We start from the raw sequence: 72,089 nt of genomic DNA on the forward strand, positions 1-72,089 counted from the left end.
ATCACTCAATATCAAAAACATGGAGACGCTGCAAACTCTAAGACAACCAAAATTTATTCTAATTTCCTACATAACAGGAAGCGGTGAAGCACCAAATATTTGAATACCCTTTTGTCTTATTTTACAGCTGTTTCAAATCAGACAAGAGGTAAAATGATAAGAAAACCAGTAAGTGTTAGGCAAAAGACTATCACAATGATGATTGACTTGTTAACTCACACATCATGTTCTAGAATCCGATTTGAACTGTAAATCTTAAGCTTTCGACAAACTTTTCAAATGACTGGTTAATTTAGTTAGGGATGACCAAAAATTCCTCAAGACTTTTTTACCAACATCAAAGGAGTTGTCATAAATTTCTAAAAAAAAACAGAAATTATAAATATCAACTGCCTAATGAAAACCTGACGAGTGGATGTAGGCATTCACGGCCGAACCAATAAGTCTTTATCACGATAATTTTTCTTCACTCTTATCGATATAGTAGCATGGCAGGAAACATTAAGTTATTTTTTTTTTTTTGGGTGAACGTCATACAAATCGAACCGGCTCGCGAGCTTTCGCGAGTCGGTACCATACATATTTGTATTCAAAATTATCAAATTCGAGCTGAACTCGAACATGTTCGAGCATAAATTGAGACCAAATTATGTTGTTCGATAGTTCACGAGTTCGGGAGCATTAATAATTTATTAATATGATATAATTATATATTAAATAAATATATTTCAAGTTTTTATTTTCGTGTAACACACAAACATGTTCGAATATTTCGAGTCGGACTGGAAATCGAACCTTGATTTGAACAAAATTCGAACAAAAATTAATAAATTTTTTTAGCTTCGACTCAAACTCTAGCTCGGATATATATAATTCAAGCTTTAAAACTTTCTTCATATTAGGCTCGATTACACTCCTAATTTACCATAACAAAATAAGAGTGATTTGCATTGGAATTTCCAAAGAGCATTGGCGTATGAAAGGAAAACACAAACAGAGTCTTAATACATGCTGTACCTCAGATGGCCACCATTATTGTGGACCTCTGAGGTGGCAATATTGTTGTTTTGCAGTTAGGTTCCTTCAACCAGTAAGAAAAACATAAAGTTTATTGCATGAGAGAAAAAATCATATCCTTTGACAGACTAAAGACGATTACTAAAGCAGTGCAAGTTTCAGCAATAATAAAATTCTTCCTGTATGTTGTATGGTGGGTTGTGTACAGAAAACAATCCGATGGAAGCGTGAAGATGATATCACCCCAAGGTAATTCCTCAATTCACAACAAAAAGGGTCAAACTAGACAAGATAGCAAACTACAGGGAAGAACTTCTTAAACAATTTCTATCGGTTTGATGACAAAGAGTGAGCTAGGAATGGGCTGTGGAAAATGATATAACAGATAATAATAATAATGACGACGACGACAACAACAATAAACAACAGTGGTGATTTACCTGTTAATTATCTTACCGCATTAATATGGCCTGCTTCATCAGCTGAAAGTTTCATCCTACAGTTTCTTCTCAAAACTGTAATCTGAAAAGCGTATAAAATGGGTCGACTAACAGAACCACCCCGAACAAATAAGGGCAACAAAATGCGTAAGGCTGAAGCACGAGCTAAAAAATTTCATTTCCACAAATCCATTATTTGTGCATGCCAGCAGAAGATAACAGATAAGTGGGAAAAAAATCAGTAATCCCCACACGTTTACAATTCAGAGGACCTTAAAGAGAAAAGCAAACGAACGAGAGCAACAACAAACAGTTCGCAATTGTACACACGCTAAACACCACTCATCCAAATATAAATCACATAAACTCGAAAACTTGAAGCTTTAAAACCCAGTCAAGTAAAAGAACCCTAACTGACATGCCTGGTGCTTATAAAGCCTGGAATTGGCATCGCAGACGTCTTGGATAGTTCGCCCCTTGCGCTTGCTCATGAGCAATCATCCGACGATCGATCAACCATCAAAAATTGTTCCACAGTAATATCTTCGAATCACAAATCGACATGCCCATTAATCCCGACCTCCGCCAATCTCCATCAGATTAATTATCAGTCAAATACACACACACACAAAAGGAGGAGTCGAATTCCAATTACGAAGCACTGAACGGATATAATTATTCGGTAAGAAATAAATATAATTATTAACAGAAGATCTGGAAATTCACGCCGGATGTTCCCAAGGAAAAAAGATTCGCGGAAAATAATTGATTGATTATGAAGAAAAAAAGAGAGGGATTTGCCGTATTGCAAGTGTGCTTTAGAATCTCACCTCTTCTCCCCGTTCCACACGTTTGTTTCGAACTCTCTCGCAACAGATACACAAGATACTCAAAAAACAGCCCCCTCCATCCGGTTTCTCTCGCTACACTCCCTCGCCGTACGTATGCATACAATATTATGTATGTATGTATGTACCCATGTCAACACACACACACACACTTGTATAGATTTTAATTACATATTTTTAGTTATTTGTGTACACATGAAACTAATTTTTTAAATATTTTGAAAATAAATTACAACTCCCTTAAATTACTACAAATAAGCTAAGAACTATATTTTCTAAATTCTCACTTATTTCCTTTGCAAATATCTGTTATTTTTTTAAAAAAGATATAATTTTGGAAAATAATATATTTTTATTGAAAATTTTGTGGTTTTATATCTATTTTATTTTTTTTAAGGACACTAACTTTTTCTTCTAACTTTACCCTTATATGGATAGATGAGATCTTATTTACGTGAACACTACCCTCGTTTCATTTCTACGACTACGAGTAAGATCTTGTCACACATACAATTTCCAAAAAAAAAAAGTAGGTCATATATATACATGAGCTAATCTTGGTCATCCATCCTAATGTCCTATCATGGGGGCAATATCCATATGAGTAGGATGAAATAAACCCCTTATATGATACTAATATTACACTTTTGTTTTTGTTTTTTTAAAAAAATTTCAACACACACTTTTTTTTTTCAACAAATCAAATATCATTATAGTTTCTCCATAATTTGTCAAATTTCACTTTAGTTCATCGGTAATTTTAAAAAAGACTGTACACACACGCATCACGTGTGCAGACTAACTAGTATATATATATATATATATATATATATATATATATATATATATATATATATATATATATATATATATATACTATTATATTAAGGATGAGCACATGATAATAACTACCTACGAGGACACCAAGTTTTTTTTCCAATTTTACCCTTACATGATATTAATATTACACTTTTATTTTTTTGTTATTTTTTTTTTCAAATTTCAACACACACTTCTATTTATTTTTTTATTTCAACAATTTAAATATCAATTTAGTCACCCCATAAATTATCAAATTACACTTTAGTCCATTGATAATCATAAAAAAAAATTATGCACACACATCACTAGTGTATATATATATATATGCAGTCAGAAAGAGATTTCAAATTTTTTTCCGATTGGTTCCTAACACGTGTCAATTAAGTAAATATATATATATATATATATATATATATATATATATATATATATATATATATATATCAGAAAGAGATTTCAAATTTTTTTCCGATTGGTTCCTAACACGTGTCAATTAAGTAAATATATATATATATATATATATATATATATATATATATATATATATATATATATATGCATTCAGACAGAGATTTCAAATTTATTTTTCGATTGGTTCCTAACACGTGTCAATTAAGTAAATTACAAGACGTAAAAACGTTTAGAATGGAATTGACAATAATGGCTACACCTACATTTTGTTCTTTATCTATTATTTATTATTCTAAATTAGTGCAACGTTTTTGCATAAAATATAAATATTATTTGGAAATAAAAATTATTTTTGTATATTTATATTTAATGATTATACTTTTTGTTTCCATGTTAAAGATATAATGATTATGAAATAATGAAAATATAATTTGAGAAGTTTTTGAGTGAACAGTTTTATTTTTCCCATAAATTATTAAATATTTTGAAAGAATTGTAAAGAACAAATGATAGATTATTTCAAGTGGAGTAAGTCTTTTATGAGACGATCTCACGAATCTTTATCTGTGAACGAGTCAATCATATCGATATTCACAATAAAAAGTAATATTCTTAACATAAAAATTAAAAAAAAAATCACGGATGACCCAAATAAGATATTCATCTCACACAAGTTTTTGTCTTTCAAGTGATGGATACATTTAGAATAATAAAGATTTTATAATATATAATTGAAGTGAGATATCTGATAGAAAGTCTTGTTTTTCAAATTTTTGCCAACCCTACCATCCATGTGACAGATCGTATATAGTACCTGAAACACTATAATAAACTGACAATTAAGTTAATTAATTAGCCGAATTGAAGTGTGCAAACATTTATTTCGCTCACAAAATTTGTTTTGAGGTGACATTGGCCGAGTGCGTGTAAAAAAATACAAAATAAAATTGCAAATATATAATTTTACACCCAAGTTTGGACCCTTCGTAGACGAAACATATATGGTCTTTTGCTACTTAATTATATACTTTTTTAAAAGATAAACTTGCTTAGAATTAAACCGGTTAATCTCGAGTTACAATATTTATAAGCCACAACATCAAGCCATTCAAACGATGAAGAAAGAAACATAGCCTTGCGGGCTAAAAAATGCGCCACAGTTGGCCGTCCGTTACATGTAAGTGATAGAAAAATTATATTTATTGGTAGTAGTTTCAAATTACAACAAAATAAAATTTATATCGGAGTCTAGGATGAAATTTGTAATGAAAATTACGTTGATCTAGTTTTCTCTTATTTTATTTATTTTTCATGATTAGCACAATTGATAAAAAAAAAAAAAAAGGCAAAAACTTATATGAGACGGTCTCACGAGTCGTAGTTGTGAGACAGGTCTCTTATTTGGGTCATCCACGAAAAAATATTATTTTTTATGCTAAAAGTATTACTTTTTATTGTGAATATGAGTAGGGCTGACCCGTCTAACATATTAGGATCCGTGAGACGGTCTCACACGAGATCCACTCTAAAAAAAATCGAAGTGAAAGCAAAATAAAAGACACGCTATTTTAATGTGGTTCGGTCTGACCAACCTATATCCATGGAACCACAGTTAGCTACCAAGAAAATTCACTAAATATAAGCAATTACAATCATACAAAGACTTATTCAAATAATGTAATGATGCTTCTATGACGAACACGTTTATTATACTTCACTTGGCGAGCATAACTCGTCTCTAATATTCACCAACTCGAACTCCCTTCGAAATTGCGGATTGTTCTCTCCCAAAAAACGTCACCTTAATCTCTCGTACAATGATTCACAAGTCTTTGAGTATATGTTTACCACCAACAAGTTGAAATCTCAACTAATAATTAATAAGGTGGAACTGATTGAATCTTGTCTCATAGTTTGTCGGGACACTTAATATCTATCTATTACCTATATAAAAGAGCCAATCTTTTTAAAATTGTGATTTGTCTTTTATGCCCTTCATTAATTTATAGATTTTAATTAATTATTAATATTAATTTATACCTATAACTCTGTTACCTATATTACCTATATATCTTTTTAGAATTGTGATTTGTCTTTTAAGCTCTTCATTAATTTATAAATTTTAATTAATTATTAATATTAATTTATACCTATAACCAAAACATTTGTCTTTTAAGTCCTCGTTAGAATTGTGATTTGTTTTTTAAGCCCTTCATTAATTTATATATTTTAATTAATTATTAATATTAATTAATATTAATCTATACCTATAACCAAAACATTTGTCTTTTAAGTCCTCATCAATACAAATCCAAAAATTCAATAAAGATATATATGTGAATTTATAATTGTTATAAGAATAAAAATGAAATATCAAAATTTTTAATTTATTCCACCTAATATATAATTAATTAGTAGCCTAATTATTCCTCATAATATATAATTAGTAGTCTAACAAATGCTAATGAATTATCACTACAATATATATTGATTGTAGTAATTTATATCACTTCAAGAATAAAATGTAACTCCTATATTAAATTTCTCAAATAATCTATCTTTATACTACCTTGAAATATTTTACCTTTTTTGTAATGCCCTAGATTTGACGACTGTTCTCACTGTACCAAGACGAGTCTTTCCAGCGTGCTTATATCCTCACTCACACGCACCCTAGGAAAATTCCCAGGAGGTCACCCATCCCAAAATTTTCCCAAGTCAAGCACGCTTAACTTTGGAGTTCTTATGTGATGAGCTACCGAAAAGAAGATGCACCTTCGTGATCTGAGTAGTACCAATCAAATCTTTTAAGCCCTCTTCAACTGTACAGTCCATTACATTGAACAGTTTCGAAATCCCTATCTTTCCGGTGTAAGAACGGTTCATTCATGTTCCCTCCACCTAGAAGTCTGCCAGGAGCCGCTCATTGTCCGTGCCACCTTATGGCACCGGCGATCACCCCCCCCGCCCTCTTCGGCCCCGGGCCTCACATGCCCACCAGCTTCCGCTTGGTTCGTCCCCGAACCACACCGTACTCGGAGAGGTCGGCTCTGATACCATTTGTAACGCCCCAAATTCGACGACTGTCCTCACTGTATCAAGACGGGTCTTTCCAGCGTGCTTATGTCCTCACTCACACGCACCCTTGTAATGCCCCAGATTTGACGACTGTCATCACTGTACCAAGACGAGTCTTTCCAGCGTGCTTATGTCCTCACTCACACGCACCCTAGGAAAATTCTCAGGAGGTCACCCATCCCAAAATTTCCCCAAGTCAAGCACACTTAACTTTGGAGTTCTTATGTGATAAACTACCGAAAAGAAGATGCACCTTCGTGATATGAGTAGTAACAATCAAATCTTTTAAGCCCTCTTCAACTGTACAGTCCATTACATTGAACAGTTTCGGAATCCCTCTCCTTCCGGTGTAAGAACGGTTCATTCATGTTCCCTCCACCTAGAAGTCTGCCAGGAGCCGCTCATTGTCCGTGCCACCTCATGGCACCGGCGATCACCCCCCGCCCTCTTCGGCCCCGGACCTCACACTTTTAATTTTTTTATCTACATGTGATTTTATGATTTTAATGCAATTTTGTAATTATATTTTAGTGTAGTTTTTAATTAAGTAATAAATTATAATATCACAAGAAGATATAAGAAAAAATAATTATATATGCAATAATACTATAAGATGATAAGTATATAATAATATACTAATATATTTTATGATTTTTTAACTAAGAATTGAAAGTAAAGAGTTTAATAAATTATTTAGTAGAATTTATATCAATAATTATGAATGATAATATATTAATAATATCATAAAATATGAATCTCATAGAAAAATTCAGAAATTTAGCTATAATAAGAAATTTAAAGATTTTAGTATAATTTTTTTAAAAATATATATCATACAAATTTATAAATTAAATTAACAAAATTTGGTAGTATTGGAAACATATACTAAGAATATTTAAGATTTAGGGGTAAGGGTCTAAAGTTAAACCCGACCATAGTTTTCAAAAACAGTGAAACCAAAATCAGAACTAAAATCTTTTCTTGGCTTCAGTTCTAAAATCAACTCTCATAATATATAAATTTAAGGCAAAATTTTAAAAAATTAGTTTCATCGTATCACATATTTTATGACCATTTTATTTGATATTTAAAAATGGATAACAGAAGCAATTTTTAAAAAAATTATATCTCAGAAAAATTTATACATTCAATACATAAAATTTGGTATTATGTGATATTTTGATTTATAATTTTTAATTTTTATATATAATATATATATTTACTATTTATGAAATTTTAAGAAAAAATCAACAACAAAATAAGTGACATAAATATTGCATATAATTTGTCTATGATACAACTGTAAAACTTCAAAAACAAATGATTTCAAATGTTCAATACTACGACCTATTTGATATTAAAAAATGGATCATAGAAAACATATAATTTGAAATGTCCAATGGACATACATATACAATCACTAAGCACATAAAAATAAGAAGAGCTGGATGTATTACAGGTTAACGTTACTCATCTCTTTCCGACCGTTTGAATGACAGCTTATATAAGAAGAGCTGGAAGTACGTAAGAAAAACATCAACGCAATACATAATCATCAAGCTTTCAACAGTGTGATTATCTTCAAGCCTGAATACTTAAAGAGTTTGAGCGCAATCAAAGATCATATATGTATCGCTCATTAAGCATGCACTCAACAGAAAGTTATCTGATCATTCAATGATCAAATTCGTGCTACTAAAACAAATTGTTTACTTACATCAATAATCTTTTGAGTTATTTGATTAATAGTGGTGTCTGGTGAACTGAGAGTTCTAAAAATCTAGAAGTGTAAAGTGGTCACTTAAGAGCTCCAAAACAGGCAGTGTGAAGTCCTGATTGGAGTGGGTTGTTGCAAAAAGTTTTGCAAAGCTAAAGTCTTTTAGTAGAATCTTTCATACAGAGGAAGAAGGGGTAACGTATGAGTATTTTCCTCCGAACATCCATAAAATCCTCATGTCTTTACTTTTCACAAGTCTTTATATTTCGAACTATATCTTGTTGTTTAGATTGTCAACCGGTTAAAAATTTCATTAGAAATATTGAACTGTCTTCCGCACTTTTCACGTGGTTCATGAGAAAAATTTCAACCGTCTAAAAACGATGGAAAACAAATTTTAAAAGAAAATATTTTTTTAAGAATTTATTCACCTCGTAATTGAAAGCTTAATGAAAAATATAAATTATGTACTTTTTAAAAATTTGTCATTAACTAATGTATATGAAAATTAATTTATCTATGATATAAAATTGTAAAATTAGAAGGTAAAATAATTTTGTAGGAGGTTAAATAATATTTAAATTGAATATTAGAGGTTATATTTCATTATCAATATTATTATTTCATCAGTTTTGATAATATTTTGATGAGTTAGTCACAAATATTTTAAATTAATAATTATTTGTCATTATTGTGCTTCACTTATATAAATTATGATTTATGCATTTATAAAATCCATAATTAAGTTGATTTTTAGGTTATTATACCTTATACATGGTGCTTAGATATATATTTTTTCAAAATTTGTTTCAGTTCAATTCGTTTTATATATTATGCTAATTAAAATTTATTATATAACATAAAATCAACATTTTGAATTTTAATTTGAGATACTAAGGAAATGACAAAACCACATAAAAAGAAACAAATTTCATCATGTTCCAAAAGAGAAACCATAAAATTCAAGATAATGAAAAAATAGACTGATTTCAGTAAAATGATGAGGAAACTTAGACAAAACAGTCACACAGAGATACCCAAAAACTAAAAATTAAACAAGAAAAAAATTTGATAATCACTTTTTCATATTATGAATATTCAATAGAAAATGGTTTTTTCGATTTCACTCAATATAAGTGTTTTATGTCACTTACTTATTACAATATTTATTCACCACGTGCAACGCACGTGTTACTTGCTAGTAATATAAAATGCAACAATAATGTTATTCTTCCTCCAAAAATCTGTGCACCCCAATTCTTAAATATTTGACATTAAAATCTCACTAGCCTCCCTTGACGACACGTGACCACCCTCAACAATCTTCAAAATTAATGAAGACTCTTTTATATAGAAGTTTTCATCACATCCATGATAGACATCATCTTTTCAAATCTTACATCATATTTTTTCAAGATAACGTTATCCAATATTTTCATCATATTTTTAAAATATATTCAAACAAATATATTTTTCCATTATATCTCTATCTCCAAAAAATTTCGAATCAATATTTTAATTTTTTTAACGAGTAATATGAAATAATAATATCAGCAAAAAATCATATGTGGCAAAAACTTGTATGAGACGGTCTCACGGGTCAGTATTTGTGAGACAAATCTTTTATTTGGATCATCCATGAAAAGTATTACTTTTTATGCTGAGAGTATTACATTTTATTGTGAATATTCGTAAGGTTGACCCACGGTCTCACATGAGACTCACTCATCATATATAACAAACTAAATCAAACCCTGCATTTTCTTTGTTTTATTTTTAAAATTTCTTAAATTAAATTAAAGATCTAAAAAGAGGGTCGAGATTTGACGCAATGACTTCACATTTTATTTAACATACGTGATGCGTGTGTTATGTAATTTTTGACTTTTGAAAAGTTGTTTTTGAAAAAACTTATATAGCCGAAGAAAAAGTTTTTACCTTTTTTAGAAAGGTTAGTTTTTTTTTTTTTTTTTTTTTTTTTTCATACTTGCATTAATTCAAGAAATTCGGAAGAAGAGGCCGGGGATTGCAACCGCGACCCTGCTTTTTATTTGTTTTTAAATTTAAATTTATTAATCTTAAAAAGTTCAAAAAACAAAAATAAAAAAGGGGCAGGGATTTATATATACGGCCGAAATCTGTCGGTTGGTTTCAAATTCAAAATTTATTTTGCAAGAATGGCTTCCGGCGTAAAGGGTTTCTTTAGGCAACAGAAGAAGAAATCGGGCATCACAAAGCCAGCACCGTCGAAGAAAACTCCAAGGTCCAAAGCTTCTGCTTCCCTGGGATCCGGCGTCGTACAAACCCCTGCTCTTGTTTCCCATGGCTCTCTCGATCTCTGGGGTTTGACCTCTTCCGCTCTTAATGTTCCTTTTTGATTAAATGGAAATTTGAAGTACAACGCAGCAAAATAAGAATTTTCACGACCCAATGAAACATCTTTTGAAAGTGATTTGGACACTCTGTTTGAACCTTCGTTTAATTACCTCTCATTTTGTTTTATGATTGCCAATACCAATACCAATACCTCATCTGATCTAATAGTAACACAGTTATTTAGCTATTTCTTAATCAAATTAACATGTTCAAAAGACAACTGAATTTCACGGGTTGGTAACTTTTTAGTTAAAATTTTGTTGTGTGTATTTATTTTTTGGTTTTTGCTTGGTGACTACTTTAACATGAGCCGCAGACGAATGTGATGACAAGGAGGAGGTTCTTAGGCAATTTGATATGAACATGACGTATGGCCCGTGCTTAGGCATGAGCAGACTGGATCGTTGGAAACGTGCTAATGCCTTAGGCTTGAACCCTCCAGAAGCGATCGGGCGGCTTTTAACAGCGGGTAAAGCTAACTCTGAATGCTTGTGGGATGGACGTGTATAGACAGACCCCTGTCGTTCTCCTTGGATGGATGCTTGTTGCTGTCTTCTACCTCCTTGGTGTGGATGTATGTATAAGTGTTGAATTTTATTTCTAGCCGAAAACAAGTTTATCCTTGTGCGCTACATCATGTTTCTGGTTTACATCTTTTAAACTAGTTATATAAACTTGAGTATAATCTTGTAGCTGCACCAGTTAACTTTGGATTCTATGTTTTAAGATATGATTCTGGTTTTAGTTTAATTAAGGTCGAGTATAGACCTGGGTACATAGAAAAATGAAAGTATACTTACCATTGCCAGTAATTATTAAGAAATTTCATATGATTTTTCTAACAATATGGTTTTATCCCTTCCCGCTAATAGAAAAATTGGTGATTGTTAAACTAAATGGATGATACTCAGCTTGGATGGTAAAAAAGTGAAAGGATTCGACATAAGCTTTGTCACTAGTAATCCAATAATTTTACAGCAGATACTATCTTGCAACCTTATACATACTGGTACTGTGACAAATATTTGGTCACATCAGTAGCAACGTCGTAGGCAGCCTCAACACATTTGCCCAAGGCTACGCCAGACACATAGTTACCCGCAAGAAACAGACCTCCAAAACCACCATTACTGAGAGCAGTGTTTGCCGAGTCCAACACATCCAAGTGACCTATCATAAACTGTGGAATAGCTTGCGGCCAGACGCGCACTCCCACCACAAATGGATCTTGTGCGCTTGAATTTATAAGCATTTTCCTGAGATCACGATCCACTGTCTCCACGAGTTGGCTCTCTGTCTGATAAAAAAAAGTATAGGAAATGGGAAATGCGACTGTGTACATGTGATATATTAACATGAAACTAAAACAATATGCTTAAAGTGAACCACATTACAGTTTTACATCGCACACAAATGAACGAAAATAGGAAAAGAACAGTGATACTTCATTCATAATAGGAGAAATGGCAGTTTTAAGTAACTCAATATTCTTTTTTACGAATTCGATATCATGGGAAAGGTTAATATGATGTTGATTCAACACTTTATCTCATAGGCCTAAGCTACCAGCTCGTGTTATACTGTTCATAGATATATATGTACCTTTGATGTAATGCTGGGATTGGTTGCTCCTCCAATATAGTTCAAAAGAAGAATTCTTCCCGGAGGCGCTCGGTTAGGAAAAAGTGACGAGCTATATATGGTTCCTGAAAGATGGAACGAAACATAAGTAGGGCTCTAGCGGCGATATACAGATCTTTAATGCAGCATCAAAAAAAAAAAAATCTTTCTGTTTACTGTAGTAGAGAATAGAAATATCCAGAAAGGTGACAAGGAAATCTATAATTATGAGTAAGATTCACCTAAAGTTTCCACCCCTTGGGAACGAGGGTGCAACTGCCCAAAACCCTTCAGTTCACCATCTATCAAACAATCAGCTCGAATGGCTTCTTTTGGATATGAAATAGTGACCGCAGCTACAGGTGGGTAGTAGAATTTTGACAAAGCATCGGCAGCAACTCCCTACAACAAGTTCACACGAAAGCTATGTAGCTATCCAATATCAATCAACAGGCAGCACATAATAACATGTGTGTGTCTTCAGCAATTATTATTAACGCGAAGCACATTAGAATGAAGAATCAAAGCCACATAATTTTACCACAAAATCTAGTGCACAAACTAGGGGATAAAATCAATAATGTTACATAGTAAACATACCGAAAGAGGCCGCAGTATCGTGCTTGCAACATAGGATGGTACAGTCATGATGACAGTTTTGCTCTGGAGTGAAACCATTCCATTAGGGGTTTCATATGCCAATTCATACACTCCATTATCCGACTTAGTGATACTCGTGAGTTTCCAAAACAGTTTGACCCTGCCTTCTAATCTAGAAATAAGGAAGACCAAACGCACACAATGAAGATTAAACTACTAGTAAGCAATTCACCTGTCCTTAAAATTGGTTTGTTTCCATAAGGCAATCTCCTTGTGCATGCATAGGTACTATCATTGCTCCATTTTAATAATATTTTAATCGAGTCTTCACAGGTTTGAAACCCTTCGGCCCAAAGATTCTCTTGAGAATAGATAGCAGACAAGACCAGAAAATTGCTTCTGAATTTTTGTGATATGCAAAAGGGACAAGGGTGTCAAACCTGGTCGGGACTCGGGCAGCGAAAGTATCATACATGTACGCGCATTTTGAGAAAATAAGAATTCAACATTTTTATTTAATTGAAAGATCGAAAAATAAAAATTACCTCGATGAAATTGCATTAGGCAGCATTGACAAGCCCTTTCTGAACGATCCTACTGTTTGGCCTTTTGGCTTGGGTAAGCGCCTGTTACATACACCCAGTTAAAAATTAAAACATGCAAGCTTATTATACAAACACAAAGTCCAAAACACAAGAAAGATTTTAGCAAATATAGTATGTTATTACGGATCTCGAGGTGCCTTAGAGCTACCAGATTTTTCCTGGATTGCTTTAAAGGTTCCACCTATGATGCTACCACCATTTTGCTCCAGTTTCCAGACTTTACCAAATGCCGCTTTCATGCTCAGTTTTGAGGGGTCTCCAGCATAAACACCTGCATCAAATGAAACATAAAATATTATTCTCTACACCCTAAAAATCATATCAGTATACTAATTAGCATCCAAAACATAATGTACAAAATTGTGAAATCAACAAATAATGGTAAACTATAACATAACAGATCATGAAGCACAATATTACCATCTTCCATTGCATTTGATGGATCCATCTTACCAGAATTCAGAGCACATAATCACTGGAAGACCAGGAAGAGTTGATAATGGAATGAATGAATATAACAGTTTAGACAATACCCAAAAGACAAAAATATATGGAGGAAGAAGTTTAAGAGTACCAGAGCAAAATGGTTCTATCAACCGCTCAAAAACTTCATCTCCAAGGTTGCGTCTGACAAATTCTTCAATGGATTCCTCGTGACCCTGTAACCTTGACAAATATTCAAATATGAGAAGAAACTCGATAGTATTACTACGCAGGAAACTGGAAATACGAGGAAGGATTAAGGGCACAAACTGGAGGCGGTGGCCGAAGACCGATAGCACCAAGACCTGCTCTAATTTTACCAGGAAAGCTCATTAAGTCAAAGAAAGGGAAGTCATTAAGCTTCGAGGGCACTGGCCTCAGCTTCCCATTCCATAGCACAAAGCGAGGAGCATCTGGGTCTCCTAATACCAATTCATCCTTCAACCCACTATCCACCTACATTCATACACTGATCTTAGAAATTAAAAAATGACCGAATAATCCGAGCCCATTAATCCTAGCTCAGTTAAAAGTAACAGCAATCAACAAGAAAACACACCGCCATCGTAAGCATTGGGTCAGATGGTTGAAAACTGTTGGGGCCTTCCTCCCAGAGATAGCCATCCCTCTCGACGGTGGTGATGTTTCCGCCCACTCGATCTCTGGCCTCCGTTACGACAACATTAGAATTACCGTGCTTGGTGGACAAGGCCTGGGCGATGCAGAGTCCACTGATGCCAGCCCCGACTACGACGCAATCCAACACCGATTTCTGGTCCTCTCTCGACGGAGGATAAGAAACCGAGGTGGGCCCCTCCGCAATCGAGCATTGAATTCTGCGGAGCCCGCCGCTAGGGGTTAATGTGGACGGAGGTGAAGAAAATGGAGGCTGCTGGCAGTTTCTTGAAGGTGGAAAAGTAATTGTGAGTGCAGGTGAAGCTGCCCATAAAGTTATACTGAAAAAGCCAACGCCGGTGTAGAGAGGAGGACGCCGGAGAGGAACAGAAGCGGAAGTTATCTTATCCCTTCGCGCTGCATGCATCTGACTTGGACCAATTACATGTGACAAAAACTTATGTGAGACGGTCTCACGGATCATATTTGTGAGACGGGTCTTTTATTTGGGTCACCCATGAAAAAGTAGTATTTTTTTATGCTAAGAGTATTACTTTTTATTATGAATATGAATAAGGTTGACCGATCTCACAGATTATGATCCGTGAGACGATCTCACGTGAAACTCACTCAGATTTACTTGTATCACGTTTGATATGACTTAATTTTATTTATTTGTTATAACTGAAAAAAAATATAGATACATATAACATATTTTTTTAAAATTATATTTTTAATGAAAAAAAGGGTAATTATTTTTATAAACACATACAGAGGTAGTGGTATTTATACTATTGTTTATATCTCAATTTTTAAGTATTTATTAAAGAACCATCAAACACCAATTTATCTATCATAAATTTTTTTTTGAGACGATCTCACAAGTTATTTTTATTAAATAGATCTCCTATTTAAGTCATTCATATGTTTTAAAAATAAATATATGTACAATTTTATTTAAATAAATAAATTATACTAGACAATCATATCATAGAAAATTTTTGATCGATGATTAATTTTTAAATAGTATATCGATATTAATTTTTTTTGAAATATATATCATATTTTGTTATAATATAATATAACACAATAATTTGAGATTTTATGGAATGATAAAAACTTATGTTATTTTAACGAATACTTAACATGCATTACTTTATGTTTATTATTTAGTGTAAACAAGCTTCAACTCTAAAGTCTTGAACATAGTAGCCACATTATCTTGATAACGATTCATTAACATGAAATCATGATTAATCTGTAAACAACAATAAAATGAGTTAAAATTTGTGTTTGAGCCTATAAAAATTTCGAAATTTAAACAACATGCCCTCAATAAACTTAAACAACATAAGTGTCGACAAGACAAAATCATGACATATACAAACCAAAAATATCATAGAGCCGACAAGCTCGATAATAACATAATACAATCATCTAAATATATACATATAATATCTGGAGAGATGACAAAATTATGCAGTACCTAAAATACAACTGAGCACACTCTCAATGAGCTCTGGTATTTCCTGATACTTCCTATCAAGCACCTGAGGTCGAACAATGTGTACCACCTGTTATGTCCAAACAAAAAAGACACGACAACTCCCTCTGACCTCAGTACGAGACATTAAGAAACCAGCGATATATGACATAGAAATACAATGATACCATGTATGAATGAAATACATGGAAAGATGACCATGTCTGAGATATGACTCAACCTCGAAGCTAGCAACTACTTAAGCCGGACTGAATCAAGGCAGCCAAACATCTTCATGACACAATATCATATCATATATATGACGGATCTCAATTGAAATTTAACTAGATCTCAATAACATGACATGCTCAATATTATATGTTAAGTAGTATTCATGTGTCTAACTAAAAAAAATGTGTGAATAAAAGAAATATTTATTTTGTTTTGCACATCAAATACCCACTTAAAATATGCAAGTCAACATATAATATCACATAGTTCAACAAATAACATATAAATCATATATAGAATTATTATATGCCTCTGTCAGACAACGAAAAAATAACTGATCTTTACGTACCTCAATCAATTGACCAGTAATTTAAATTCTAAAAAAAAATTATGAAAATATCAATTCAGACAAATCATCTGAATATTAATTTAAACGATCTTATTATCATATCCAATCTTATAACTATTTAAATTCAATTAAATTTTCGACTTTAACTATTTCGGCTATTTAAATTCTTAAAATTCCAATATTCGATTGAAATGCCTAAAATCAATAATTTCTATTTTAATTTGCCGTAAATTATTTTTTAGCTTTAAATGACGCTAAACTAATATTTAAAGGACTAATTTCCTAAATTCCAAAACTTTGCATTTTATCTAAAAAATTCACAATATTCAAATTTATTTATTTTACTAGCGAGATTATTGGTAATAAAATTTCATAATCATCAATATATCATTAAATGCTCAAACTACCGATTATTACTTCAACGATAAATTACTGGCTCACCGAGTTATACCTCCAACTCTCATAATTTAGGAACCTACTACAACAATAACTCAATACTCTGTCCAATAATGATACAATCTTTGAGCCGAAAATGAATTAAATTCAAATAGGCAACAATCCACATCGAGGCCATCTATAATCTGAACAACAGTGGCTGGAATCGATCCTAAACTAAGCTAGTCGGCAACAAGCGGCAGCGCGCGGTGGTGCAGGGGCAGAGTTCGGTCGGAAAACAACAGTGAGTGGCGATAGAGACTGAACTTGTTGGAAAACGAGTTAAATAGTTGCGAAAAAATTCTTAAGCTCAACTATAAGCAATCCACAACACAAAACTACCGAAATCAATCAACAAATGGCCGGAAAATCGTGACCAACTCCGACGACCAAAAATCAAAGTCGTTGTTGATAGTAAAAGTGACCCAGTTTTGATTTATTTTAACTCCCGTGTGCTATAAAATTCAAATATACATTTTAATATCGTATATAAACCGATGTTTTTAATACATATTTTAAAACACAATTCCATTATTTAGTTTAATTATTTTAAATCGAGTAATTTCGAATAATTAATCTTGATTATTATCAAATAACATATAATTAGATCAGATAATTACATAGTATGAGCTAATATAGGTTAAGTTTATACATAGTGTGGGCGGAGGTCTATAGTAAAAAAATTTAATTTAACTATGGCTACTTTGTTTGAAGAGACTATATTATAGGATATTTATAAATCTCTAATAAAAAGTAACAAAATATATATAAATTCCCTAAATAAATAAAAGGAGACATTATATAATAGATATGAGATAAACGAGTTAGAATAAAATACTGCAACGTTGAAATTATTGCTACTTTTTTTATTTATATGTTTGCCGTTGTCGTATGTCATTTAAAACTGTTGTAATTATCAGTGTTGTTGAAAATGCGTTTTACGACAACGGTTTTAACCGTTGTCGTAGCTATATATTGCGACGGTTTTTGAAATTAGCGACTGTTTATGATATATCGTAACTAAAATTAGCTACAGTTTTTGACGAAGCAGTTTGATAAAACCGTCATAAATTTAAAAACGACGGTTTTTGTTTAAACAGTCATTATTTTAACAACGGTTCATAAAACTGTTGTTGTTTCTTCCAAAAAAAAAACACTGCTAATCCACAACGGTTCACTAAAATCGTTGTCATTTCTCCAAAAAAAACACGCTAATCCACAAATGTTTTCTAAACCGTTTTCGTTTGTCCAAAAAACACGTTAATCGACAACGGTATGGATACTCAAGAGAACACATCCACAACACTAAACAAGCAAGATTAGCCATCATACCCATGGCGTAAGACGACGCTACACTCCGCCGCACCTGAAAGACAATCAAGCTTTCCTAAGTAGCTTGCAACCTGTTAGGATTCGTTCTTCTTCAGTTAATGGGATTACATCAACTCACACACACAACAGTATAAACACATGCAAAAGGATTTACTGTGGTTCGGCAAAGAAGTGCGTACGTCCACGGGAGAGCAACCAATATTTTTATTGAATGAACCAAGGTGCTCGATTACAATATCAATTACAGAGCTTCTAATCAAGAACAAAGAATACAATCTTCTATGAATTTCAGATCTCTCTTTGCTATCCTCTTGAATCACTCCCCTGTAATTTCTTTTTGTTCGGTGTCCCTTTCTATCAAGCCTTCCATCTCCTTTTATATTCCCGCCTACCATCGATTAAGAAGCCTATCTGTTATACCTGGCAGTTGGTTTGTTATCCCAATTACCGTTGCCTATAACTGAAACCCATCCATCGACTTGGCTTGACTCAAGATGCCAACTTGAGAGACACTCACTTCACAAATCTCCACCTTGTCTCCAAGCTTGGCTACTCTCCATTTTCCACATTGATCTATTCTGCAGTCACAACATTAATCAAGTGCAAGCAGAACTTGAACTTGACATGAGGCAGTGACTTTGTTAGCATATCTGCAGGGTTGTTTTCAGTTGCTATCTTCTCAAGCTTGATTTCTCCCTTAGAGATGATATCTCTTACAAAATGTAGCTTGACATCGATATGCTTCGATCGTTCGTGGAATACAAGGTGCTTTGACAGATGGATCGCACTTTGATTATCACAGTTTACCACCACATGTTCTTGTTTTATACCAAGCTCAGCTAGGAGTCCCTTCAGCCAGATTGCTTCCTTAATTGCCTCCGTAACAGCTATAAACTCTGCTTCGGTAGTAGATAGAGCTACCACTGACTGTAATGCAGCTTTCCAGCTAATAGTTGTACCATATAGGGTAAAGACATAACCTGTTACGGACTTTCTTGTGTCTACGCTCTCTGCAAAATCAGAATCCACAAAACCTTCAAGAGGCTGTTTTGTGATTCCAGGTTGATTATTGAACATTAATCCCACATTCACTGTGCCCCTTAAGTATCTTAGAGTCCATTTCAGTGCTTCCCAATGAGGCTGCCCCGGATCGGCCATGAACCTGGAAATCAAACTTATTGTGTGGGCTAAGTCCGGTCGACTACAAACCATCCCATACATGATGCTTCCCACACTACTAGCATATGGAACATTCATCATTTTCATCCTCTCCTCTTCACTTGTTGGTGACTGTACCAGGGAGAGTTTGAAGTGGTGTCCTAATGGTGTGCTTACTGTTTTAGCATCATGCATATTGAAACGTTTGAGCACTTTCTTTATGTATGTCTCTTGGCTCAAAAACAGAATCTTGTGGTCCTTTTTCCTTGTGATTTCCATCCCTAATATCCTCTTGGCTTTTCCTAAGTCTTTCATTTCGAATTCTGAACTAAGCAGCTGTTTCAAGGCTTGTATTTCAGATTTGCTCACACTTGCAATGAGCATATCATCCACATACAGTAAGAGGTAAGTCATCACTCCATTGTCTCCGAGTTTAAAGTAGACACAACTATCATAACTACTCCTTTCGAAGTTGATCTTTAACATAAACACATCGAACCTCTTATACCATTGTCTAGGACTTTGTTTAAGTCCATAGAGAGATCTTTTAAGAAGACAAACTTTCTGTTCAGACCCTTTTGGCTCAAATCCTCTAGGCTTTTCCATATAAATGGTTTCTTCGAGCTCTCCATGGAAGAATGCGGTTTTTACATCGAGTTGTTCAAGCTCCATGTCCAAGTGGGCTACTAAAGCGAGTATTATTCTTATAGAGCAGTGTTTGACAACCGGGGAGAAAATCTCATTGAAGTCTAATCCTTCCAGTTGAGAATAACCTTTCGCCACCAACCTTGCTTTATACTTAAATTTTTCTGCTTCTGTCAGGCCTTCTTTAACTTTATACAACCATTTACATCCTAGTATCCTCTGCCCCTTGGGTTTGTTTACCAGCTGCCACGTATTGTTTTTCAGTAGGGATTGAAGTTCATCATCCATTGCTTCTTGCCATTCTTTTCTTTTGCTGCAAGTGATAGCTTCCTCATAGGTTGCTGGCTCAAGGGTCTCCACCTCTTCAGCTACAGTAAGAGCATACCATGTTAAGTCTGCATGTGCATACCTCTTAGGGGGTCTCACTTCTCTTCTCGGCCTGTCTCTTGCTAAAGTACGTGTTTGTTGATCCTCAGCAGTAGCATGATGATTTGTAATTCCTGTGGAAACTTCATCTTCTATTTCTACCATAGACTCTTGTGGGGTATTATGAATTGGCTCCACCTCAATTGGTGTTTCTTGATAACCTGTTTTGTTTATCACAGTGCACCCTTCTTTCCATCCATAGCCCATCTTGCTTTCATCAAAGGTGATGTCCTTTGTATTAAAGCATTTAGGACCAGTGGCTTCCAAGTTCCATACTTTATATCCTTTGACTCCATCCGGGTAACCAATAAAGATGCACCTTAAAGCCCTTGCTCCTAGTTTATCTTGCTTTATATGGGCATATGCCAAACAACCAAATACCCTAAGATGTGAGTATTCACTTGGGCTTCCTTTCCACAACTCCATTGGTGTTTTAAAATTGATATCACTTGAGGGGCATCGGTTTATCAAGTAGCATGCTGTATATATGGCTTCTCCCCAGAAAGATTTAGGTAAACCAGCACCTATTATCATGCATCTAACTCGTTCTAACAGTGTACGATTCATCCTTTCTGCTACCCCATTTTGTTGTGGGTTTCCAGCAACAGTCATGTGTCTTGTGATTCCCTTTGACTTGCAAAGTTCCTTGAATGATTTAGAAAAAAATTCTAATCCATTATCTGTTCGGAGATGCTTCAATTTTCTGTCCAATTTATTCTCGGTTGTCTGCAACCATTCTTTGAATTTCAGGGCTGCTTCATCCTTTGTTTTCAATATGTAGACCCATATTCTCCTAGTATAGTCATATACTATAGACAAAAAATATCTCCCTCCTCCATGAGTTGCTGTCCTTGAGGGGCCCCAAAGGTCAGCATGAACATAATCTAGGGGCTTGTTTGTTGTGTGTTTACCACATCCGAAGTGCACCCTTTTTGCTTTTCCAAATATGCAGTTCTCACAAAATTCCAAGCTTTGAATTTTGTCCCCACACAGCAGGTCTTGTCTTGATAATTCAATCAACCCTTTTTCCCCCAGATGGCCAAGCCTTAAATGCCAAAGACTTGCATTATTTGCTGTCATTTGTGCCATAGCAGCCCCACCTACCACTGTATTTCCTTGAAGTACATACAGTGAGTTCCTCTTTACAGCTTTCATGACAACTAAAGAACCCTTCATCACTTTCATAGTTCCATTTTCAGATTTAAACATGAAACCATCACTATCAAGAGTCCCTAGTGAGATCAAATTCCTTTTTAATTCAGGAACATACCTCACTTGGTTCAGTAGCATGTCTTGTCCATCGTGCATCCTTAATCTGATAGAGCCAGTACCTTTAATTCTGCATGGCTTATTATTTCCCAGTAGCACTAATCCTTCATCAAGTTCTGTGAAGCTTTCAAACCAAGATTTCATAGGGCACATGTGGAAAGTGCATCCCGAATCAAGAATCCAGTCATTATTAGGATCTTGATCTGAGATCATGAGAGCTTCTGCTGATTCGTATCCATCAACTATAGCTGCTACTTCATCATTTTGTTTGGGCCTTTCTTGGTATCTTCTTTTCTTTTCTGGGCAATCTCTTTTAAAGTGTCCTTCACGATGGCAATTGAAGCATTTATACTTTGTTTGACTCTTTGATCTGGATCGATTTCTTGGCCCCTTTTTAGATCTCTTTTCTGTTCTTCCTCGCACATGAAGTATCTCACCTTGAGGTTCTTTTGTTGTTTGATGGTTCCTCTGAAGTTCCTACGCTTGAATGGTAGATAAGACCTCTTCAAGCGAGATTATCTTTTCTCTTCCATACAACATAGCTTCTCTGAAATTTTCACATGGATGAGGGAGTGCATTCAACAGAAAGAGAGCCTTGTCCTCCTCTTCAAGTTTGATGTCCACATTATCCAGATCATTCAAGATCTTATTGAATTCATCGATTTCATCCAGGAGATTTTTCTCATCTCTGATCTTGAAGGAGTACAAGCGTTGCTTCATGTATAGGCGATTTGCCAAAGATTTGGCCATGTACAACTTTTCCAGGTTCTTCCATATATCTTCTGCAGATTTCTCCTTCATGACTTCACGAATGACTTTATCTGCAAGGCTGAGAATGATTGCACTGTGGGCCTTCTCCAGAATTGTTTCCTTTTCTGTGTCCTTCAAGGTTGTAGTCATATTTGCTTCTCCGTTCAGGGCTTCGACAAGTCCTTGTTGCACCAAGATCGCACGCATCTTGATGCTCCAGCTGGGCTGGCCTTTGGCCTTTCGGATGACCAACAGTTACAGCCGGAGTGCCTATAAAACAGAGGCAGCATCAAGTCTTTCAAAAGTCGTCCATCACACTCACCTACACTATCACTTCCATATATCTTCTGCAGATTTCTCCTTCGAGACTTCACGAATGACTTTATCTCCAAGGCTGAGAATGATTGCACTGTGGGCCTTCTCCAGAATTGTTTTCTTTTCTGTGTCCTTCAAGGTTGTAGTCATATTTGCTTCTCCGTTCAGGGCTTTGACAAGTCCTTGTTGCACCAAGATCGCACGCATCTTGATGCTCCAGCTGGGCTGGCCTGGCCTTTGGCCTTTCGGATGACCAACAGTTACAGCCGGAGTGCCTATAAAACAGAGGCAGCATCAAGTCTTTCAAAAGTCGTCCATCACACTCACCTACACTCTCATTTTCAAAGCTTTCTTCTGCTACCCTGTCTCGGCACCCGCTGCTTCCACCGGCTGCTGCTCTTCTGTCGTTACACTGTCTCGTGATAAAGTTCAGGTACTTTCTCGATTCGTCGTGGTGGTGCCTTGTGCTATGGTACTACTGGTTTTCCGTTGTATCCTGGGAAACAGACGTCCACGTTCATCCTCGCAGCACACACCGGAGGGGACGAATCTGTTTTAAGGACACTGTATTTTCATACAGGCCTCGGTTTGATTTAATTTTTGTATTGTCCTGCTGTTTTGTTTATCATACTGCTTCGCTTGTTTTGCACGTTACTTTAAGCATTGTGCTACCTTTTTTGTTCGCAATAATAGTTCACTGTTCTCGTGTTTCTTTTTGTTTGTGCATATACATTTTGTATAAAAATCTTAAAACAGATTACTCATTACGTGTTGTTTCAGATATGGCTACTGAATCCAGTGTGCAAAGGGAAACTGCTCATGTTATCCCTCCTCAAGTTGTCCCTCTTGGTACCCCACGTACTGCTGCGGTTACTGTTCCAGCAAGTCACGGTGAAAAACCCGAGAAGTTCACTGGTGTGGACTTCAAAAGGTGGCAGCAGAAGATGCTGTTTTACTTGACGATGCTGAACCTGGCTAGATTCCTCATTGAGGATGCTCCTAAACTCAACGAGGGTGAGGGAGATGTTGAATCTGTTAGTGCGGTTGAGGCATGGAATCATTCTGATTTCTTGTGCCGAAACTATGTACTAAACGGATTGGCAGATTCGCTCTACAACGTGTTTCGTGAAAAGAAAACGGCTAAAGAGCTGTGGGAATCCCTTGACAGAAAGTACAAAACCGAGGATGCTGGGGCCAAGAAGTTTCTTGTTGGTCGCTTTCTGGACTTTAAAATGGTGGATTCAAAGCCGGTTATCAGCCAAGTTCAAGAACTTCAAGTGATTCTTCACGAGATTCACGGTGAGGGGATGACTTTGAGCGAATCATTCCAAGTGGCTGTTATTGTTTAGAAGCTACCACCAGCTTGGAAGGATTTCAAAAACTACTTGAAGCACAAGCGAAAGGAGATGAATGTTGAAGAGCTCATTGTTCGACTTCGCATCGAGGAAGACAACAAGAGTTCGGAAAGACGATTATTTTCTCCTGTTGCCGCTAAGGCAAATGTTGTCGAGCATGGCCAAAGCTCGAAAAAGAGAACATTTTCCTCCTCCAGCAAAAGGTTGAACATGGGACCCAAAGGAGGCGTGTCCAAGAAGAAGTTCTCGGGAAAATGCTACAATTGTGATGGCATGGGTCACAAGGCATCTGATTGTAAGAAGCCGAAGAGAAACCGAGAGGCGAATGTGGTAGAGAACATATCTCAAGAGGTTTCGAATATGAATCTCTGTGCTGTAATATCATAAGTTAATCTTGTGGGTTCTAACCCAAGGGAGTGGTGGATCGACACTGGTGCCACTCGCCATGTTTGCTCGGACAAGGAGATGTTTGCTACTCTTGAGGAATCTGAGAATGGTGAAAAACTATTCATGGGAAATTCCGCTACTTCTGAAATCAAGGGTCAAGGGAAAGTTATTCTGAAGATGACATCTGGAAAAGAACTGACTCTAAACAATGTGCTGTATGTACCGGACATTCGCAAGAACTTGGTGTCCGGGTCGCTTCTTAACAAGCATGGTTTCCGCATTGTCTTCGAGTCAGATAAGGTGGTTTTGTCAAAGAGTGGAATGTTTGTAGGCAAATGTTATGTTTGTAATGGTTTGTTCAAACTAAATGTAATGGCTATTAAGCCCGTGATCAATAAAGTTAACACTTTTGCTTACTTGCTTGAGTCTTCTTGTTTATGGCATGGTAGACTTGGGCACGTTAATTATGATACAATTCGTAGATTAATTAACATGAAAAGCATTCCTGCATTCCAAATAGATAAACAACACAAATGTGAAACTTGTGTTGAGGAAAAACTAACGAGATCATATTTTCGAACTATTGAAAGAAATATTGAACCACTTGATATAATTCACAGTTATGTATGTGATTTAAAAGGTGTACAAACTCGTGGTGGAAATAAATACTTCATTACTTTTGTTGACGATAGCACAAAATTTTGTTATGTGTATCTCCTCAAAAGCAAGGATGAAGCTATTGAAAAATTTATCCAACACGAAAGAACTGCACCTTATTCTCCTCAGCAAAATGGCATTGCAGAGAGAAAGAATCGCACATTAAAAGAAATGATGAATGCGTTGCTATTAAGTTCTGGTTTAGCACAGAACATGTGGGGGGAAGCTGTTCTAACAGCAAATTACCTTTTAAATAAGGTGCCCCGAAAGAAGCAAGATAAAAGTCCATATGAGTTATGGAAAGGTAGAAGTCCTTCCTACCAATACTTGCGAGTGTGGGGGTGTCTTGCCAAAGTAGCAGTACCCACTCCAAAGAAAGTAAAAATAGGACCAAAAACTGTGGATTGCATTTTCATTGGATATGCTCAAAACATTAGTGCGTATCTTTTTCTTGTACATGAATCTCAAATACCTGATATTCACAAGAATACGATAATGGAATCAAGAAATGCTTCGTTCTTTGAACACATGTTTCCATGCAAATCTAAGGAAGAACCAAGTTCATCCAAAAGATTATATGAAACAAAGGATGAAGAACAAGAGCTTGATCAAGACATTGAACCTAGACGTAGCAAGAGAGCTAAGACTGAGAAATCATTTGGTCCGGATTTCATCACTTTCATGATGGAAAGTGAACCTCAAAGCTTCAAGGAAGCAATCAGTTCATCTGAGGGACCTCTATGGAAAGAGGCTATCAATTCCGAAATTGAATCCATTTTACAAAACCATACGTGGGAATTAGTAAATCTTCCTCCGGGAAGCAAACCACTAGGCTGTAAATGGGTTTTCAAAAGGAAAATGAAATCAGATGGAACAATAGATAAGTATAAAGCCAGATTGGTAATTAAAGGTTACCATCAACGTGAAGGGCTTGATTACTTTGACACATATTCTCCTGTATCGAGAATAACCTCTATTCGTGTGATACTTGCGATTGCCGCCTTGCGGAATCTTGAAGTACAACAAATGGACATAAAGACAGCTTTTCTAAATGGAGATTTAGAAGAGGAAATTTACATGGAACAACCTGAGGGATATTCTGCGATTGGTCAAGAAAATAAGGTCTGTAAACTGGTGAAGTCTCTATATGGCTTAAAACAAGCACCAAACCAATGGCACGAAAAATTTGATAAGGCCATGATGGAAAGTGGATTTAAATTCAGTGAATGTGACAAATGTGTATACATAAAGAACACTGAATTTGGATATGTCATTTTATGTCTTTACGTAGATGACATACTTATCATTGGTAGTAATGATAAGATGATCAAATCCACCAAGAAGTTATTGAACTCAAGATTTGATATGAAAGATTTGGGCTTAGCCGATGTAATCCTTGGAATCAAAATCCATAGAACATCAGAAGGGCTAGTCCTTAGTCAGTCACATTATGTTGACAAAATACTTGAGAAATTCAATAACGATGACTCTGCATTGGCTAAAACCCCGATAGATACCAGTCAGCATCTATCAAAGAAACGAGGGGATAGTATGTCTCAATTAGAATACTCTCGAGTCATTGGAAGTCTGATGTACTTAATGAGTTGTACAAGACCAGACATAGCCTATGCAGTAAGCAAATTGAGTAGATTCACGAGTAATCCAGGAGTTGAACACTGGAAAGCAATTATCATATTGTTAAGATACTTAAGGTACACTCGTGATCATGGGCTGCACTATACCGGATATCCTGCTGTTATCGAAGGATACAGTGATGCAAATTGGATAACTGATATGAAAGACTCAAAATCTACAAGTGGATTTGTGTTCACTTTAGGAGGTGCAGCAATTGCGTGGAAATCTTCTAAACAAACTGTAATAGCCAGATCCACGATGGAATCTGAGTTTATAGCTCTTGACAAGTGTGGTGAAGAGGCTGAATGGCTGCGTCACTTTTTAGAAGATGTTCCAGGATGGGAAAAACTAGTGCCGGCTATATGCATACATTGTGACAGCCAATCTGCGATTGGTAGGGCACAAAATAATATGTATAATGGTAAGTCTAGACATATACGTCGTAGACATAAGACCATTAGACAACTACTCTCAACTGGAGTTATCTCTGTTGACTACGTAAAGTCAAAGATAATATAGCGGATTCGCTAACCAAAGGGTTAAACAGAGAGTTAGTTGCGAAAATGTCAAAGGGAATTGGGCTCAAGCCTATAGAATAAATTGGTGTGAAGGAAAACCCAACCTACGCTGACTGGAGATCCCAAGAACTAGGTTCAATGGGAAAACCTAATCGCACTAATTTGGAGAATCACTGTGGGGGTTATCACTAATCCATTCCTATTATGAAACAATGAATGTTGAGGATAAGCTTACGGCTTTTAATGATTATGATAAGAAGCAATATAGAATCACCTATGTGAGAGAGAGGTGAAGGCCGCTTCGAAGGAATTGCATGGCTCAATTCTAGATCCTCTTGCAGAACCAGGAGTGTGTTCATGACCAAAACGAACACAATCATGAGAACTGAATAGTATTAGGAAGAGTCTTGTGTGAAGTATATCTTAACTCACACAAACGGCTGTACAGTTCAAAGACATCATGTCTACTGTCAACCAGTGAATTGTTATGCTTTCACAAGGGAAGGTTCAAGGGGTAATACCTACCTATCTTATGCAAGATTCAACTGTTGAACTTTATCACAAAAAATCGTCGAATATCTTTCAATTTCCATTCATGTGGGGGATTGTTGGACTATTGTTGGACTTGGACTTTTGTAATATTGGGCTTGGTTCATTTGAATGAGAAATTGGACTAGCTTGTGGATGGTAAGTGGGAAGTGTCCCACATAGGAAAAAGAACAAGGCATTGGTGAGCTTATATTGATTTACACTTTGTAGAGGTGTAAGTAAGATTGGTCAAAAGGCTCTCTCTCGCGCCCGCCGGCGCAGGGGAGGGGGTGCAAATCATGGGCCCGATTTGCAGTGGAAAAAGGCTTGACTTGTGTGCAAGCGTACGAGCGCGACCTGGGTGCGTCGAATGTCGGATCAATCAAGGCAAAATTTCCCACCAAGGTTCACTGGCTTTTGCTAATTTTCTTTTTCGAAATTTCAGTTATGAATGACCTTCCATCTGCCCGACTCTTCATATGGCTTGCGTGACTGTTGGTGCTCCAGCTGGGTGACGGTTGGTGCTCCAGCTGGGCTGGCCTTTGGCCTTTCGGATGACCAACAGTTACAGCCGGAGTGCCTATAAAACAGAGGCAACATCAAGTCTTTCAAAAGTCGTCCATCACACTCACCTACACTCTCATTCGAAGCTTTCTTCTGCTACCCTGTCTCGGCACCCGCTGCTTCCACCGGCTGCTGCTCTTATGTCGTTACACTGTCTCGTGATAAAGTTCAGGTACTTTCTCGATTCGCCGTGGTGATGCCTTGTGCTACGGTACTACTGGTTTTCCGTTGTATCCTGGGAAACAGACGTCTACGTTCATCCTCGCAGCACACACCGGAGGGGACGAATCTGTTTTAAGGACACTGTATTTTCATACAGGCCTCGGTTTGATTTAATTTTTGCACTGTCCTGCTGTTTTGTTTATCATACTGCTTCGCTTGTTTTGCACGTTACTTTAAGCATTGTACTACCTTTTTTGTTCGCAATAATAGTTCACTGTTCTCGTGTTCCTTTCTGTTTGTGCATATACATTTTGTATAACAATTTGTTTAGCATATTCATCGATGTATAGAAACATGATTTCGGTTTGAGAAAAAAAAAAGCTCTAACATGATTATTTCCCACTTTTGAAACTTCTTCTTTATCTTTTGATTTTTTTTCAAAAAAAAATTGTCATAAATAATTGATCTGCATTTTTTCAAACCCCCAAATAATTATAAGAATGATTAACTAAAAAAATCCGTGTCTCTAACCTAAGGATGCCAAATCCACCCCTAAAACAATACATTGACAAATATATGGGTACTTAGCGGTGAAATATATGTACGAGGAAAATAAAGGGAAAATTGTAATCGTGGTTTAATAAATTTACTTCATTTTGATTTTGATTCTCGATGTTGCAAAGTTTTAGTATTAGTTCTCACAATTTTAATAAATATTTCTGTTAGTGATCATGTCAGCCCTTTATTAGTGTCGCATATGCATCACATCGAAAAAACAATAAAAATCGCAAAAAATGTTAATCGCAAAAAACAAAGATAACCGATTAAAATCAAGAGTGAGTCTCATGTGAGACCGTCTCACAGATCATAATCCGTGAGACGGGTCAACCCTACCCATATTCACAATAAAAAGTAATACTCTTAGCATAAAAAGTAATACTTTTTCATGTGTGACCCAAATAAGAGATCTGTCTCACAAATACGACCCGTGAGACCGTCTCACACAAGTTTTTGCCTAAAACCAATATTTAAAAACATAGATAATTAAAATAAAAAAACAAATATATATAGAACCAAAATTACAATTTTCCCTTAAATTAAATTATATACACAACAATATATACAATAGATGGTAGTTTTTTGGTTCGAGAATTGACCAAAACTTTAAACAAATGATCGACATATATTGTCATTATTTAAAAAAAAAATGAAATTATTTAATCGTCAAGTGCGTGATTTTGGCGAATTTGTTCTTCGTACCTCTCTCTGCTATAAAAAAATATTGTCAAGGAGGAAGAATTAGATGCTATACACATCAAGAATAATTTATCCCCATCCCATTCTCTGATGCTGTTCACTGTTTGTAGTTGAATTGTAAAGCATAAAGAGATTTGACTCGACTGTTAAATTTTAAATGGAGACCAGAGCAAATATATGCTCAAGCAAAATAAATAAAAATAAAAATCACCGGTGGATATGAAAAGTTGGGCATATGATCAATTAGTATCATTCGTTTTTGTTTCCATACAATGATTCTCTAACAATGTATATCTATAATTTGGCTGAATGGCATCAACAACAATGGACAGTAAAAAGATGCACTCGTGTTATAAAATCATTTAGACAATAAAATCTCGTGTGGACATCGACCGTTTACATATATAAGATAAAGAGTAGTTTTTTTGTGAGACGATCTCACAAATCTTTATATGTGAGACGGGTCAACCTTACCGATATTCACAATAAAAATAGTACTCTTAGCATAGAAAGTAATATTTTTTTATGGATGACCCAAATAAGAGATCCGTATCACAAAACACGACCCGTGAGACCGTCTCACACAAGTTTTTGCTTAAGATAAAATAGTTCGTTAATATTCTAAAATTCATTAAAAATGGAGGGGGAAATTATTATTTTTGATCCACCAACTTGTCTCATTTTGAGTTTTATTAATCTACTACATATTCAAACTTTGGTTTAGGTGAAGTGACTTGATTTTTTTTTAAAATTATATTTATGCTAATGTAATATCGAAAATACATATTTAACTCTGGGAGATGTTAACATGACACTATGAATTGCTGACTTGTGTGACGCCATGTCAAAACTGGACCAAATTAACTGAAAATTAAAAGTAGTGTACCAAGACCAATGTTTGACTATAACAAGTTAGTTGACTGAAACCTAGAAAAATTATTTTCCTTAAATTTATGTTGACATTTCTTAATTTTTATATCCGTGATCACGAATAGATGAAGCTTCCATATTTCTGAGATATTCGATCCAATTTTTCTACTCGTTATTGATTGACGAGAAGTTAAGAATGTCTTATCCATTTGTCCTAAGATTAGACTTGTATTTGTTCCTAATCATCTCATGAAATATAGACATCGGCACAAGTGAATAAATGCTCCATTGATGTTACTTTCTGGCCGTGTAGCATCACGGCGTTCCTTTGATAGATGGCTCAAAATTTTTACGCCAAGATAAAAGAGTAAATTAAAACTTTTAAAGGTATATATTTGATTATTTTCTAAATTTCTTTATTTATTTAAAAATTACGAACTTTTGGGAAAACCTTCCCACTCTAGAAATTAATGTTGAGACTGATATTTAAACTAGCGTGAGAAGTCATAGTTTTTTTGCCAAATTAGGGGGTTATATTTAAGAACATGCAAAATTAGCAAAATTTAAGTTTTAGTCTTGTTTCGTCAGAGAGTTAACGATATCAATAATATTTGGTGTTAGCTCAACAATGTTTTTAAAGACCTTTCTTCCCGGGCCAAGTTAGAATCAGGATTCGAACAAGACTCCATTTACATATACAATATATATGTGTGTGTGTGTGTGTGTGTTTATATATATATCGTATACAATATTGGCTAAAGAGGCTTCCTTCTCAGTAAAAAGGCTTTTTATTAAACTTGGCATTCAAAGGATTAATGCTGAAAAGCTGTGTGATATGGTTCCCAGTTATGGCAATGCTGGCCATAGATCTTGCTTTTGCTATTAGTAATATACTTCTCAAGAAAATTGTGAGTGAAGGGATGGATCATTTGGTCTTCATCACCTATCGTCAGTCTATTTCTGCTCTCTTTTTATCCCCTTTGGCATATTTTTTGGAAAGGTAGGGATTGTAATTCCCAATGTTAACACAAGGAAATGCTTGGTACTCCACAAGATGGGCTAAATTCTCTAAGTTTGTCTGCAGGAGAAGCAGGCCTAAGCTGACATCAACCATATTGTGTCGTCTTTTCTTGAGCGCCATTATTGGGTAATTTTGAGTATACGTCTCTCTAGATAGTTTACTTCATACTAAATCGGGAAAAAACGTTAAAAAACTTTGTAAAAATTGGATATGGTGCCATATGAAAAGGTGGGAATCACCTGATATATGGCATAAGAGAATAATTCTTTAGACTAAGTGTAGATCGATCAGCCCATCTCGGAGACATGGCGGAAGTATCGCGATTTTAATCGCGTTAACGGGTCTAACATACTGCTGCAGGGCATCTCTAACACAATATCTATTTCTGCTGGGCCTAGAATTCACGTCCGCGACTTTCTCGTGTGCCTTCCTCAACATGGTTCCCGTGGTCACTTTTTTAATGGCATTACCATTTGGGTGAGTGAGTTCACAAATTCAGTACTCTCCTTTTCCCCTCAATTTAGAGTCAATCTCTTTAAGAATCAAATATATCTATACATGCATCCTGTATGTAATTGTTTCTTTGTTTTTTTGTTTAATTTTTCCATTTGTTTGGCGCAGCTTGGAGACTCTGAACATAAGACACAGAAGTGGGGTAGCTAAGTTGGTTGGCGCAGTAGTGTGCCTCGGAGGCGCCGTCTTATTAACTCTTTACAAAGGAATGCCTTTAGTTAACAAATCCATGGAAAAGTTGCAGCCAAATTCAAGTTTTAGAAGTGAAAGATGGGCTGTGGGTTCAGTGGCCTTGTTTGCTGGAACATTTTTATGGTCCTCGTGGTTCCTCCTCCAATCCAACATCGCAAAGAAATACCCGTGCCAGTACTCCACCACTGCTATAATGACTTGCTTTAGCGCCATACAGTCGGCCATTTTGTGTTTGTCAATCGACAGGAGGAAATTCTCTTCCTGTTGGGCGTTGACTACAAGTGACATCTTCATAATCATTTATGCAGTAATTATTTCATTTCTGCATATACTTATTCTAAAATATTTTGAGGTTTCTTGATAAGAAATTTTTTTTCCTGATCCAGGGAATGGTGGGGTCAGGATTGTGTTTCGTCGGAATGTCGTGGTGTGTGAAGAAAAAGGGTCCCGTCTTCACGGCGGCTTTCAGCCCCCTGGTGCAGATTATGGCGGCTACAATCGATGTTCCGGTCTTACACGAGCAACTTCACCTGGGAAGGTGATGCTCAGCAATTCTTGGTATCTAACCCCCCTCCCCAAGATTTTATTGCAAGCCTGTATACATTCATCTGCGTTTGTATGAAGCAGCTTGATAGGTTCAGTTACTGTTATGATGGGGCTATACATTCTGCTGTGGGGCAAGGACAAAGAGATCCAAATCCGAGGCACACAATTAGGACAGCAAACTGAAGGTCTGAAAGAACCCGAGGCGCAGTTCCAAGTCTTGAAACTAATCTCTGTTGAAACAGAACGTGCACCACAGGCTTAGGCCTTTTTTTATTTTTTAGTATTTTCCCCTTCTCGATTCTCTTGGAAATTTTGCTTGGTTTGTGTATAGACAATATAAATGTGTATTTTAATTGAGAGGAGACAACAACGCATAATATTGGTAAAATATAGTCTCGTATTGCGTAAGAAACAGAAGTGCTGATTTTTTTTTCCCGAAAAATTAGTCTGGCATTGCATTAACTATGCTAGTAAAAATTGAGTATATGTCACGTCCCGAGCCCGGACCCCTATAACAATTACTTCGTATACGTCCTCGTTTTACGAAAATGATTAACTCAACTTGATATAGAAGTCAATTGTAAGACATTATAAACTCATTTTAAATCTTTATCGGTAAGACGAGTCAACCCTATCGATATTCACAATAAAAAGTAATATTTTTTCATGGATGACCCAAATAAGAGTCTCGTCTCACAAAATACGACCCGTGAGACCGTCTCACACAAATTTTTGTCTAAAAAAATTGTGATGTTTATGTAAATATAATATTTATCTTCGATTTTATGAATATCTGGTTCAATTATATATTTACATCAAACATATATAAATAATATGGTTCACTTTGAAGATTCTATTTTGATCCCTGTTCTTAAACAATTGACACGTATCTATATTTTTTAATTTATTCTTAATTTTAACTTTGGCGAAGGGAAGGAACCACGGTTAGCTAATTCTCGCCACGCTGATTTTTTTCTCGAAAACCCTTTCTTCTTTGAAATAGAACAATAGTTACCATAATATCACCTAGCCATAATTTGGTACATAGGATAAGAGAGAGATTGATAAATAATCATCATTATCCCATGTTTGATATCTTTTTAAAAAGCTCATGATAATATCGTGGGCCCTTGATAAATAATTTTTTAAAATGATAAAATGTCCCTTCTATTAGGTATAATAATTTTAATTTAAGGATAAAATACACTACAAATGACTTAATTACCCTCAATTTATAAATGATTTTTATAAATCTATGCTAGTATGTAGAAATTAAAATCAAATAAATTTATTTATTTATTTATATATAATATATATTATGATAATTATATAAATGAATTCGAGATAATTATATAAATAATTTTATAAATCTCAATAAAATTATTAGTATCGCCCGATTAATCTTAAAAATTGATATTTGACTTGACTCACAAAACCAAGGGCTCAATTATTATATTATATAATATATAAAATTAGGTAAAAATAAATAAATCATGCAAGCACTATCGACGCATGAACAAATAAAAAATATGAACTCAAGCAACAACTTTGAAATTATAAAATTTATTATGATCAGGTTAATTTTTTCATTACAATCTTTATATAAATTTAATCACCCTTATTAAAATCATATCAAATATTAAATATAATATCCTACATCTTATTTATCATTAACGTATCCTTATATTATATATCACATGTTTATCATATCATGTATATCAAACTATACCTAAATATCATTAAGGGTAAAACAAAAATTATATATTATTGTCTTTAGGTTGTATAAGAATCACTTGGACAAGAGGTGATAGTTTGAATATTAATTACTATGGAGATGAGAGGGGACATGCATGTGGTGTAAACGGTTAAAAAGCCCATTAATAATATCACGTGGTTGTATAATATATCATGCCTCTAGACGTTACTTTGACGTACTATTTTTTTTAAATTTATTTTATTAAATTATTATAGAATGTGGTGTAAACGTTAAAAAGCCCATTAATAATATCATCCGTCTTATCGATTGGTTGACCATATTAATTTGGTGGGTAGGTGATACTTTCCACGGAAAGTTTGGTGTAATTATATGGAACCAAATTTAGCCAATCTTTTATTAAATCTCCAAAAGCTTTACTTGTTATTTCTTCTTCGTCATAAGAAATATATATATATATATATATATATATATATATATATATATATATATATATATATATTTATATATATATATATATATAATTATTATGATTAATTAATCTATTTTAGACTCTTCTAGAATGTTTAATGAGAACTTTATACTTAATAGTAACGGTTACTAATTTATTATTTAATTAGTATATTCTAAATTTGCTAAATAAATCATTGTGAATTAATTATAATCTTGATCAACGATCAGACAAAGCATATGTGTTGATGGTACAAATCTCGTTCAAATAATGAAAATAAAAATTTCGAAGGACAAAATTTTACCATCGATCCATTTTTTGCAGCCGCCAGTTTTGTTAACTCTTTCATTAAAACAGACTGTTTCACTCTCATCACTTAATTGAGAATTAAGCTAAATTCCGCAACTTTTGTAGTCGGTGAACATATCAAAGTGCATGATAGTATGTAGAGCCTCTACGTTATCCCGAGTCGAAGGACTAATGATGTATAACCATAACCACGGATTATTCAAATCGATAAGTGATTATCACTTGGATAAATTCGATGGAAAATTGTTCAGTGTATCATCAAATGATCATGCATCTATATTTTTATGGACATCTCTATGTCTTTACTAATAAAACATGATGTTTACATCACATGTGCTAGTCTCAAACTCGGTGCTGATTTTTCAGCATTGTGTTAAAAAGGAAAAATCAAGTAAAGCTTTTAAGAATTTAATAATGATTGGCCAAATTCAAGAATTGTACTCTATAGATTGACAACGGAACCAAACTGATATCATATTATATAACGATTATTTTAATTTTGTATCATATCATGCTGCATGTTTTACAATATAACAAAAGATGAAGATGGAAATATTGAGCAGAAGGTTTATTAAACCATGCAACCCAACTCCCCAAAACCTTAAGAGCTACAAAATTTCATTGCTTGATGAGATGTCTCCTTCGATGAATGTGGCGGTGATTATGTTCTACTACAGGCCGGGTAACCTCCAGTTGTTGGAAGAATCATTGGGTAGAATTTTGGTAAAATTTTACCCACTTGCAGGAAGATATATGAAGCAAAATCAAACAGTTGATTGCAATGATGAAGGGGCAGATTTTGTGGAAGCTCAAGCTGATTGTGGGCTGCACGACTTTATCAAAGTTGATGCAGATTGTGGCCGATTGCTCCATGACTTGCTTCCATGTGAATTAGGCACGAATTAGCATATTCTTACGTGATTCATTTCAAAATTTATGCACAATAATACATTCTGTGACTTGAAGGTTTAGTCTTGCAACAATGCATAGTAGCTACATCTTTTTGATTATATATTTTATGATACTAGATAAATACACGTGCGTTGCACGTTGAGAAATAGATATAATTTGTATATGATAATTTTATTCAAATATGTTTAAATTATTTTTGAAATAAGAATAACTTTGAATAGATAAATAATTAATTATTTTGTTACAAATTAAATCATCATATTTTCTTGTCTTTGATTTGAAGACCTCTTGAAATCTTTTTGTGCCCGTCGGTTTTTATCTTCTTATCTCTTTTTTTGTACTCGACAATTGGTTCTTCATCTCGAATCTCTATTTCATCTTCGTCTTCATGGATCTTCATGTTTTTGTTGATGTTTACTTCATTTGATTTTTCTGCATTTGGTGGTTCACTGCTTTGTTTAGTTGGCTTGATTATCTTTTGAGATATCCGTTTCTTGATATTGACATTTGTTGTTGGATAATTGTCATGTATCTCAATAGCTTCTGCCACAATTTTTAACACTTCATCACGTTTTTTCATTAAATTATCCAACTTGAACAAGAATGTGTGGAGCTTGGAGCTTGGTTGATTTAGTGAATCTTTATATGTGTCATTTGGTAAATTCTGCATCGAAAATTTTTATTGTTAGATGCAATATTTATGTAGATATAAAATCATTTGTTTGTTTTATTTTATACCTGATCATGAATTTGAATGAAATCTTCAATAGAACATCCAACAAAAGACGCTCCAATTATGTTCACCATTTGCTTAATATACGATTTTGCACGATAAATCACAATTATAAAAAATAAATATTGCGTGGTGGGTCCAAATATAACTTTTGACATAAAGTTTAAGCAACATTCGAACTAAAAGATAAATATTTCACTATCATTCAGTTTTGTTAGGTTAAGCGTGCAAGACTGAGGGTAGTATCGTGATGAGTGAACTCCTGTGAAGTTTTCGTGAGTTAAGCTGTTGACATTGTGTCGCTTATTTTAAATTTCATTAAAGATATAATTTTTTATTAAAAAAATCTGTAAATTTCATTCCAAAATTAAAATTTCATTTTTCTTCAATTATTATAAAATTCATTAATACCTGAAAACGAACAAAAAAAATCATGTATTTATTAATATTATTTAACGAAAAATAAGGACATATATGTAAATTCACATAATTTTATTAAAGTTTTCAAATTATTAGTCGTGTATTATTTACGTTATTAATGGATGTTAATTTACTCAAGTTTAAAATAAAAATTGCATAAAAACTCCTATGAGGCTGTCTCACGGGAACATGTCCCATATCCTACCCTAATCATGAAAAATCATTGTTTTTCACTCTGAAAATTGATCACTTGGCCCATTTGAAGGATATATCTTTGAGACCGGCTCACATAAGACCAATTAAAAAATTGGAAAACTATAAAAATTCATAAATCAAACAAGAAAAATAAGAGAGAAGTCAAACAAAAAGAATTATTTTTAAAATAAGGATATAATTCATTCTGTGAAATATATTGTAAATTTTATTATTCTTATATTCATTTTAAATTATATTAAAGATATATTTTTTAAAAACAAATAAAGTATAAATTCTATTTCAAAAAATGGTGGATAAATTTCATTTTGTTCAATTTTATTTAGAATTAATTGATAGTTGGGAAAAAAAAAAATAGAATATGTATTTATTATTATTATTTTAAATTTTATTAAAGATATTATTTTTTAAAAAAATGATGTGTAAATTTCATTCCAAAATATGAAAGCTTAATTTAACTTTTATTCTAAAAACTGGTGGCTAAATTTTATTTTTCTTCAATTTATTTTAGAATATATTACATAATAGATGGAAAAAAACAAACAAGCGAAGAGAAGTATATTAATTATTATTATTTACGTTATTCACATATGTTAATTTATTTAAGTTAAAAATGAAATTGACACAGAAACTCCTTTTAGGTTGTTTCATGAGTGAATTTTGTGAAACATGTCTCATATCCGAATTAAATCGTGAGAAAAATTATTTTTCACTACTGAAATAACTGGGTCAGCCCTTCTCAGGACTATATAACAATGAAACTGTTTAACATAAAACCTACTAAAAAGCAAAGAATAAAATTTTTGAACAATAGTATAAACTTCATTTTTATTCGAGTTATTCTTTTATTTGATTTAAATTTCATTAAAGATATATTTTTAAAAAAATTGAGTGTAAATTTCATTTCAAAAAATAAAAGATAAATTTAAATTTTATTCTAAAAAATGGTGGCTAAATTTCATTTTTTTTTCAATTTATTTTAGAAGTCATTAATACCTGATAGAAAGTAAAAAAAAATATATTTATTAATATTATCGTTTTGAATTTCATTAAATATATATATTTTTAAATTAAGTACAAATTTCATCACAAAAATGAAGATTAAAATTCATTTCTCTTCAATTTATTTTAAATTTCATTAATTAATAGATGAAAAACATGGAAAACAAAAAAAAAAAAAGAAAAAAATGGAGTGTGTAAATTCACAAAAAAATAAACATGTATTAATGATTATTATTAAATGAAGGTAATGACATTTATGTAAATTATGTATCAATTCTAACGTAAAATTTAAAAAATAGAGTGCAAATTTCATTACAACAAAAAATAAGGCTAAATTTCATTCCTCTTTACTTTATTTCATTAATTTCATTAATTAATAGATTGAAAAAGACTAAAATTCTCTTCAATTTATGATTATTATTAAATGAAAATAAGGACATTTATGTAAATTATGTATCACTTCTAACGTAAAATTTTAAAAATAGAGTGCAAATTTCATTACAACAAAAAATAAGGCTAAATTTCATTCCTCTTCACTTTATTTCATTAATTTCATTAATTAATAGATTGAAAAAGACTAAAATTCTCTTCAATTTATTTTAAATTTCATTAATTAATAGATGAAAAACATGGAAAACAAAAAAAAAAAGAAAAAATGGAGTGTGTAAATTCACAAAAAAACAAATTTCATTACAACAAAAAATGGTGGATAAATTTCATTTTGTTCAATTTTATTTAGAATTAATTGATAGTTGGGAAAAAAAAAACAATAGAATATGTATTTATTATTATTATTTTAAATTTTATTAAAGATATTATTTTTAAAAAAAATGATGTGTAAATTTCATTCCAAAATATGAAAGCTTAATTTAACTTTTATTCTAAAAACTGGTGGCTAAATTTTATTTTTCTTCAATTTATTTTAGAATATATTAAATAATAGATGGAAAAAAACAAACAAGCGAAGAGAAATATATTAATTATTATTATTTACGTTATTCACATATGTTAATTTATTTAAGTTAAAAATGAAATTGACACAGAAACTCCTTTTAGGTTGTTTCATGAGTGAATTTTGTGAAACATGTCTCATATCCGAATTAAATCGTGAGAAAAATTATTTTTCACTACTGAAATAACTGGGTCAGCCCTTCTCAGGACTATATAATAATGAAACTGTTTAACATAAAACCTACTAAAAAGCAAAGAATAAAATTTTTGAACAATAGTATAAACTTCATTTTTATTCGAGTTATTCTTTTATTTGATTTAAATTTCATTAAAAATATATTTTTAAAAAAATTGAGTGTAAATTTCATTTCAAAAAATAAAAGATAAATTTAAATTTTATTCTAAAAAATGATGGCTAAATTTCATTTTTTTTTTCAATTTATTTTAGAAGTCATTAATACCTGATAGAAAGTAAAAAAAAAATATTTATTAATATTATCGTTTTGAATTTCATTAAATATATATATTTTTAAATTAAGTACAAATTTCATCACAAAAATGAAGATTAAAATTCATTTCTCTTCAATTTATTTTAAATTTAATTAATTAATAGATGAAAAACATGGAAAACAAAAAAAGAAAAAAGAAAAAAATGGAGTGTGTAAATTCACAAAAAAATAAACATGTATTAATGATTATTATTAAATGAAGGTAATGACATTTATGTAAATTATGTATCAATTCTAACGTAAAATTTAAAAAATAGAGTGCAAATTTCATTACAACAAAAAATAAGGCTAAATTTCATTCCTCTTCACTTTATTTCATTAATTTCATTAATTAATAGATTGAAAAAGACTAAAATTCTCTTCAATTTATGATTATTATTAAATGAAAATAAGGACATTTATGTAAATTATGTATCACTTCTAACGTAAAATTTTAAAAATAGAGTGCAAATTTCATTACAACAAAAAATAAGGCTAAATTTCATTCCTCTTCACTTTATTTCATTAATTTCATTAATTAATAGATTGAAAAAGACTAAAATTCTCTTCAATTTATTTAAATTTCATTAATTAATAGATGAAAAACATGGAAAACAAAAAAAAAAGAAAAAATGGAGTGTGTAAATTCACAAAAAAATAAATATGTATTAATGATTATTATTAAATGAAGGTAAGGACATTTATGTAAATTCACAATTCAAATTCATATATTTAGATAGATATATATATGATTGAAAAAGACTAAAATTCTCTTCAATTTATTTTAAATTTCATTAATTAATAGATGAAAAACATGGAAAACAAAAAAAAGTAAAAATGGAGTGTGTAAATTCACAAAAAAATAAATATGTATTAATGATTATTATTAAATGAAGGTAAGGATATTTATGTAAAATCACAATTCACATTCATATATTTAGATAGATATAGATAATGCTAAAGTAGTTGAGTTGTGAAATTTGTTAGTAATTTTCAGATGTTTATAGCTTTACGAAAGATGGCTGCATATGAATAGGTGCGGTTGATCAAATCAGTGATCCATTACTATCAATTCAAGTCACGAAATTCAAGTGCGGCGGGCTTTCTATTGGCGTTTGTGTTTCGCATAGAGTGTTTGATGCTTCTTCACTAAGCACGTTCATTGCTGCTTGGGCAGCAGACACAGGTACGAACCTTGCCGAAAATATCATTAACCCAAGTTTCGACTCCGTGTCTTTGTGGCCTGGGAGGAATCTTGCATCCATGGACCGTGAACCATCGAGGAAAAGGGATCCCGCATTTGTTACCAAAAGGATTTTATTCAACAAAGAAGCTATAAAAAGTTTAAAGGATAAAATGAATGGAAACGGTACCATCAATCATGCTGTCTCACGTGTGCGTGTCGTGTGTGCATTTCTAGCCATGGTTCTTACAAGGATTGATCGAGCCAAGGAAGATGAGATGGGGTCCAGGGATTATATCATCGCACAAGCGGTTAATTTACGAGGAAGAACTATTCCATCGATACCAAAATATTCTTGCGGCAACTTGGTGGCACAAGCATTTCTCCAATGCCTTGGTGCTTCCGATGATACTAGAAGTATGAAATTCGAAGACTATGTTAATCTACTTGGCGAAGCGACCCAGAAAACTGTTTCGGACTGTGGAGAAATTTTTCTGAAAGGCGATGAAGGTGGATACAATGTGATTGTCGATCCAAAAGTTAAGGTTGTAAAGAGAATAAAGGGCGGTGAAGTACATGTGTTGTGGTTTAGTGATTGGAGCAAGTTCGGTTTCTACGAGGTTGATTTTGGATGGGGTAAACCTATTTGGTGTAGTGTTGGAAGTCCCGCGGCTGATAATCTTGTAATATTGATGGAAAATAAGGAGGGTGATGGAATTGAGGCGTGTGTTCATTTACATCAGAAGTTCATGGAGAGTTTCGAGCAACAGCAAGAGATCAAAATGCTTGTTGATAATTAAGGGTTGAGAAAGGTGTGAAATATATTAATCTGAAGCGCGTTATTTGTTGAGTAAATATAATGCGTGTATGCACTCTGTCTGCTTCTTTTTCTTGCTATTGTTAATTCTCGCACTAAAACCTTCTTTTTCTTGCTATTGTTAATTCTCGCACTAAAACCAGCTTCTCCTGTGTTGTTAATTAAAATAAGAAAGAAGAGAAAATACTAAAATGAGCTGCTGTTTATTGAAGGGAAATCAGAATACATTTACGTTGAAAATGCATCACAATTTAAATAACAAATCACTAACAAACTAACCCTAAAAAGGCCATGAAAAATGCAACAGCACACCCCAACCAATTCCTAAGAACGAGGAACAATCTTGACTCAATCAATCTTGGACTTGTTCAGCAGTCCTAAGCATTTATTCCAACATCCTGGTTATATATAGAACCGAAATGTATCTTTTGCTGATGTGAATTTCATATCAATTTTTGGCTTTCGATCATCAGCAACTTGGGGATCATATAGCTGATCATCACTAATATTTTCTTCCATTACTGGCAAAAATATCTAGCCATACGAGATGAATTAAAAATATATATTAAGGGTGTGTTTGGTTGAGTGGATTAAATAAGGATAGATTAATAGTCCAATATTTATCGTTAAAATTTTAAGTTGTTTTAATAATAATTTTGACCCGGTTTAAGATCCAATTTTATGGATAACTATTTGATTAATAAAATTGGATCTTAAACCGGGTCAAAATGATTATTAAAACATCTTAAAATTTTAACGATATATATTGGACTATTAATCTATCTTTATTTAATACACTCAACCAAACACACCCTAAGTATTTAATTCATGCTCTGTTTAAATGAACACCCTTTTCCTTGGGTCTAATACATATCATTGACTTCTCGATATATTAATTTATTTATTTTTTTGAATTTTCTTAAAAGCATCATGGTAAAACTCTAATGTTGCATGCATCCAAATATCCTTGTTCTTTCTCACATTAAAAAAATTATAGACCTCGTACGTAAGAATAAATATAGATTATTGGATGCAAATTGAGCCGATACCCTACCATAGGTCGAACTTAACCAACATTCAATGGACGGTGTACAAAATTCTTGCTATCTTTTTTCCTGTACAGTCCTATGATATACCATCTGGTTATGAGTTTGGATGTAAATTTGGAATAAAAAAAATGGAAACTGGATGGCAATATGGAAGATGAAAGTTCCACCGAAAATAAAACTTTTCCTTTGGCGTGCTTGTATGGACTGTCTTCCTAGCCGCATGAATCTTCAGAAGCGGGAAATGGTTTCTAACGTCGATATGGAGACAACATGGCACACTTTTACGGTCTCCCCATTTTCTCGTGAACATGGTTCGCAATTGCGATCGCGGAGATCCGCGGAAGTCACCGTTCCAGTTTTCATGACATTTCACGGAACGGTCACGGCACGGATATTTTTTAAAAATTAATATAAATTGAAAATTTTGAAAAAATATTTAAAAATAAGTAAATCAAAATAAATATCATTTAAATAAATTATTCGATGAAAACAAGATAGTAAATATATTTTTTTAAAATTTATTCATATTTTATTAAATCACAAAACATATCTTTGTTATATATCGAAATTTTCACAACCCTCTCAAAATTGAAATATATTATTAAGAAAGTTTTGGGTTGTAATCAATTAAATTTTTAAAAAAAATTCAATTGAGGTTCATATGTTAACCTAAATTGTGGGGACCCGGACGCTAATCAAGTTCTTTATCATAATTGGGACTAATTAATCAATTAAAACAGGGTCTAATAATTTTTTTTTTAAAATGCGGAACGTAGTGAAATTAAAACATATATACATATCAGTATATGAAATACAAGTCCTGTATTACAACACATTTATTCAAACTAGGGTTTGACAACTACTATCAAGTGTTCAACCCTATCTCTAGTCCAAGTCCGGTGCCACCACTCTAATCACGATCTCTCTCTTCATCTCCTGGACCCTGATCCTGTCCCACCTGTTGTCAAGTACACATACAGACAAGACAACAGCCGGATAAACCGGTGTGAATATACTCCCAGTATAAATCAACGAAACATGCAATCATATAAACACTATAAAGCAAGTAATCAGGTAACAGATATATGTAACAAAGTCTGAAACATAATCAATATCAAACTGTCGACAATACTCGTAGCTACATCATTCAGACTAGACTCAGTCCTAGTCTAGGGATCCCGATTCCAGAAGTTGGCATGCGTATATCGACTAGCAGTAATAGAAAAGACTCCAGTTCTATCCACGTCGATATGGTGTCGATCAACAGTAATAGAAAAGACTCCAGTTCTATTCACATCGATACGGTATCGATTACCGGTAATAGAGGAAGCTATTATTCTATCCACATCAATATAGTACCGATTAACAGTAATAGAAGCAACTCTAATTTTATCCACATCGATATGGCATCGATTAACAGTAATAGAAGAGCTACTAATCTATCCACATCGATACAATACTGATTAACAGTAATAGAAAAAGCCACCATCCTATCCACATCGATAGCCAAACATCCAGTGACAGACTTTGGCACATCCGCCAATACACCATCTTATGACATCGTGCAATGTGCCCGTGGTGATCCCACCACTAACGGCACTTCTGTCATAAGATAACTCCTCTAATACCTGCTGTCTAAAATCAAGAGAACAAGTATATCAATCAACTCAATGCAAATATCAATGCAATAAAGTAAAGTATGTGATTTAGGGAAACCCAAGTCTAAACCGACTCAAGTCCATCTCCCAATACCACATTGACTTATACCTTTCTTTCGTCGGTTTCTGGCTCAGTCAAAGTCCTGAACTCACAATCTGTCTGGTACTGACAATATCAATAATCTCATATCAATATACTAGTCAATTCCATAATAATCTGATCAATCTGGATTTAATTCAAAATCAACGGTATAACGGTACAATTTTAATATCCCCGTCAATACCAATTCACCAGATAACAGTTACAATCTATAAGTCATATCCAATACAATCCGTAATCCAATCACAATTCAAATCTGTCTAGTATAAATCAATATACCCTAAAAATTCATAACCATTCCATAATCAGTCCGTTTCTCAATCTGACTTCGATTCTACGATGTCTAACATGTCAAGAACATCATATATGAATCCTATTAAATTCTGACAATAGCATAATTTCAAAGCATGTCAAAACGTAGCAAAACTTACGTCAAAGTGTAGTGTACGTCAATAGGATTACAGTACTGAAGTCGGATTACAATTTGGACGGACGGATTTCTCAGAAAAGGCGTAAGGATTTTCGGTGAACTTCCACTGACCCCTTTTCTCGATTCTTACCTTTCTTTTTCTGAATTATGAGGGATTTACGTATATATATATAACAAATGGTTCGGTTGAAGAAACGTGGCATCATTTCACATATTTTGGTCGGCGCTCGGGCGGTAATAAACTATCGCTCGAGCGCGGCAGTTTCTGTCCAACTCCTTTCCTGGTTGCACATTGGCGCTCGGGCGGTCACAATCTACCGCCCGGGCGCCACAGTCTCTGCCCGAAGCATTGTCCTACAGAACATTGGCGCTCGGGCGGTCGTAATCTACCGCTCGGGCGCCACTACTTCTGTCCAAAACTTACACAAGTTATATGAACTCTTATTTCGTGTCCCGATTAATCCTTTCGTAATCATATCAAATTATAAATCAATAATTACCGATTACTAGGATTAAATTTCCGGGCATTACATTCCTGCCCCCCTAAGATATGATTTCGTCCTCGAAATCACAAGCAATCTATCATATCAACAAGTAGTATATACAGAAATGTATTCCAAATTTACATTAGTGAAATAATGCTGGGAATTCCTGTCTCATATCAGATCCAGTCTCCCACGTAGCTTCTTCAACACCATGACGAGTCCATTGTACTTTTACCAACGGAATCATCTTCGTTCTGAGCTGTTTTTCTTTACGATCAATAATCCGGATCGGTTTCTAAACATAACTCAATGTCTCGTCCAGCTCAGTCTCGTCTGGTTGAATCACGTGCGAGTCATCAGGGAGATATTTCCGCAGCATAGATACATGAAAGACATCATGTATTCCGGATAACGAAGGCGGCAAGGCGAGTCGATAGGCACGATCTCCTATCTTCTCGAGGATCTCATATGGACCGACGTATCGTGGAGACAACTTCCCTTTCTTGCCAAATCTGACAATTTCTCTGAAAGGTGAAATCTTCAGGAACACTCGGTCTCCTGTCTCAAATACCAATGGTCTACGTCGAAGGTTCGCATATTTGGCTTGTCGGTCTTGGGCTGCCTTCATTTTCCTTTGAATCAGTTTCACTTTCTCGGTCATATCTCTGATCATATCAGGTCCAGTCTCAGGAACTTCAGAGATATCATCCCAATACAGAGGGGATCTGCATTTCTTTCCGTACAACGCTTCGAATGGAGCCATCTCAATACTCGTTTGATAGCTATTGTTGTACGAAAATTCGCAAAGAGACAATGCATCTTGCCAGTTAGTACTAAAATCAAGTACTACAGCTCTCAGCATATCTTCCAATGTCTGTATCGTCCGCTCTGACTGTCCGTCAGTCTGTGGATGATATGCGGTACTAAGATGTAACTTCGTACCAAGAGCTTGCTGCAAACTCTGCCAAAAGTGCGATGTAAACCGAGGGTCACGGTCTGAAACAATCGACTTTGGCACTCCGTGCAGTCTCACCACTTCTCGAACATAAATATCGGCCATCTGATCATATCTATAGGTCATCTTGTATGGAATAAAGCATGCTGATTTGGTCAATCGATCAATCACGACCCAAATCACCCAAATCGCATCAGAACCTCGGGAGGATCTCGGTAATTGTGTCACAAAATCCATGAAAATGTGATCCCATTTCCATTCAGGAATCGACAAACTCTGTAATAATCCTCCTGATTTCTTTCTTTCAGCTTTCACCTGTTGGCAATTCAGACACTTAGCTACAAATTCAGTCACATCAGATTTCATTTGTTTCCACCAATACTGTGTCTTTAAATCATTATACATTTTTCTGCCGCCAGGATGAATGCTAAAACGACTGTTGTGCGCTTCTGTCAGTATTCGCTGTCTCAAATCCGAAACATTTGGCACAACCAGACGATTATTCACATACAAAATGTCATTTTTCACCTGATATTCCGATTGATGACCAGTTCTGACCATAACAATCGATTTCTGTATATTCTGATCACTTTTCTGAGCTTCTTTAATTTTCAAAAGTAGAATAGCACACAATCTCATAGGCTGACGATTTGTTTCAAAAGCTAATCCAGACAAACAGCAGTCTTCTATCAAATTCGAAACACCTATCGTCGATAAGGATAGTGCACATACCTTTCGACTCAGTGCATCTGCTGCTGCATTAGACTTCCCTGGATAGTATTTGATTTCACAATCAAAGTCTTTCAGTAAATTCAGCCATCTCCGCTGTCTCATATTCAGCTCTGATTGCGAAAACAGATATTTCAAGCTTTTATGATCAGAATAGATTTCAAATTTCTCACCGTATAAATAATGTCGCCATATCTTCAAGGCAAAGACTATGGCTGCCAATTCAAGATCATGAATTGGGTAACGAGATTCGTAGGATTTCAGCTGTCTCGAGGCATAAGCAATCACATGCCCCCGCTGCATCAAAACACAACCTAATCCGCGGTGAGATGCATCACAATAAACGACGAAGTCACCAGTGCCTGAAGGAATCGTCAACACAGGCGCACTGGTCAGTCTCTTTTTCAACTCAAGAAAACTGGATTCACAGTCTTCTGTCCACACAAATGGAGCATTATTCTGAGTCAACTGTGTAATCGATTTGGCAATACTCGAAAAATCTTTAATGAATCGGCGATAATATCCTGCCAAACCCATAAAGCTGTGTATCTCTGGTACAGATGTCGGTCTCGGCCACGAAATCACTGCCTCAACCTTACTGGGATCAACTGATATACCGTCTCCCGATATAATATGCCCCAGAAATACCACATGTTTCAACCAGAACTCGTATTTCGACAACTTAGCATACAGTTTATCTGCCCTCAAAATTCTTAACACAGTCCTCAGATGATTAGCATGTTCCATCATATTCTTTGAATATATCAGTATATCATCAATGAATATGATAACAAAATCATCCAAGTATTTCTGAAAGACGCGGTTCATCAATCCCATAAATACCGCCGGTGCATTCGTCAAACCAAAAGGCATGACAATAAACTCATAGTGTCCATACCTGGTTCTGAATGCTGTCTTTGAGATATCAGAATCCCTGACTCTCAGTTGATGGTATCCAGATCTCAGATCGATCTTGGAATACACCGATGAACCTTGCAATTGATCAAACAAATCGTCAATTAGTGGCAACGGATATTTATTCTTTATTGTTGCTTTGTTCAATTGCCTGTAGTCGATACAAAGTCTCATCGACCCATCTTTCTTCCTTACGAACAGTACTGGAGCACCCCAAGGAGATACACTCGGTCTAATATATCCCTTGGCCAGTAAATCCTCCAACTGTTCTTTCAACTCTTTTAACTCGATCGGTGCCATCCGGTATGGAGCTCTCGAAATCGGGACGGTTCCTAGCATCAATTCTATGCTGAAGTTTATCTCTCGAATCGGAGGCAATCCAGGAATCTCATCTGGAAAGACATCAGCAAACTCACACACCACTGGCAAATCCGCCAATGATGGGCTCGATTTCAGTAAATCAACTGAATATACCAGGAATCCATCCGCTCCTTTCTGCAACAATCGAGTCATATTCATTGCAGATATCAAAGGAATTCTGGCTCGAGAACCCTTACCGTAAAATTTCCACTCCTCAGCCATCTCAGGTCTGAATCTCAGTATCTTGTGGAAACAATCAACTGTAGCTCTATACTTGGTTAATGTATCAATATCAATAATACAATCAAAGTCAGAGATCCCAAGTACAATACAGTCTAATTCGATCTTACATCCATCATACTGTAGTATACACGATTTAACAGATTGCACTGACATCAACCCAGTCCCTAATGGAGACGTAATAGATACTACAGTAGCTAAGGATTCAACAGGCAATGCATGTATCAATGCAAATCTTTCAGAAATAAACGTATGGGATGCACCAGTATCAATCAATACATGTAGTGACCCGTTCCAGAATCACCTACTAATCAGAACTTAAGCATGCAAAATTAACATTTAAAACTGAATCAGGTAAACAGCGGAAAAACAGTAATACAACCCAATCGAATCTGTAAGTACAAAATACTTAAACAACCAGATCGAACTAAATACCAAGAACAAATACCAACAACTACAGGTCAACCTCTGCCAGCTCCCTGTCCACTCCCTCCTGGACCGTCTAACCTGAGACCTGCCCCATCGAATAGGGTGTCCAAAACAGAGATAAACCGAGGACGTGAGCATAAAACGCTCAGTACCGAAAGCATGAGTATACAAGACTATGACATGCATGTATGCAAAATGTACTGGATACCAGGATCTGGGTATATCGAAATACTGCTCAGACAAATGACGTCAAGGTATGTAGCACTCTGCGCCGTCGCACCAGGAGGTGGCTCCCATACCAAAATAAACCTGTGGATATACCGGTGACCTGACCACCGTCGGCCAACGGGGTCCAACCATCCACAACAAACGAGGGCTGAGCACCCTCTCAACAGGCTATCTCAAAGATAATCAGGCTCAACATGATTATGCAAATGCCGCATAATAAACCATGCATCATATGACAGATAATAATGCAACATATAAACATGCAACACATAGTAAAGCATACTCAATCCTGCTATCTCGGATAGTACTTTCGTACCTCAAACCAGTAGATCCTAGCAATCAGCCCTAGAATCAAGCCTACAATCCAAGTGATACCATATCACTAAACCACATCTAAAAGCCTTAACTAGACTAATAGATACTCCCAAATCTCAAAGGGAACCCAGAACTATACCTGCGTCCGTAGTCAGCCTACTGATGCCGCTAGCCCCCAACTAGAGCACAGCTCCGCTACAAAACCAGTAGCTCCCCGCTAGTGCCCGAACCTCGGGAAAAGACTAGAAACCCATCAGAAACGACTAAAACGCTCTGGAACTCTCGGAATTGGCGAGTGAAAAGTGAAGCCTCGCGCTTCTATTTATAGACAACGATCGGACGATCCGATCCACTTCGGACGCTCCGATCCGGTACACTTCGGACGATCCGATCCACTTCGGACGATCCGAACATTGCATGTCTTCCACGTGTCCAGCCACCTGTCTTCGGACGATCCGAACCCTGATCGGACGATCCGAACTCTGACATGACATGACTCGTCTGACTCCGAACAGAACGGACGATCCGAACCCACTTCGGACGATCCGAACCAACTTCGGACGATCCGAACCCGGTTCTGTCCTTCCGATCCCACCGAAATACAATTAATCCAATAATTAACTCAAATTAGGCATCGGGATACTACATTCTCCCCCTCTAAAAAGGATTTCGTCCGCGAAATCGAGTCTGAAGAATGACAATTCTGAACAACAATACATTCAACTTAAGAATGAATTACAACTGAAAGCACAACTGAAATTACAATCATAACTGAAAATACTACAACTAGAACAATTCTGGATGCTCTGACCGCATGCGACTCTCTAGTTCCCAAGTAGCTTCTTCAGTACCTCGGCGCTGCCACTGCACTAAGACAAGAGGAATAGTCTTATTCCGCAGTACCTTATCCTTCCGGTCTAAGATCGAAACCGGTCTTTCCACAAAAGACAAATCCGGATTCAGCTGAACTTCTGTTGGATGCAAAACATGAGACTCATCCGCTACGTATCGTCTCAGCAAGGACACATGAAACACATTGTGAACACTAGACAGATACGGTGGCAAAGCTAATCTGTAGGCCAAATCTCTCACACATTCTAAGATCTCAAAAGGACCAATGAATCTCGGAGATAGCTTACCCTTGAGTCCAAATCTCAGAATCCTCCGAAAAGGTGATACCTTGAGAAACACTTTCTCGCCTGCATCAAAATGAAGAGGTCTGCGCTTGGTGTTCGCATAACTTGCTTGTCGATCCTGAGCAGTCTTAATCCGCTGTTTGATCACAAGAACTTTGTCCATGGCCTGCTGAATCAATTCTGGACCCTCGACCTGTCGTTCTCCGACTTCTTCCCAGAACAGGGGAGTACGACAACATCGACCATACAATGCTTCAAACGGAGACATACCAATACTCCTATGAAAACTGTTGTTGTATGCAAACTCTATCAGTGGCAGATGATCCTGCCAAGCTGGCCCGAAATCCATCACACAAGATCTCAACATATCCTCAAGAGTACGAATAGTCCTCTCTGACTGACCGTCAGTCTCTGGGTGATATGCAGTACTCAAACTCAAGGTAGTGCCCAAAGCTTGCTGAAAGCTGCCCCAAAATCTAGACGTAAATCGAGGATCTCTGTCACTAACGATACTCACGGGCACACCATGAAACCGTACAATCTCCTGAAGGTACAACCGTGCCATCCGATCGAAAGTGAAATCTCTGTTATACGGAAGAAAATGGGCAGACTTAGTAAGTCGATCCACTACCACCCAGATAGCATCTCTATTCCCCACAGACATAGGCAAGTGAGTCACGAAGTCCATCGTGATATGCTCCCACTTCCACTCTGGAATAGGAAGATTCTGCAACAAACCTCCAGGTCGTCGATACTCAGCCTTCACCTGCTGACAGACTAGGCACTTGGAGACATACTGATAAACATTACGTTTCATACCTTTCCACCAAAATCGAGTCCTCAAATCCTTATACATCTTGTTGCTCCCTGGATGAACACTCAACTTGCTACGATGAGCCTGGGACAAAATCTCCTCCCTCAAAGTGTCATCTTCCGGTACAACAACACGACCAGATAAGCACAAAAGACCCTCGGACTGATAGTAGAATCCAGAAGTATTATCTCCATCAGCCAACCGAGCTAATTTCTGAACCTTAGAATCAGACATCTGAGCATCTCTAATCCGAGAATACAAAACTGGCTCGGACAAAATAGTAGCTATACGGATACTCTCTGTTCCCTTCCGATGCTTACAATTGAATCCCATCGAACAGAAATCCTGAATAATCCCAGATACAGCACAAGTCTGAAGAGCAGATAACCTCACCTTGCGGCTAAGAGCATCGGCCGTGAGATTCGCAGATCCTGGATGATACTTGATCTCACAATCGTAATCTTTGAGTAGATCCATCCAACGACGCTGACGCATGTTCAACTCAGCCTGAGTGAACAGATACTTCAAACTCTTATGATCAGTGAAGATCTCAAATCGCTCACCATACAGATAATGGCGCCAGATTTTCAAAGCAAAAACGATCGCTGCTAATTCCAGATCATGAACAGGATAGTGTTCCTCATGAGGCTTTAACTGTCTCGACGCATAAGCAATCACATGCTCATTCTGCATCAGAACACACCCTAGTCCCTGTAAAGAGGCATCGGTGTAAACACTGAAACCACCAGATCCAGACGGTAAAGCCAAAACAGGCGCAGATGTCAAACGTCTGCGAAGTTCCCAGAAACTCTCTTCGCACTCTGATGTCCACTCAAATGAAACATCTTTCCGAGTGAGCTGAGTGAGTGGCTTAGCAATCTGAGAGAAGTTGGCAATGAAACGGCGATAATACCCAGCCAATCCCAGAAAACTGCGGATCTCGGCTACTGTCGTCGGACGCGACCAGTTCAATACCGCTTCCACCTTGCTCGGGTCAACTGAAACTCCCTCGCTAGAAATGACATGACCAAGGAATACAACCCTGTCAATCCAAAACTCACATTTACTCAACTTCGCATAAAGCTGATTCTCGCGAAGTGTCTGTAAAATAATCCTTAAGTGTTGTGCGTGTTCTTGCTGATCATGCGAATAGATTAAGATATCATCTATAAACACCACAACAAACTTATCCAAGAATTCCCGAAAAACCCGATTCATCAGATCCATAAAAACTGCTGGTGCATTCGTCACCCCAAAAGGCATAACCAGAAACTCATAATGCCCATACCGGGTCCTGAATGCAGTCTTCGATATATCTCCCTGATGAACTCGAAGCTGATGATAACCAGACCTTAAATCAATCTTGGAATACACAGAGGTACCTTGCAGTTGATCAAATAAATCATCAATCCGTGGCAACGGATACTTATTCTTTATCGTCGCACGATTCAACTGCCGATAATCTATGCAGAGCCGCATAGAACCATCCTTCTTTTTGACAAAAAGAACTGGTGCTCCCCACGGGGACACACTGGGTCGAATGTACCCCTTGTCAAGAAGATCCTGCAACTGCTGTTTCAATTCTTGCATCTCCGATGGAGCTAAACGATAAGGAGCCCTAGAGATTGGTGCCGTGCCTGGCACTAAATCAATGCCGAAATCCACTTCCCGAACGGGAGGAAAACCAGGAATCTCCTCGGGAAAAACATCCGGAAAATCGCAAACCACTGGAATGTCACTGATACCGACACTAACTGCGGACGAATCAATAGCATAGATAAGGTAGCCTTCCCCGCCCGACTCTAAAGCACGACAGGCTTTCAGAGCAGAAACCACAGGCATCGGGGGTCGCGCTCCCTCTCCATAGAAAAACCAACTGTCGCCCTCAACTGGACGAAACTGCACAAACTTCTGATAACAGTCCACAGTAGCTCTAAACACAGTCAGCACATCTATTCCCAGAATGCAATCAAAATCCTCCATCGCAAGAATCATCAAATTAGCAGTTAAAATATTACCCTCAAACTCTAGAGGACAACCCAAAACTAGACGTTTAGCTAACACCGAATGACCCATCGGTGTGGAAACAGATACCACAACGTCCAAAGAAGTGAAGGGTAATGCATGACGCTTAGCAAACCTCGCAGATATGAATGAATGCGATGCACCAGTGTCAATGAGAACGTAAGCAGGTAATCCACATAATAAAAACACACCTGCGATAACTCTCTCGTTCTCCTCAGCCGCCTGATCCTGGTTAAGAGCAAAGACCTGCCCTTGAGTACGCGGTCGGAGGTTAGAACCCTGAGTAGACTGTCCCTGCTGTGGCCTCTGATGAACTGAAGCCTGAGAACCAGATCCTGATCCTCCGCCCGTCTGTGGACAATCTCTCTTCATGTGGCCCATCTGACCGCACTTGTAACAAGCACCCGCAACCCTGCGACAACGCTCCGTCGGGTGATCCTTCCCGCAGTGCTGACACGGGCCCCTCTTCTTCCCAAAATGGTGAACTCCTCCAGATCCAGAGGAAGAAGAAGTAGATCCAGCCTTCTTAAATGCTTGGGCGCGGGGACCCAAAGAACTAGTAGGACGAGCAGACTGCATGGCTCGACCTCTCAACAAACTGCCCTCAGCCTGGCGACAACGATTTACAAGGCCCTCATACGATGTCGGATCATCGCAGACAACAACCCGATCATAAATCTCCTGATTGAGGCCCTGAAGAAAATGGTTATACTTGGCACTAGCATTGTCACTGACATGCGGAACATATGGAAGCAACTCAAAGAACTTCTGCTGATACTCATCAACAGACAAACTTCCCTGCTTCAGATTGATCAACTCAATCGCCTTGGTCTGCAGAAGAGCTGGCGGAAAGTAAAGCAACATGAAAGCGGCTCGGAAATCGGCCCAAAGAACTCGACCCTGTCGCTGAACTATCGGTGCAGAGGTAGACCTCCACCACTTGCGCGCACCACCCTCCAGCAAGAAATCAAGGGTATCAATCTGCTGCTCCGCCGAGCACTGAAAAGTCTTGAAGCAGCTCTCCATCCTCTCAAGCCAGTTCTCCGCAACATCCGGAGTCTCACCGCCCGAAAGAGGTTTCGGCCCCATCTGCAAGAACCGATGCATACTAAAACTCCGAGGCTCATCACGACGGTGTTGACGACGTTCTCGATGCTCTCGACGACGTTCCCGATCGTCGCGGTCTCCCCAGCGTCCAACGCTTCCATGACTACTAGCATCGTCGTCAAAACTAGACATCTCTTAGCTACAAAAGTTACCAGAGATTAAACCCAAAAGAACAGTTCTAAATCCCAAAATCTTAATGCATGCTCTGATACCATAAATGTAGTGACCCGTTCCAGAATCACCTACTAATCAGAACTTAAGCATGCAAAATTAACATTTAAAACTGAATCAGGTAAACAGCGGAAAAACAGTAATACAACCCAATCGAATCTGTAAGTACAAAATACTTAAACAACCAGATCGAACTAAATACCAAGAACAAATACCAACAACTACAGGTCAACCTCTGCCAGCTCCCTGTCCACTCCCTCCTGGACCGTCTAACCTGAGACCTGCCCCATCGAATAGGGTGTCCAAAACAGAGATAAACCGAGGACGTGAGCATAAAACGCTCAGTACCGAAAGCATGAGTATACAAGACTATGACATGCATGTATGCAAAATGTACTGGATACCAGGATCTGGGTATATCGAAATACTGCTCAGACAAATGACGTCAAGGTATGTAGCACTCTGCGCCGTCGCACCAGGAGGTGGCTCCCATACCAAAATAAACCTGTGGATATACCGGTGACCTGACCACCGTCGGCCAACGGGGTCCAACCATCCACAACAAACGAGGGCTGAGCACCCTCTCAACAGGCTATCTCAAAGATAATCAGGCTCAACATGATTATGCAAATGCCGCATAATAAACCATGCATCATATGACAGATAATAATGCAACATATAAACATGCAACACATAGTAAAGCATACTCAATCCTGCTATCTCGGATAGTACTTTCGTACCTCAAACCAGTAGATCCTAGCAATCAGCCCTAGAATCAAGCCTACAATCCAAGTGATACCATATCACTAAACCACATCTAAAAGCCTTAACTAGACTAATAGATACTCCCAAATCTCAAAGGGAACCCAGAACTATACCTGCGTCCGTAGTCAGCCTACTGATGCCGCTAGCCCCCAACTAGAGCACAGCTCCGCTACAAAACCAGTAGCTCCCCGCTAGTGCCCGAACCTCGGGAAAAGACTAGAAACCCATCAGAAACGACTAAAACGCTCTGGAACTCTCGGAATTGGCGAGTGAAAAGTGAAGCCTCGCGCTTCTATTTATAGACAACGATCGGACGATTCGATCCACTTCGGACGCTCCGATCCGGTACACTTCGGACGATCCGATCCACTTCGGACGATCCGAACATTGCATGTCTTCCACGTGTCCAGCCACCTGTCTTCGGACGATCCGAACCCTGATCGGACGATCCGAACTCTGACATGACATGACTCGTCTGACTCCGAACAGAACGGACGATCCGAACCCACTTCGGACGATCCGAACCAACTTCGGACGATCCGAACCCGGTTCTGTCCTTCCGATCCCACCGAAATACAATTAATCCAATAATTAACTCAAATTAGGCATCGGGATACTACAATACATATGCAGGATAACCAGAAATAAAACAGTTACCTGCCACGACATCATCAGGTGCATCCTGTGCCTGCTCCTCAGTCAAAGCGAATAGTCGGGCCTGCTGTCGAGGAGGCTGGCTCCCTCCTGGCCTCTGTTGTGACTGAGTAGACGGTGCTGGCTGAAAGGAATGAACGGCAGAAGATCGTCTTCCTGTCTGAGCCACTGATCCAGATGACTCAGCGGCCTGGACTCCCTGGGCATCACGCTGTGGACACACTCGGGCAAAGTGTCCATGCTGCTTACAGAGGCGGCAGTTGCCGAACACTCCTCTGCACTGCTCTGTGGAATGCCTCCCTCCACAGGTGCTACAGTATGGTCCTGTATAACTCTGGCCCTGACTAGTCTGTCTAGAGCCACTCGAACTAGAGGAGCTACTTCCAGCTTTCTTGAATTTCTTCCCCTTAGCTTTCAGGAAGTCTTTCTTCCCACTGCCACTGCCGCTCTCAAATCGGGGAAATGGTGAAGGCATCTGTGAACTCGGTACTGAAGGCACAAACGAAGCCTCTTTCTGTCTTATCAATCCGGCTTCGGCTCCCTTAGCTCGATTCAGAACATCAGTGAAATTGTTTGGCCTCCCTGTGTTCACCAGGGTAAAGATTTCAGGATTTAGACCATTTATGAACTGGTCTGCAACGGCCTCATCACTCCCAGCCACATGAGGGGCAAATCGGAGCAGAGTAGAGAACTTAGCCACATAATCCTCAATGTTTAACTGGCCTTGTTTCAAGTTTGCAAACTCGGCTCCCTTGTCCTTCCAATATGAAACTGGAAAGAACCGTAGATAAAATTCAGTCTTAAACACATTCCAGGTAATGGCCGTACCTCGTAATTCCAAAGCCCGTTTTGTCGTGTTCCACCAGTGTTTAGCAACGTCATGCAACTGGTGTCCGATCAGTTTCACCCTCTTTTCCTCAGTATATTCCAAAGATTCGAACAACGATTCAATATCGTCCAACCAACTCTCACATTCTACGGAATTCTCCGTTCCTTTCAAAGTCGGTGGATGGAATGACTGAAATCTTTTCAGCAATTTCTCCATTGCTGTAGGTGTCACATCCATGGGAGGATTTGAGGTACTCCCCTGTTCTGGCATTCTTCTCGGAGGCATATCTGATAACCAAAAAGGTTAGCAATTCCAACAATAATCCTGTTTCAAGCCTCCTCGGATCATCTGACAGCTGATCCATTCCAATAATATACCATACCATATCAAAATCAGATAATTCAGGTAGCATATACTAAAACAGGAACCATGCTAGCAATCAAAAGCAGGAAAGAAAATCAATCTACCCCGCTCACTAGCTTCTATCTCAGTCTAAGGGATCTATCGCTCTGATACCACCTGTTGTGGGGACCCGGACGCTAATCAAGTTCTTTATCATAATTGGGACTAATTAATCAATTAAAACAGGGTCTAATAAATTTTTTTTTTAAATGCGGAACGTAGTGAAATTAAAACATATATACATATCAGTATATAAAATACAAGTCCTGTATTACAACACATTTATTCAAACTAGGGTTTGACAACTAATATCAAGTGTTCAACCCTATCTCTAGTCCAAGTCCGGTGCCACCACTCTAATCACGATCTCTCTCTTCATCTCCTGGACCCTGATCATGTCCCACCTGTTGTCAAGTACACATACAGACAAGACAACAGCCGGATAAACCGGTGAGAATATACTCCCAGTATAAATCAACGAAACATGCAATCATATAAACACTATAAAGCATGTAATCAGGTAACAGATATATGTAACAAAGTCTGAAACATAATCAATATCAAACTGTCGACAATACTCGTAGCTACATCATTCAGACTAGACTCAGTCCTAGTCTAGGGATCCCGATTCTAGAAGTTGGCATGCGTATATCGACTAGCAGTAATAGAAAAGACTCCAGTTCTATTCACATCGATACGGTATCGATTACTAGTAATAGAGGAAGCTATTATTCTATCCACATCAATATAGTACCGATTAACAGTAATAGAAGCAACTCTAATTCTATCCACATCGATATGACATCGATTAACAGTAATAGAAGAGCTACTAATCTATCCACATCGATACAATACTGATTAACAGTAATAGAAAAAGCCATCATCCTATCCACATCGATAGCCAAACATCCAGTGACAGACTTTGGCACATCCGCCAATACACCATCTTATGACATCGTGCAATGTGCCCGTGGTGATCCCACCACTAACGGCACTTCTGTCATAAGATGACTCCTCTAATACCTGCTGTCTAAAATCAAGAGAACAAGTATATCAATCAACTCAATGCAAATATCAATGCAATAAAGTAAAGTATGTGATTTAGGGAAACCCAAGTCTAAACCGACTCAAGTCCATCTCCCAATACCACATTGACTTATACCTTTCTTTCGTCGGTTTCTGGCTCAGTCAAAGTCCTGAACTCACAATCTGTCTGGTACTGACAATATCAATAATCTCATATCAATATACCAGTCAATTCCATAATAATCTGATCAATCTGGATTTAATTCAAAATCAACGGTATAACGGTACAATTTTAATATCCCCGTCAATACCAATTCACCAGATAACAGTTACAATCTATAAGTCATATCCAATACAATCCGTAATCCAATCACAATTCAAATCTGTCTAGTATAAATCAATATACCCTAAAAATTCATAACCATTCCATAATCAGTCCGTTTCTCAATCTGACTTCGATTCTACGATGTCTAACATGTCAAGAACATCATATATGAATCCTATTAAATTCTGACAATAGCATAATTTCAAAGCATGTCAAAACGTAGAAAAACTTACGTCAAAGTGTAGTCTACGTCAATAGGATTACAGTACTGAAGTCGGATTACAATTTGGACGGACGGATTTCTCAGAAAAGGCGTAAGGATTTTCGGTGAACTTCCACTGACCCCTTTTCTCGATTCTTACCTTTCTTTTTCTGAATTATGAGGGATTTACGTATATATATATATATCAAATGGTTCGGTTGAAGAAACGTGGCATCATTTCACATATTTCGGTCGGCGCTCGGGCGGTAATAAACTACCACTCAAGCGCGGCAGTTTCTGTCCAACTCCTTTCCTGGTTGCACATTGGCGCTCGGGCGGTCACAATCTACCGCCCGGGCGCCACAGTCTCTGCCCGAAGCATTGTCCTACAGAACATTGGCGCTCGGGCGGTCGTAATCTACCGCTCGGGCGCCACTACTTCTGTCCAAAACTTACACAAGTTATATGAACTCTTATTTCGTGTCCCGATTAATCTTTTCGTAATCATATCAAATTATAAATCAATAATTACCGATTACTAGAATTAAATTTCCGGGCATTACATAAATGGAATCGAATTTCTTCAAAACTTAATTTAGAATTACATATTATTTAACATCAACTAAAATCAATATTTTACAATCGATATGACATTAAAATAGACCATGACATTAAAAGATAGTTATTCTAAGTGTCTTAAATCTAATAATATAGTATAGAATAATATAGGGCAAAAACTTGTATGAGACGGTCTCACGGGTCGTATTTGTGAGACGGATTTCTAATTTGGATCACTCATGAAAAAATATTACTTTTTATGCTAAGAGTATTACTTTTTATTGTGAATATGGGTATGGTTGACCCGTCTCACAGATATATGTTCCGTGAGACGGTCTCACATGAGACTCACTCATAATATAGATAGCATAGATATCAAAATTGGTTTACCCATATTTCATTAACGGATACATTCAATTTTAATTCTGAATAAATCAATGTTTTTTTTTTAAAAAAAAACTAGTTGAGTAAAAGCTTTGGAAGATAAACTAGAATAATTTAAAATATTTGTTAACATAAAATACAATCATTTATTTAAAATAAAAATTGATTTTTATATTTATCAAGGAGTTAATTGATCACTAATCATTTTCAAAATTATTAATATCATGTTTCTTAATCATAAAAAATTGAAGGAAAAAAATATGAAAAGGAAAAAGTTGGCCCCGTTTCTCTCTCGTCCAAACACTTCATCTCTCCCACACACGCCTTTCTCCAACTGACATGGCGGAAAAATTAGGGAAAAATTAGGAAAATGGGGTAAATCAGCCGTTCCTCTCGCCAAAATCCGACGGCCGTTCTACCGTTATCGCGGTGATTATCGGAGCTTCAGAGCACCATCCTTTCCAGGTAGGAAATTTGTATTGGCCATTGAAGTTCCGGGTATGGAACGGCCTGAACGATACCGATATTGCGAACCATGCTCGTGAATGTTCGGAGCGAGCTAACTTATTACAGGTTGTGGATTATCAAGCGTGTGCTGATGCAGGTTTCTCGGAGTGACTCTGTAATACCATCCACGCTCTTAGTGGTCTGGAGTTGGATAAATCCGTATCTGTACTCTGGGCAATGTAGAAGCAAAGAAACTCTATTCTCAGAGAAGGCTTCGTTCGTGTAGGTATCTTGTAATACGCGGTCACGAATCTTTATCTGTAAAACGGGTCAATTTTATAGATATTCACGATAAAAAGTAATATTTTTAGCATAAAAAGTAATATTTTTTTTATAGATGGCCCAAATAAAAGATCTGTCTCACAAAATACAACTCGTGAGATCGTCTCAAAAATTATTTGCCTCGTTCCATTTCATATCTACGAAATCGGAAAGAGGACTAACACGTAGATAGCAAAAATACATTTGTAACACTTTTTTTTCGAAACTAACTCTCTCAACTGCCTGGGCGAAATTATTTATTTGGCCAGCCGACTTATTGAATAATGCAAAACTCAAGACACCATAATAAATTGGATGGATGATGAATTCGCCATTAATTATCAACTTGGTGAGCCCAAATCCTGAAAGAATTAACAGCTCGATCGAGACAACAAAAATAAGTTGGATGCGTGATTAATTTGCAGCAACTTACACCCATTATTAACCATGCATCGTCATCAAATAAATGAAGATCATCAATTTCCCACCAAATAATAATAATAATAATAATAATAATAATAATAATAACCAATATCTTTTTTTCCTGTCAATTGGAAATCTCTCTGATCCGCAGTAATAATCAAATTATTTTTGAAACAAAAATTATTGGTTTTGCATAATTAATACATTAATGATTTGATGATATTCAATTGTTTGGCAAAAACTTGTGTGAGACGGTCTCACGGGTCGTATTTTGTGAGACGGATCTTTATTTGGATAATCCATGAAAAAGTATTACTTTTTATGCTAAGAGTATTACTTTTTATTGTGAATATGGGCAGAGTTGACCCGTCTCACAGATTGTGATCCGTGAGACGGTCTCACATGAGACATACTCCAATTGTTTTGCCCCTATAACTGGCGGCCGGTGCACTTCTCTTGCATCATGCATGTATAGTGAGTGGTAGTGCCTTTTTTAAGGATAGCTTGAAATTTAAAGTATATTTAAAATGTATTTAATGAAGGGTTTTTCTTTCTTTTTTTCTTTTTTTAATAACAATACATTCTATCTAACAAACAAAGGTGTTGTCACACCCGAGATCAAGGTTAGATATCGATATTGTTAACAATTAAAAATCGTAAAACAACAAATCTAGTAGTAAAAAAAAAACCAGTCTATGTCATAATCAAATCATTGTCTTTACAATTAAATGAAATCAAAAGAGTGATGAAGCGTGTAACGTGAAAATAAAATGATAACATAATTAAAATGATAATTATGATTGGTTAGGGCTTCATCACCATCTCCAAATATGTTCTGGCTATTCTTCTTCGACTTGCTCCTCATTCTCATATAGAGATGGAGTTAAAGGGTGAGTATTTTGTGAAATACTAGCAAGTAAGAGTCGATCGACACAGAAAGAAAATAATATAAATATATATAATTTTGAAGATTTGAAAGAGTCATGTCGCAGATACATGTCTCGACAAAGTCATGACAAAGAATAGGCAGAATGTAAAACATAGCACAAAATGTAACATAGACATATTATATTCGTAGTTGTATTGCACTGCTATTTCATTTCATTTTTCATTATATTACTAATCAATCCGTTATATGTAATTCTTCTAAGGGTAAGACCAAATATCGGTTTTTTTAAGGGGCGAGACCATATATCCGTTATTCTTATCAAACGCATCAGGGTCATAAACTTATCGTTTCTTGTTTCGGAAAATTTCTCTTTATCATTTCTAATTTGAATCATAATAGTACCTTTGAACTTATAAACATGTTTGTAACGAAAATAAACATAATTAGCAAAATAGTACAAATCAAATGTCGAATAGAACAAATCATATTATGAATGATCGATTAAAAACATACATATTTATTTTAAAACATAAGCTCATTTACCTATTTTTTCTTGAAATAAAACGTGAACGAAGTTGTAGAAATGATCGAACAAGTGTTGTTTCTTACTATCGAAACTTGTTTCAAATGGGACGTTGTTTATGCTTGAAAAAAGGTGTCGATTGGTTCGATTCTTGGACAGATTTTCTGTAGAATTTCATTACTAGGATGCTCCAAAAATGTTGCAGCCATGGGGCTCAAAGTTGATGGTGTTTTGATGCTTTTAGGTGTAATTTTACTAATGAACTTGATGGATATTTATAGAGGTATAAAGTGGTGGTTACCACCCACTACTTCCTCCCACTATCTCAATCAACCACCCATGACTAGACCATGATTACCCCCATGTTGTGCCTCCATAACTCCTCCACAGTAGTGGTAGAAGAAAGTGGATACTGGTAGTGTAATTTTTTGACCGGGTCTTCACGGGTGCGAGTTCTCATATACTTGTGACTTGTACCTTTCATTTTTATCAACAAAAATTAAGCTACTTTCTGAAGTTGTCTTTGAACCAAATGGATTCTCCCATAACGGGAAATGCTGCACCATTTTCAAACTCAATGGATGATATATCCAAACAACACAGCTCCCAGTTTGCTAGTAGCTTGAAGGTAAAACTCTACACCTGTGTACATACTATTTATTAGTTGATTTGATTTTTAGAAAGAAAACATTTTTTGATATAACAGAGTTTTTTAAACAACTTTTTGAACCCTTAAAAGCAGTCTCATATTGTGAAACAGTAAACTGTTTTTTGTCTCTACTTGTACTCATGCATGAAGCAATTTTATTTAAGTTTCTTGGGCATTATACATGAAAGATTCTTCAACCTTGAATAAAAATCTAGATTACTGGCTACTTTTTATTGCATCTGACGTTCTCATTACTTACATTGATTTTAGGATTTAAAAAATCTGAGGGAACAGTTATATTCGGCAGCCGAATATTTCGAGTCATCCTATGTCAAACAGAATCATAAACACTTGTACGTCATTAATAACAGATCCTATATATTATTTGTTCTGAACTCGAAAGAATCGATACAGATTTTGCTACAGATTGGAATTTGATGTATTCATGTTTTCAGTTTGGTAGAGGGGTCCAAAGATTATGTTGCTAGAGCTCTTGTTCATACTGTTGATCATTTTGGCTCTATGGCTGATAAACTCAAAAAATTCTTGGATGAGAAGGCCAATGAATTCTCTGATACAAATATTCGATTTTCTTCCATTCAACAGGTATAAATTTTTGAACTCTTGCTGAATCTACACCATAAAAATTGTTGATTTTGTGGTGGAGGATTTTTGCCTTGTCCAAAAATTTTATGGTATGGCTGATATTTGTATGAATTGGAGGATCCTTTTCTGTACATTTTTCCTGTGGTAATTAAATAATATATTCTGCTCAAATTTTTCCCATATTACAAAAGGTACATTATAGCATATATTTAATTGCATGTATGAAAGCGTAGAGATTAAACACTTACCAAGGATTCTTGGATTTGAGAGGCCTATCTAAACAGTCGATGATAAAGCACCATAAGAAGTACAACATTCCAGGCAATTACCTTCGTCATTTTTTCAGTAGCCCTTCAACTATCAATCCTTATTTTCTGTATTTAGACATCAGCTTATCATTGTCCTGTCAAATTTTTTTTTGGGGGTGCAGTTGCAGATAATGTTATATCATCCAAATCAAAGTTTTTGCACAAAGATTGCAGTCCATGTCCTGAATATGACAAGCACCAACCAGATCAAAGTAATTGTTTTGTTTTATTATTTTTTTAAAAAATTGGTTCTGTTCATTTTCTTTAAATGCTCTGGTGATAAGAATTTGTGCATGAAAGGCGAAGGCACTTAACATTCAGTGTAAAATTTCGATAGGAAACTACGTTTTTTTAACTGTCTAGGTAAACTTGTATATCTATTGTGTTAATGGGATTTTTAGTTTTCTGCATGAACAGAAACAAAATTTATGTTATGGTCCCGAGTTATGGATCAAGTTAAGGGCGATGAACCGTAGATTTATGATGAAATTGAGGGTCGTTTTGGGTAGACATTTGAGGCTCTCAAGATCTTTTAGCACTAATCTTTTAAGAAGATGTATGTTTAACCATTTATTTACACTACCTTCATTTTCTCCGGTTCAATTAAATTTGTATCTCATAGTCATCAAAATTGAATATTTATAATGCCTATGATTTGTAATGAAGTGAAAACTTACTTTTGCGACAGATATTCCATTCGATAAAGCTTTTCAAGCAGCAAAATCAGAGCATAAATCATCTGTATTAAGGTAAATGATAACATCAGAAAAATGTGGTTTTTTCTTTATCATTCATTTTTTTTTTTGCGACATTTCTTGTTTATGAATCTAGCTTTCAGTTTGATATTCTTTTATGCAGAAAAGGACAGTCAAGGATAGAAAGTGCTGAAAATTCTCCAATTTCTAAAGTCTTCTCTTACACAGGGATTGTATCTGATAGAGAATCAGGTGAGTGCATAGTATATTTAGATTGAATGATTCATCAAATTGTAACTCTCTCAAAAATTGCAGTTTTGAGTTTATTGTATTTACATTGACGATGAAATATGATTATAATTCTTAATCGAGATTCTTGTCTATAAACTATGCTCGTTCGAACGTCGTTAATGGGTTCCTATAAGCGTTCGGGATCACTCGATTCATTTGATTTGCATACAAATAAGCCCCCATGCAGAGCTGAGTTACATGCTCAATTACAATATTTTAACATGCTTCCTTCCATTCAAACCAGGGAGATGCTCAGGCTCACCTCTTCGTTTTCCACTCAGAAGGTCGGGAACAATCCCTTACAGATCAATGTCACCTAACCTTTCTAACAAAGAACACAAGGTAAGCAATGAATTCCAGCCTTCTAATCTCAGATATTTCTGTATGCAGTCTAGCTTAGATGAAGAACATCAATTAATCCTTTTGATGCCATGTGTACAATAAATATTATTGCAGAGTTCATTAGAACTAAGACGAGCCATTTCAGTTTGCAGAAGATTCGAGATGAGAAATCAAGAAAGAGATACTGAATCTTATCTCAAGAGAAGTAGCCATGTATTCAAAGCATTTCTTAACATACCTAGATCAAGAAAGGAATTGTAGATTAATGGAGATGACAGATACAGAGAGTTCCATTACTAATATATGCATGATCATGGTCATTTTAATGGTTTATCTACTCAGACAAATATTTACCCGTCTCAGATTTTAAATGCTAGCAGTCGATTGTGAATTCTAGTAGACTGTAGAGTGTAGCTAGGCTATTTAAACTTAAAGTACGTAAATAACAAAACTACATACATTGAATATTACTGTGCATACAAAGAGATAAGATGAGGTTATTTCCAAAGGAATTTCCGTTAATATAATAAGATAAAGAATAGTGTCATAAAAGTACAAAATGAGTTTATGAGGATGCCGGTAACCATTTAATTACATTCAAGTTTAACTGAAATAAACAACAATCTTTGTGTGCAATTTTTATCTTTTAGGCTTTTATCATTATGTTGAAGTGTATCTTTGATTAAAGGAAGAATGAAAGAGATACTGTTCAAGAAAATCCGCTTTCCAACTCAACAGCCAAAAATTGAGCAGAAAAATAGAATAATGCTTCCTTCTATAACAAACTAGACGATTTTTGCGTGAAGGAAATCACCGGGTCCATTCAAAAATACAGAGGAGCATACAAACATGTCGAAAGGGAGATACATTACCTGGATAATCCGAACATTTTAAGACAGATAATGATAATGCAGAATTTACAGAACTTCAGCATTTGACGTCATGACCAAATCATCTGCATCAAACTGCAAGATTCTACCTATGAAGGGATTGCAGGCCACATATTATCTGGTTTGAATATTTTGAACACCGTATGAACATGTTTATGAAGGGGAGTTTTACTGGAAGTATTACATATTTGTTTTTGTTCAAAATCCAAGATCAAAACTTGGGAACTCGGCTATTTCCTTTGTAATGACATCATACATTAGAGTCTCCGGTTCAACATTGGAGGGATCTTGAGAAGCACCTTTATTTGATCAGCCATACCAAAAGCATGAACTCCTCCTTCATGGTCTACCCTACTAGTTCCTTTGTTTTCTTCACAAAACTACAGCAGCGAGAAAAAAAAATTTGCTACTGTCAATAAAGCTCAAAATTCATATACTGCTACCAAAACATCTTAACATGTTTGACCTTTTCTACTATATTGGAGCTCAAATCATTTATTGCTGTAGCATTTAGTTTAGTTCCACGCTCTGCAAGGTAATAGAACACCAAATCATCATAAAGAGCCAGATTCTAGGCATGAAAGTTAGAAACATAGCTTGCCTCTGCATGAAATGATTTGGCGGTGATTTTCAAGTTCCACATTTTTGTTTGCTATCATGAGAGATGCTGATGTTGAAGTTGTTTGTCCAAATGAATTCAAGGTCCGGGTTTCCGGTATTTGAGGCTCTGCAGCTGAAGAAATTGTCTCCAACTCACTATTATCAGTGTCCTCAACATTACAGGTGAGCACTGTATGGTGAAAAGTTTCAGAGCTGCAGTAAAGTAAGGAAAAGATTAAAAAGAAAATTAACACTGACTAAGGTTAGTAAATGACCGTGAATGAGTGTGATTGTCTGTCATATATATTCCACCACAAAGCAGGATTAACTATGAAAGTGTGTGGACATGGCCAATGGAGAAAAACGATGCATTGTCCAAAGTTTTCCATGATGCAACATGTTCCATTGTTGTTAACCAGATTGACAAATCTTCATCACAAAAAGTTAGTTGACATTATCTTAATAGAAAGTGTGAGCTCGGTCGAACAACAAAATCATTTCCCACACAAGTGAGATTCAGATATAGGAACAAAATTTTTGGATACTTCAGCAATGTTTCCTATGTCATCGAAAGAACCCGAAAAATTCAACGACAAATATTGTATTTAATGATGTTTTTCAAATTTTGTTATTTGTTTTTTTTTCTAATTGTATGATCTATAATCTATTTAGTTTATTTGTATTTTAATTTAAATTATTTATTGAAATTAAAACCACATTAAAATTTTGTATGATGTTTATCATTTTATTTTGTTAGAGTTATTGTTTTCTACATAGTACATAAATTTATATGTGAATACAATATAATTGATAAACACGTTATTTCATTCATTGTCTAATACAAGTACATAATTTTAATTTTCAGTCCAAATAAAAAAATGACTCTTTTATCCGGTGTTTCATCGTTAAGATATCTATGTATATGAAAATAATAAACATTTCACTTTGATAAAAAGTCACGTTCTTTTCATTACGGTATTTCTGAACAAGGTCCTGGATAACAAGCCTTTATCATCATATATACTAATTTTAATAATAAATTAGATAAAATAATTGTCCGTACATCGCACGATTCAAAAACTAGTATATATATATATATATATATATATATATATATATATATATATATATATATATATATATATATATATATATATATATATATATAACAGAAGTTCGCGGTTCGCACACAAGATTTTCACTCCCGCTGCACGATCAGAAACAAGCCAAAGACGAGAATTCCATGGGTCCTCAAGCAGATAATGTAAAATTTTCTGAATGTTACTGATTGGGTTACTTATTTCTTCTTTCCTCTTTTCTTTTTACGTTTCTTGTTTTGCGTTTAATTGACATGATCATGTAGCAAAATTCTTGATTATGATGGTTTACTTGGGTTTATAATTCACTGGTTCCGATTCTATTTGTTGCGATTTCCTGGATGGATTGTAAAGATTGTATTTCTAAGTGATTAGATTGGTTTTCTAGTTTTGTAGTAGTTACATAGAGGGTCCGTATGATTTGAAGACTCCATTTGATGATTAATTCGTTGTTTCTCCGGTGATTTAATCTTTACTTTCACCCATGTTTATGTATTTGTAAGATTATCGACATTTTCATTATGATGGGCTAATCTCTCAAATGCATTATGGTGATTGACTTCACTTTATTCGAAATTTTTTCCTGGTTATGTACAATTTGGGAGTTGATTTCTACCATTGGTTCTTTCTTAACAGAATTATTGATGTAACACTGGGAGAATTTCCAAATATGATTTCTGCAACATATTCTTGTTTGAGATTGTACAATGTGTTATAAGTGGTGGTTGACAGTCAGTTTTGCCTAGTACTTTGCGTGCAAAAATACTGATAATTCATGGAATCTCATTGTTATAGTTGTGAGTTTACCTTTTGAAATCAACTGTTATGTAGAAATTAATATTCACATACACTTAATTTTTCATTTTGTTTCAGAAAACATGTGACATTTGCTTGGAGTCTATGGAATCGGGGCAAGGCCAGACCTTCTTTACTGCTGAGGGTGCTCTTTCCTTCCATTTTAGCTGCGTAAGCAACAGTGTTACATATGGCAATTACCTTTGTCCTGTTTGTCGAGCTAAATGGAATGATCTTCCTTTGGCTGTTCCAAACTCTAACACGAACGTTGATAGTATTTTCGCTCCAAATCCGGTCGCTCGTGTTATGCATGAACCAAAACTGATTCTATTTTCTGATGATGAACTGCCACCTTTGGTCACCGCTGATCCTATGTCTTCTGCTCCACCTGCTGACCCACAAAATATCAGTATCAAGACCATTCCGGAGCGGGTCGCAGTAGCTTCTTGGGAATCTGTTTCAGAATTTTCTGTTCTTGTTCAAATAATAGCACCACCGGAGGAAGACTTAGGTAAAACTCCCATTGATCTTGTTGCTGTGCTAGATGTTAGTGGCAGCATGCATGGATCAAAATTGGCACTCCTGAAAAGAGCTGTTGTCTTTGTGATCGATAGGTTGGGTCCTTCTGACCGACTTTCGATCGTGTCATTTTCAACTCGTGCTCAGAGAGTTTTATCCTTGCGCAGAATGACAGAGGATGGGCGCGAAAATGCTAAACAGTGTGTGAATTCACTCTTGGCAAGTGGCTGCACCAATATTTTAGAAGCTTTGGAGATGGGAGTTCAGGTTCTTGAAGAAAGGCGGTACAAGGATCCGGTCGGTAGCATCTTATTCTTTTCAGATGGAATGGATACTTGTTACCGTGGCACACATTTTCCATGTCCAGGACAGCCTCCACCTTATCTGCATCTATTGCCTGCTTCTATCTATCCCGAAAACCACCGAGGAATGGGAGATCATGACCAACAACCACCATTTCCAGTTCATACATTCGGCTTTGGTGAAGATCATGACCCTCTTTCACTGCAAGCCATATCTGATGTATCAGTTGGTCATTTTTCTATTGTCAACTCTTATGAAGCGGTGGAAGATAATGTTGGTCTCTGTATTTGTTTTCTGCATTATGTTTTAGCTCAGGAGCTTTGTTTAATAGTGAGGTCTGCATCACACGGAGTCCAAATTCTATCAATATCTTCAGAAAGATATGTAAGTGGTAAAATCTCTAACAAAGGATCACAAGCTTTAATAAATTTTGAGGATTTTATTTGGGAGGAGGAACAAGATTTTATCGTTAACTTAACGGTTCCCGTAGTTTGTAGCGTTGGAGATGCCGAAAATGATTTGATTACTACGTCCCTTTTGGATATTACATGTTCTTACATATCAGTAGTGTCAAACGACATGGTACAAATTGATGGTGACCGAGTCACCATACGGAGACCGATATTTCCAACCCCTCTGGAGACGACAGTAAGTTTGAAAGTTGATGAGAAAAGGAACCGTGTCTTGGCAGAACAAGGCTTCATTGAGGCTCAAGAAATGGCAGAAACAGGTGATTTAACAGGCGCGCGTGCTCTTCTATTGAATCGAAGGTCAACCCTTCTTGCTTCTGCTTCTGGGCAAGCAGGTAAGTGTCGGTGGCTCGAAGCCAGAATGGAAGAGATGGGGAAAAGAATGGAAAGTAGGGAGTTGTACGAACGTGATGGCAGACCCTATGCTCTTTCAAATATGCGATGGCATGCCTATCAAAGGGCCATAGCCAGAGGCAGCAGCGTGCATGGAGCAGTGGAATCAGAGGGTTTTCTCTGTGGTTGTGCTGCACCACAAGGTCATGGTGAGCAAATCTCTTCAACTTAGCAAGAAAGGGAGCAGCCCTCCAAGTAAAGAATGAGTCATATCCGTGTTTTGCTCAGTTTTCTCTACCAAGTTGTGTGCTTGGTAATTACAGTTTTGATGCAATGTACAGGTTCGGCAATAACTAATTTTGTTCTGTTTAGATGCTTTTCTTGAAACTGGAAGATGATAGTTTTTAATTCATAGGATTTGTGAAAATAGTACTTCAATACCTGATGAGTTGCTTGCCTTTGAGAGATGTAGTTTACATAAAAGCTGATATGACTTGTGCATATAGCCTATCATTTCTTATGTGATATTTTTGTTTACATAATGTGAGTGTTTCTTGGTATCTCATACATCTTCATGTAAGTTGCAAGAACTATATGGTCATTGGTAAGTGAGTTGTGTGGCTATCCTTTTGGAGCTTTCGAGACGAATAAGATGTTTGTGTCGTATGGCTGGCTCGAAACCATTGAGGGCAGAAAAGTGATGTCGAAGTTCATCGATTAAGAAGTTTTAACCGTGAGAAGGAGAATCATGCTTTGTCATTGAACCTTTTTAAGTTCTTTATTCTTTATCATTTTAGTTTACCACTAGATAAATGCACGTGTGTTGCACGTTGAGAAATAGAGATAATTTGTATATGATAATTTTATTCAAATA

General features: G+C 35.8%; 5 protein-coding genes and 1 pseudogene across 7 annotated transcripts; 5 read left to right on the forward strand and 1 right to left on the reverse strand.

Annotated features, from left to right (window-relative positions):
- The first annotated feature begins 10,456 nt into the window (after positions 1 to 10,456).
- Positions 10,457 to 11,286, forward strand: LOC140807091 (uncharacterized). Its single transcript, XM_073163770.1, has 2 exons — positions 10,457 to 10,676; positions 11,026 to 11,286. The coding sequence occupies exons 1-2, from the start codon at positions 10,511 to 10,513 to the stop codon at positions 11,217 to 11,219; spliced, it is 360 nt and encodes a 119-aa protein (XP_073019871.1). The 5' UTR covers positions 10,457 to 10,510; the 3' UTR covers positions 11,220 to 11,286.
- On the reverse strand, positions 10,828 to 15,073 carry LOC140807090 (protoporphyrinogen oxidase 1, chloroplastic). The gene is made up of 9 exons (XM_073163769.1): positions 14,577 to 15,073; positions 14,288 to 14,473; positions 14,109 to 14,193; positions 13,658 to 13,805; positions 13,475 to 13,555; positions 12,930 to 13,101; positions 12,572 to 12,731; positions 12,312 to 12,415; positions 10,828 to 12,006 (listed from the first exon to the last, which is right to left on the reverse strand). The coding sequence occupies exons 1-9, from the start codon at positions 15,057 to 15,059 to the stop codon at positions 11,707 to 11,709; spliced, it is 1,719 nt and encodes a 572-aa protein (XP_073019870.1). The 5' UTR covers positions 15,060 to 15,073; the 3' UTR covers positions 10,828 to 11,706.
- Positions 15,074 to 31,496: 16,423 nt separating this feature from the next.
- Positions 31,497 to 33,635, forward strand: LOC140807472 (WAT1-related protein At4g01440-like). Of its 2 annotated transcripts, none has more exons than XM_073164325.1 (6): positions 31,497 to 31,958; positions 32,043 to 32,105; positions 32,340 to 32,456; positions 32,601 to 32,991; positions 33,071 to 33,242; positions 33,312 to 33,436. In XM_073164325.1, exons 1-5 carry the CDS (start codon positions 31,774 to 31,776, stop codon positions 33,224 to 33,226), a joined length of 912 nt encoding a protein of 303 aa, XP_073020426.1. In that variant the 5' UTR covers positions 31,497 to 31,773; the 3' UTR covers positions 33,227 to 33,242; positions 33,312 to 33,436. The 2 variants fall into 2 exon arrangements, with proteins under 2 accessions (XP_073020426.1, XP_073020425.1); XM_073164324.1 differs by having other exon boundaries at positions 31,501 to 31,958; positions 33,071 to 33,222; positions 33,312 to 33,635.
- A 2,578-nt stretch (positions 33,636 to 36,213) lies between these two features.
- Positions 36,214 to 42,775, forward strand: LOC140807667 (pelargonidin 3-O-(6-caffeoylglucoside) 5-O-(6-O-malonylglucoside) 4'''-malonyltransferase-like). The gene is made up of 2 exons (XM_073164617.1): positions 36,214 to 36,599; positions 41,460 to 42,775. The coding sequence occupies exons 1-2, from the start codon at positions 36,245 to 36,247 to the stop codon at positions 42,404 to 42,406; spliced, it is 1,302 nt and encodes a 433-aa protein (XP_073020718.1). The 5' UTR covers positions 36,214 to 36,244; the 3' UTR covers positions 42,407 to 42,775.
- A 19,551-nt stretch (positions 42,776 to 62,326) lies between these two features.
- Positions 62,327 to 66,678, forward strand: LOC140808016 (protein ABIL2-like; annotated as a pseudogene).
- Positions 66,679 to 68,873: 2,195 nt separating this feature from the next.
- LOC140808438 (E3 ubiquitin-protein ligase WAV3-like) lies at positions 68,874 to 72,013 on the forward strand. 2 transcript variants are annotated; one of them, XM_073165578.1, is made up of 2 exons: positions 68,874 to 68,962; positions 69,669 to 72,013. In XM_073165578.1, the coding sequence occupies exons 1-2, from the start codon at positions 68,942 to 68,944 to the stop codon at positions 71,445 to 71,447; spliced, it is 1,800 nt and encodes a 599-aa protein (XP_073021679.1). In that variant the 5' UTR covers positions 68,874 to 68,941; the 3' UTR covers positions 71,448 to 72,013. The 2 variants fall into 2 exon arrangements, with proteins under 2 accessions (XP_073021679.1, XP_073021680.1); XM_073165579.1 differs by lacking the exon at positions 68,874 to 68,962 and adding an exon at positions 68,981 to 69,255.
- The last annotated feature ends 76 nt before the right edge of the window (positions 72,014 to 72,089 follow it).

Source organism: Primulina eburnea, chromosome 12, assembly GCF_022965805.1.
Source record: "Primulina eburnea isolate SZY01 chromosome 12, ASM2296580v1, whole genome shotgun sequence".
Taxonomy (NCBI): domain Eukaryota; kingdom Viridiplantae; phylum Streptophyta; class Magnoliopsida; order Lamiales; family Gesneriaceae; genus Primulina; species Primulina eburnea.

What these genes read in the sequence shown, in the direction of transcription:
- LOC140807091 (XM_073163770.1), top strand. Translation starts at nt 10,511, where the DNA reads ATGGCTTCCGGCGTAAAGGGTTTCTTTAGGCAACAGAAGAAGAAATCG. An exon ending in TGGCTCTCTCGATCTCTGGG is followed by an intron (nt 10,677 to 11,025) that starts GTTTGACCTCTT and finishes CATGAGCCGCAG; the next exon opens with ACGAATGTGATGACAAGGAG.
- LOC140807090 (XM_073163769.1), bottom strand. Translation starts at nt 15,059, where the DNA reads ATGCATGCAGCGCGAAGGGATAAGATAACTTCCGCTTCTGTTCCTCTC. An exon ending in CCTAATGCAATTTCATCGAG is followed by an intron (nt 13,102 to 13,474) that starts GTAATTTTTATT and finishes CCTTATTTCTAG; the next exon opens with ATTAGAAGGCAGGGTCAAAC. An exon ending in ATCCCAGCATTACATCAAAG is followed by an intron (nt 12,007 to 12,311) that starts GTACATATATAT and finishes TTTTTTTATCAG; the next exon opens with ACAGAGAGCCAACTCGTGGA.
- LOC140807472 (XM_073164324.1), top strand. Translation starts at nt 31,774, where the DNA reads ATGCTGAAAAGCTGTGTGATATGGTTCCCAGTTATGGCAATGCTGGCC. An exon ending in TTCTTGAGCGCCATTATTGG is followed by an intron (nt 32,106 to 32,339) that starts GTAATTTTGAGT and finishes ATACTGCTGCAG; the next exon opens with GGCATCTCTAACACAATATC. An exon ending in TTAATGGCATTACCATTTGG is followed by an intron (nt 32,457 to 32,600) that starts GTGAGTGAGTTC and finishes TGTTTGGCGCAG; the next exon opens with CTTGGAGACTCTGAACATAA.
- LOC140807667 (XM_073164617.1), top strand. Translation starts at nt 36,245, where the DNA reads ATGAAGATGGAAATATTGAGCAGAAGGTTTATTAAACCATGCAACCCA. An exon ending in CTTGCTTCCATGTGAATTAG is followed by an intron (nt 36,600 to 41,459) that starts GCACGAATTAGC and finishes GCATATGAATAG; the next exon opens with GTGCGGTTGATCAAATCAGT.
- LOC140808438 (XM_073165578.1), top strand. Translation starts at nt 68,942, where the DNA reads ATGGGTCCTCAAGCAGATAAT. An exon ending in TGGGTCCTCAAGCAGATAAT is followed by an intron (nt 68,963 to 69,668) that starts GTAAAATTTTCT and finishes ATTTTGTTTCAG; the next exon opens with AAAACATGTGACATTTGCTT.